This window comes from Amphiprion ocellaris, chromosome 6 (assembly GCF_022539595.1).
Source record: "Amphiprion ocellaris isolate individual 3 ecotype Okinawa chromosome 6, ASM2253959v1, whole genome shotgun sequence".
Classification (NCBI taxonomy): domain Eukaryota; kingdom Metazoa; phylum Chordata; class Actinopteri; family Pomacentridae; genus Amphiprion; species Amphiprion ocellaris.
In genome coordinates, this window is record NC_072771.1 from 10220852 (window position 1) to 10292940 (window position 72089).

At 39.7% G+C, this 72089-nt stretch overlaps 3 protein-coding genes across 6 annotated transcripts; 2 read left to right on the forward strand and 1 right to left on the reverse strand.

Moving 5' to 3' along the window:
- Nucleotides 1-234: 234 nt before the first annotated feature.
- Nucleotides 235-6224, reverse strand: ak6 (adenylate kinase 6). Its single transcript, XM_023265143.3, has 6 exons — nt 6090-6224; nt 5951-6008; nt 4198-4290; nt 3967-4025; nt 3343-3488; nt 235-1962 (listed from the first exon to the last, which is right to left on the reverse strand). Exons 2-6 carry the CDS (start codon nt 5979-5981, stop codon nt 1773-1775), a joined length of 519 nt encoding a protein of 172 aa, XP_023120911.1. The 5' UTR covers nt 5982-6008; nt 6090-6224; the 3' UTR covers nt 235-1772.
- A 34-nt stretch (nt 6225-6258) lies between these two features.
- rad17 (RAD17 checkpoint clamp loader component) lies at nt 6259-22862 on the forward strand. Its single transcript, XM_023265142.3, has 17 exons — nt 6259-6425; nt 6771-6863; nt 7115-7330; nt 8075-8149; nt 8484-8622; nt 8940-9076; nt 12436-12488; nt 13715-13840; nt 14881-14950; nt 15034-15145; nt 15285-15482; nt 16481-16584; nt 16675-16821; nt 17205-17333; nt 19774-19894; nt 20546-20603; nt 22023-22862. The coding sequence occupies exons 2-17, from the start codon at nt 6822-6824 to the stop codon at nt 22207-22209; spliced, it is 1914 nt and encodes a 637-aa protein (XP_023120910.2). The 5' UTR covers nt 6259-6425; nt 6771-6821; the 3' UTR covers nt 22210-22862.
- A 120-nt stretch (nt 22863-22982) lies between these two features.
- On the forward strand, nt 22983-52357 carry ccdc125 (coiled-coil domain containing 125). 4 transcript variants are annotated; one of them, XM_055011559.1, is made up of 13 exons: nt 22995-23126; nt 27307-27580; nt 27913-27974; nt 28067-28153; nt 33203-33280; nt 34554-34639; nt 34727-34809; nt 35051-35163; nt 43049-43153; nt 49107-49257; nt 49937-50055; nt 50669-50707; nt 51952-52357. In XM_055011559.1, the coding sequence occupies exons 2-13, from the start codon at nt 27328-27330 to the stop codon at nt 51955-51957; spliced, it is 1182 nt and encodes a 393-aa protein (XP_054867534.1). In that variant the 5' UTR covers nt 22995-23126; nt 27307-27327; the 3' UTR covers nt 51958-52357. The 4 variants fall into 4 exon arrangements, with proteins under 4 accessions (XP_035801792.1, XP_054867534.1, XP_035801793.1 ...); XM_035945899.2 differs by having other exon boundaries at nt 22983-23033; nt 50669-52357; XM_035945900.2 differs by having other exon boundaries at nt 50669-52357.
- The last annotated feature ends 19732 nt before the right edge of the window (nt 52358-72089 follow it).

Genomic DNA, 72089 nt, shown 5'->3' on the forward strand with positions numbered 1-72089 from the left:
TAACTAATGCCGTAAACACTGGGAAAGCTGTGCCGGGTAAAACAGAAGCGACCTGTCAAATTTAAAATTCCGTTACAATTTACTGATTATAGGTCCGGTCCGTATAAGACGGCGTCTGGGTCCGGATCCGGACCGCGGTCCACCAGTTAGTGACCCCTGCGCTATACTAATAAAAGATCATATCTGGTTACATGGCACTATGTTATGTACTTAAGAACACAGTTCCATCAGAAATGGTATTGCAATCTTTATTTTCAGTTGAGTGGCAAAACTTTAGACACAAGGCAAAAATACAAGCAAGCAAAAAACGGAACAAAAAATCCTTAAGTCCACAATATATGCTGTAATGTTTGTGGTTACACCATTGAAGATAGTTTGACAGTATGGGACAAAAGAAAACAAACCAATAAACAAATAAACAAGGGATGGGTGTATAATCCACAAAAGCCAGAGCTCTCAAATGCAAACCTTGTTTAAATTAAAAAAAAAAAAAAAAATCATATATGGGATATTTCAAAATGTAGATATGAGATGCACATTAAAATACCATAAATTTGATCAGGCGTGGGTGTCAGCTCCTACTACTGTCCCTTAGCATATTTTCTGAATAGAAACAAGCTTAAAAAAAAATCACAGAATGAGATTTAACTCCAACTGTAATTTTAAACATAACTATTATATGCTCATTTGGTTCTTGCATTATCATCAGAAACCCTGCAAAGACTTGATAGATGCTTCATTTTAAACATAATCAAAATGGTTATTCGTGGGTGTGCCGTGTAACATTTTCTTTAGTGCAACTTTCTTTTTAGCCACTTAAACTGCCTCAGAAAGAAGACATCAAACATCAGCAACTTTTGATTACAACTTAAAATGGGATGACATCACACGTGTTAGTTTGTCAGGGAGGTTTGATATGTAGCCTTACTGCAAAAACACCACTAGGAGAAACCTGCACAATTAATAATATAATAATCACAATTGTTTTTGATCAGTATTAAGATCATGAGTATTTGATTTTAATTACATTTGTAATTTGAAATAAACAGAGCACTGCTTTCACTTCCATATTGTGCTACATATCTAGTAATGTCCACATCAGCATCGAATTGAGACTTAACCTTCACCTGAATTCAGAGCATCTCCTAGAGGCTGAATATAAATGTAACTGTACCTAAAACGAACATCTGCTGGTTGATAGGCACTACAATTTCCAGCGTTCCCTAAATGCCTCACACAAAGGCTTGCTGTGTGGCTGTGTACAGAGAAGCCTCTATAGCCTTCACTAAGTTACTGTAGAACCATAAAGAGGTGTGTGACCAAAAAAGTACTTGAGTGAAATAAGGCGCTCTGTTTTCAAATTTACCCAAGCTGAACTCAAGTGATTTTATCTACATGGACTAAACTGAGCATTTTCAATGTCAGTATCACAGTCAATCACATTTATTAAGTTCTGGTAAGCCAGATTGTGACTAATATTTGATCAATTGTGTAGGTTTAATATGATCTTGGCATTGAAAGTGCTTTACTTGACACAAATTAAAAATCACACAATGGATTATTAGAATTATGTGCCAGTGTTTCTTACTTTCAACTACTTTAAAGTTTCAACAGCCACCCCGACAAATTAATGGCACGTAAAATAGGTCAGTGAAGAAAATTATTATATTTTGAACATATCAGTGTTCATGACAGCTAAGTGAAGATTCAAAAAGAACTAGAATTCAGGTTTAATTGTCCATAATATTTGTTAACGTGGTAGAGTTTGGCTCTTAGTTATGGTCCTTCGTCCACTGTTCAGTCCACTGCACGATCTGTTCCAGGTTGCGCTCCAGGTCATCCGGAGTGTTGCTCGGGAGTTGATGGACAATCTCCTCATTGTAGGCCTCTGTGGCCTCTTCGTAGATTGTCTGGAAGATTTCACACTGCACATTGTCCTGCAGCTTCTTTCCTGTGTAACCCCTAACAGTCATACAGAAAAAAGGAACAATTTGCTCTTGAGGATGACATTTTCCTAATATAAATGATGAGTAAACTTATCACCCGAGTAAGATACGAGTTGTAGGGTAGGTAGTGTGAGTGGCTGGACAGACTGAACCTACAGGTTAGACAATGCTATTGGTAATGGAAAAATGCCAAAATAAAAGGGATGTCAAAAAAGTAACTGGTCTAGCACTGTTGGTTCAGTAACATGCCAAATATCCAGCAAAAGTGGCTTCATTGGACTGTGCAATAAAGATAATTCGCACAACCACTGGTCCTCGCCAGGGTGACAAGACGCACAGGTGGCCACAGACTAGGTTGGGAGACATGGACAGAGAAATCACAGTGCTCCATTATTATTATTATCATTATACAGACTGTTTAGAAACTAGAGAGCCAGTACGCTTGGAATTTGTACATGTAACCACTCTTTGCATATTCATTACTGCCTTGATGGCAGTTTGGATCTAATGCATTTAAGTGAAACTACTGAACATTTTATTATTATATTGCCAACCTTCACACCTCTCAGTGCTTGGGCCAAAAAAATATTTAACTGTACTTTACATGGATAATTTTTTTGGAAATGTTTAGATGGCAAGTTACAGCAACATGTTGCAGAGTTAAACATGCAAATGCCACTAATCTGATAAAGGCCAGTTCACAGTATCTGCATCCCTGTGGATGCGATTTCATTCATACTATAATATACATACTGGAGGGGAAGTGTTGGTCTGTAACACAGATGGTCGCCCTCGTATGGAACACCACAAAACACACTATCCATCCACTAGACATTTCTGAAAGGCTGCCTGTGGTTTTGTATTTTTTACAGGATATAGCAGCTAGTTACAGAGTGGGCTGCAGCACTGTGTCAATGTGATTATTCCTGAGGGCTGCCCAGCACAGTGGCCAGAGACAGTGCAGAATTTCTGTGGAATTTATACGTGTTTGGGCTCTAAACGGAAAGCATAGACAAATCACAACTCCTCCAGTGTCTGACAGTCAGTACTGCAATTGCTACTTTTTAATGATGAATTAAAGGTGTGGATGAAGGAAAATCACATCGTATAGTCTCTCATAACTAATAATTGTTTTTGAATAGTATATACAGTTCAGTCATCCTGTTACCACAGAAGTGGTATATGTCAAAAGGAATAAGCATATATAGGTCAGGAGAAACATCTCTTATTGGACAACAAATGAGTTCAGGTGTCACAAAAGGTTTGAGATGGTCCAAGATGCACACCTAAACCTAGAAACATACTGGAAGTAGCTCAGTGGTCCATGAGTTTAGGGCCAGACTGCAGTCATACATTAACTCAGCTCAGTCATCGTGAAAAGTGAAGTGGGAGTTACCTGCTCTCTAGCCGAGTGTACAGTTGGGTGTTGTCAGTGCGGAGGACAAAGACAATGTGGAACCAGCGTTCAGGGAATAGATCACAGCCATGATAGTCAACAATCACACCACCTTCTACCATTTTCTCATCCAGCTCATCCACCACCTGCAGGATTCGAAGAAGCCACAATGTTTACACCTGCCATGCATTCAGTGTAATTCAATCTGTAGTGTTGGCTGACAACATCTTTAACAAAGACAGAAGGACGGACCTGCCCCTGCAGTACATTATTTTGTAATAATCATTTGGACTATGCTTTTTCTATGAACAGGGAAGGAGGGTCTATGTAAATTGTGTAATTTCTTGCAAAATGGGAAATGTAAAATCAAATATTTTAAGAACTTAAAGACAAAAGGTAATACAATGTTGAGCTTTGCTCCCTTATTTCTGATTTGTCTTTTCTAGTCTGTCTATTGTTAGTTCCTTACCTTTATGGAAGTGCAAAATTATTATTATTTTTTTAATGAGTTCATTTATGTTACTTGGTACTTCTTTGTCAGGACAGCAGAGTGGTGTTGTGGGGTCCCACTCAGTTCTTATCTTATCTTTGCATGCTACAGATCAGCATGAAGTTTCAGCTCACCCTATCTTCATCCAAAATAGGGCACTGGTACTCTTCATCATAACCATCATAAAGCTGACCTGGGAAAAGATGATCAGCATCATTAGGACAGCATGTGATTGAACATTACCAATAAGAGTTATACTGTGTGACTCAACACAGGGATGCAAAATTGCTCCATCCTGTAGGATTTCTCCTTCAGATTCAGGTGTTGCAGCCTTCATTTATTTTAGTTGTGGAAATTGTTTGTACCTTCCTGGGCCAGATCTCCAATGTTAACATAGGTCAGCCCTGTCCGCTGAGCCAACTCCTTTCCTAGAGTGGTCTTGCCAACACCAGGGGTTCCTGTAAGATATATTCAGACATCATATATTATATCTGGTGATGAGAATTATTATTGACTCTGAAGTTAGGGTATTGAATAAATAAGATACATGAGAGGGCTTGTGGTGTTGAGAGATGATTTCAGCTGCTGTCCCAGGAGGAGCTAGGAGTGGGTGAACTAGCTCCAGCTTATGCCTCTGCTGCCAGATTATAGTTAAAAGGTACTGTTGGTGCTCATATTGTTATATTATTAACACAATCAATCGTTCGGAGTACAAAAATAGCGACACATATCTGTCACAGTGTGTCAGAGCACAAATATGACATCTCCATATGTCTTGTGAAATGAAACGGAGAAAAGCAGCCCTCACAGGGGAGAACTGGCAACCATGTTTGGTATTTTAGCTTGCTAGCTGATTTAAAAGAGAACATGATTTCCAAAGGTACTGCTAATTAACATTCTGTCTTATAATATATATGTAGATGAAACAGCTAAAACATAAAAACCACCGACAGGTAAAGTGCAAACCACTGACCACTTTGTTACAATGTAATGTTCTGCTGGGAAAACTTAGGTTCCTGGCATTCGTGTGGCTGTTGCACACTACAGACCTAAAGATAGTTGCAGGCCAAGCACATCTACATGCATTCATGTGACATTAGAAACCCAATAAAACCCAAATTTGTGCTGCTGATAATATTAAGATTCTGTTCTTTTTCAAATTCCTATGGAGCCATTCATTAAACCAATAAAACTTATCTTTCTGCATCAAAGATATACAGCGCGGAAAAGTATTACAGAAATCTTCTTAAATGTTCCAGATCATCAAAGTAATATTTATATTTACTGAATATTATACAGGGATAACTGCCAAAACACAAAATGCTGTTTTCAAACTATGGCTTACTGAAGAATTACTGGAAACTTATATCACCCCTGTAAAATTTGTGTTACACATATCCTTGGTGATGCAGAAAGCATTAACTGGCCATAAAGGTGTCATAATACTTTACTTCAATTCTGTTGCTTGTACATGCCTAAGCATTACTGCCACAGCATGCAGTTTAAACTTCTGTGTCATGACCTCTGTGTTGAAAGTGAGTGACAAAATGTGATTGGCTCTGAACTAGTAAGATTGCTGTGGCAACTTTTACGCAAAAGTGACCAGGATGCTCATTCAAACATGACGCTGACAGCTGCCTTCAGATTAATGGAACTGAACGCATGTCTGAAAGGGACTTTATAAGCATGGTAAAAGGAACAATCTGTGCACTATTTTGGGATGAAACTTGAAACACACGTTCTAGGACACGTGGGGCTTACATTAAATTCTTATGAAGTGGTATAATAGTGATCTTCAATCAAGACTTTGAGAGTACTGTAGTTCTAGCAGTCCTGAACGGGGCTCAGGCATACACAAATTATAACTACAACTATCTATTCTTATTTATTATTTACAGTTTCAATTGTTACATTATCACACGATTTAAAAGTTGAAATCAGTGATGCAACTTAAAACAAATCTATTCAAAACTAACTAACTGGAACATTCCACAGTTTAAGACCTTCTTAGTCCTTAAACTTAACGGTTTAGTGAAACCATGTCCAGATTAACCGCAGATAAATTAAATTACTGAAGGCATCCAGTTGGATAACACATGTAGCTGAGGTTTAAATCACCTGTTAACAGAATGTTTGGTCGCTTCCTCATCTTCACACGTGTCTCGATGACTTCCACCTGAAACACAGCATCCTGTTATCTGTTCATTCCGGTCTGAAGACATTCTTTCACTTGTGTGCTGAATGTGAAGAAACAAACCTGGAAATCGGACAAGATTGAAGACTCTCGTAACGAGCTTAATGTTTGTTATCAAGCCCAATGCAAAATTTCGACAAACGCTGCTGTGAAATGAGGCTTCACGACAGTTTTACGTCAATTTTTACGTCAACAGAGTCGTTTAGCGGCACTTCGAGTTGCCAAAGTTTAAATCCTTCATCCTGCTGTTGTTTCGTATTGTATTGTAGCTCAACATATCTGTTTTAGCGCTAACTTTCCTACTTCCTTTATTCACAAATACGTTTACATTATACCCGAACAAGACGGAGGTGACGGAGGAAATATCGACTGTTTTTTGACATCAATTGGCCAAACAAGGTAAAGTTATTTTAGACGCACTCGATTGACAGAAGCTAGTTGCCGTCAGAATGTGAACTGAATTAAACAAACAAAAATCTCCGAGAGGCCCTATAAACACTTCTGTGGTCTATGTGACACTTTACAGATCTTTTGGATATTTGGTTAATGTGTCGATAACTGAATGCACTTTGGACAGCCACTTATAGGGAAAAAGAAGTTAAAGATAATGCAACGTGAAAGCTCAAATACTCCCAGCCTTTCTTTATCCTTAATTCTTGGAAAACGGTGTTAATTTTCTGCCCGTTGGTGTTAGCTAGACCTAACAGCATCACTGCATCCACTGTTCTCACTGTTCCTTATTAGGGTCTCAGTTCGTTGAATTTCTACCTCCGATGTGAAAAACCAAACTCCAGTATGAACGAACTTCCTCTGGGAGATAAAGCTGCTTCAGGCAGAGTAAGTATGCGACCTCTACTGTACCTCGACTGATGAAGCAGCAATGTTACATATCCCTTATCTATAAAGGGCTTTTGAGTCAGTTGCCAGTGGTAGGGTACTAGCTTTGCACTCGGCACACAAGGACCTCTGCCTCCCTTTGTGTATCATATTGAACATTAGGCTCTGTCTTTTTCTGTATGGACTGTAATTTATAAACTTTGACATATTTTACATCTGTAATATGCTTTGTTGGGCTGGATATATAATAGGTAAACCGCTGGGTGGATCCATCGTTCATTGATTTGCCAGAGGGAAGCATTTCTCTGTCTGCAAAAAGAAAGGACAGACCGTTTTTGTGCTCCAAGGCTGAGCTCAAGAGGCCTAGGAAGAGGAAAGGAGACGCCAGCAGCTGTCACCTGCTGAAAGAGTCAGTCCAAAGGAGCCAGGATGAGCCCTGGGTGGACAGATACTCGCCCTGTTCACAGGTTAGCATCATGACTGTTCACATTTGTTTCTGGTATCCAAGAATACATTACAATTCAGCCAGTAACTACTCTGTAACCATAGGTGCAATGAGAACAACTTTTGGCAATATCCTGTAACTTTATTAAATCTCCATATCATATGCAAAAGGACAGTTCTGCTGAATAATTTGTAGTATTGCAATCCATGGTGTAATACGATCAAAAATATGTAACAGATAATATGACAAAATTGTTGACCGTTTGCTCAATTTTTTGTTACTGGCCCACAAATGAGACTTTTTTTTTTTTTTTAAAACAAATCCAATGTTAGAGATGCAAGAAGAAATCTGCAAGAACCTCACGTATCTCATACAGTCCACTTCAAAGACTGCAAACTAATTCTCTGAATTTATAATGCTACTAAGGCTGAACTGTTATTTGATTCCAGACTTTAAAAATGCCCCCTAAAACATTGCAATTTGTGGCTTTTGGACATGTATTATGCAGAGGGTGAGATTCAAGGTTTAAACCATTGTGTCAATGGCTTTACAAATTCTTACCTTGCTATATGTTTGACAGTAATGCTTTTGATGGTATCTTGTGTGGCAATGATCCATCACGTTTTAAATGTATGATTCAGTGAATATTGAACTGAAGCGTGGCTTCAAATAATTTATATTTAAATGGATTGATATTTAAATGTTATTATTTACATATTATTATGAATATTTTCCCAAAGTGTTCATTCCTAGTGTGTTTGTGTAGGCTGAATTAGCTGTCCACAAGAAGAAGATTGAGGAAGTTGAGAACTGGATAAAAGGTCACACAAGCATGTCAAAGGTAAGTGAAATTTATTTTACTGTGTGATACTTAATTATTGCAGTGACCAAGCTTTTGCTCACAGATATGTCTCCTGGCTTTGTCTTTGAGTCTAGTTCTGATCTTTCTTTAAGTGATATGATTTAGAAAGCTCCACTTCTTAACTGGTAAACCAGACAAGCAAATTCCTGTGTTGAGTGGAAAACTGAACTTTGCTGTCATTAGTGCCCTATGATAGGTTCTCTCTAAAGGCCAAGATATGTACATGCAGGGCATAATCTAGGCTAAGCTGGGATGATATTAATCAATATTGTTTGTGAAGATGAAGGTTTAGCTTTCCTGTTATCCTCTACAGGGTGGCATTTTGCTACTGACCGGACCGTCAGGCTGTGGAAAGACTGCGACAGTCCAGGTTTTGTCTCTGGAACTTGGCCTCAGAGTTCAGGAATGGACCAACCCCACAATCCTAGAACTATACAACAGCAGTCAGTGTGGTGAGGAGAAAACCTTACTGTCCTACCTGCCTTTTATTTATTAGTGTCACTATCAAACTAGGCATTAGCGTGAGATTATTATTATTCACAGAAATAGAAATAGTCCTTTTGGTGATAAACTGCTTGTAAATAGCTTTGTATAGAATACTGGAATGTGTTTCTAGTATTTTGCTTATACAGCGTAAATGTAGATGAATACCTTTTTGTTGAATGCAGTCAATTGCAGTGTGATAAATACGCTCGGGTGCCTACATCATCAAAATGTATCCATCTAGACAGGCTTCCCCACCTGTGTTTTTTGATGTGTCTTTTGTCAGAATTGAGGATGAACAGTTTCTCCTGCAGTTCCCAGTTATCCCAGTTTCAGGAGTTTCTACTTAGAGCCAATAAATACAACTGCCTGAAGATGGCAGGTGATGGAGAAAGTACAGACATGAAGCTCATATTGGTGGAGGTATGTACCCTTGAATTGATGCCACACTTCCTGTGTTTACCTAACGTTTAATTTTTATTCACTTCAGTATCACAGTGTACCAGCTGTAGAAGATTGTCGTGATGTAAATTACACATCTTTGTTATTCTTTTTTGTCTCAGCGTGTAACTTGCCTTAGGGCTAGGCAATATTATCTGAAATCCATATGATCAACTGTACACCGTAAATATAAATGAAATCTTTTTTGATCTTTTCCTCTAAACAGATATCTTATTACATGTGTGTATATAATAATAGACCAAAATAGATCATGGATTATTACTCTGAATAAAATTTAACATATCCAGTGGTTATTAACCCATTTTGTCATTTCTTTGTTAAAGTCAAAGAAATATCCTTTGACACTATCCAAGCCAGGTATTAGGACTGAGCACCAAGCATTGCAAGGCACTATTGTGTGTAAAGGAATTTCTCTTTTGTTCTCTCTCTTCCTGTCAATAATCAGGCTTTGAAGGGCTGAAGGTGCTCAAAATCTTATGAAATTTTGAACATGCATCAGAAATGGTAATAAACAATATGTTTTTGTGGGCGGCTGTGGCTCAGGTGGTAGAGCGGGTCGTCCAGTGATCGAAGGGTCGGCGGTTCGATTCCCGCTCTGTCCTAGTCATGTGCTGTTGTGTCCTTGGGCAAGACACTTTACCCACGTTGCCTCCAGTGCTGCTACTCACACTGGAGTATGAATGCGTGTGAATGTTGGTGGTGGTCAGCGGGGCTGCCCCAGGGCAGCTGTGGCTACAAATGTAGTTTACCACCACCGAGTGAGAATGTGTGAGTGAATGAATAATGGATTCAGTGTGAAGCGCTTTGAGTGCCTTGAAAAGCGCTATATAAATCTAATCCATTATTATTATTATTATTATGTCTTTGACATGGGTGTGCTAAAATGGCCTGAAAGTGCCCCTACAAAACTTTGGTCCATCTATGTGTCGCCTAGATTTACCAGATTTGGTACGACATGTATCCTGTGCAGCCAGTTTGAAATTACTGTGCCATTTTTGCACATTGTTTGGCAGTTACAACCCTTCTACTTTAACAAGCTCCTAAATGAGATTATGCCCTCAGTTCTCATGCTACATTTTGGATTCAAACCCATGACCACTGCGTCAGGAAATTCAGCCCCGGTTTATGGGTCACCCCCTCAGCCGTCTGAGCTGTCTGGGCACCCGTCATGCTATATTTTACCTACATGTACAAAACCCATAATCATGTAGTCTTACCAGACGGAGACCTGCATAGCAAGAGGAAAGGTCAAAGGCAAAAAGAGTGTTTGCTACAGATCGACAGGGTAAGTCGCAGGCAACAGTCATGCTTGGTTGAGAGGGTTCTCTGTAATGGTTCATCTCCTCTGCCACCTACTGCATGAGAGCTTTCTGAGCTCCTGTTGGATCACACACAGAAGTGTCCACTTTGATCTCTGGTTGGGCCTTGTTGGTCATGTTGCCCAGAGCAGAGGCCTTGGCTTTTTGGGCCAACGTGCTTGGCTTTTTAGGCGGGACTGGAGGTGGTTTCTTTATGGGGCACATGCTATTGGACAGTTGTACTTGTGGAGTTATACCCAACCACAACACCTTCATGATAATATATTGTAAAGCTTCACTGAATGCTGTTTCCCTGGAAACATGACAATTTTGATGTGTTGAAATAAAAAAAAAATCATGTTTTAACTAAAATCACACATCATCAGAGCTCCCAAATTGTATCTGTTTAGTAAGGGTCCTGTTAAGACAGGTACATTCAATCATAGCCATCTACTAACAACAGGTTATTAACAAGTTATAAATCTTAGACTTTTTCAAATAACTTCAGTTTTTAATGACTATGGTTGCATGTTTAGGCATATTGTATGCTGCAAAATACATTTGGGATGGATCAGAGGCCTTTCTGATGGATGGCTGGATGGATAAATATCAAAAACTTTTTAATTTCTGAAGCCCTTTCTACAGTGCTTTATATAGGAATATTTTTGCTGATAGTTACAACTATCTGTATCTAGATGTTGTCATTCTTACCTAATATTCTGTGTTCACTTCTACTTCTGATAATTTTGGTCTTTGACATGGGTGTGCTAAAATGGCCTGAAAGTGCCCCTACAAAACTTTGGTCCATCTATGTGTCGCCTAGATTTACCAGATTTGGTACCGACATGTATCCTGTGCAGCCAGTTTGAAATTACTGTGCCATTTTTGCACATTGTTTGGCAGTTACAGCCCTTCTACTTTATAACAAGCTCCTAAATGAGATTATGCCCTCAGTTCTCATGCTACATTTTGGATTCAAACCCATGACCACTGCGTCAGGAAATTCAGCCCCGGTTTATGGGTCACCCCCTCAGCCGTCTGAGCTGTCTGGGCACCCATCATGCTATATTTTACCTACATGTACAAAACCCATAATCATGTAGTCTTACCAGACAGAGACCTGCATAGCAAGAGGAAAGGTCAAAGGCAAAAAGAGTGTTTGCTACAGATCGACAGGGTAAGTTGCGGGCAACAGTCATGCTTGGTTGAGAGGGTTCTCTGTAATGGTTCATCTCCTCTGCCACCTACTGCATGAGAGCTTTCTGAGCTCCTGTTGGATCACACACAGAAGTGTCCACTTTGATCTCTGGTTGGGCCTTGTTGGTCATGTTGCCCAGAGCAGAGGCCTTGGCTTTTTGGGCCAACGTGCTTGGCTTTTTAGGCGGGACTGGAGGTGGTTTCTTTATGGGGCACATGCTATTGGACAGTTGTACTTGTGGAGTTATACCCAACCACAACACCTTCATGATAATATATTGTAAAGCTTCACTGAATGCTGTTTCCCTGGAAACATGACAATTTTGATGTGTTGAAATAAAAAAAAAATCATGTTTTAACTAAAATCACACATCATCAGAGCTCCCAAATTGTATCTGTTTAGTAAGGGTCCTGTTAAGACAGGTACATTCAATCATAGCCATCTACTAACAACAGGTTATTAACAAGTTATAAATCTTAGACTTTTTCAAATAACTTCAGTTTTTTATGACTATGGTTGCATGTTTAGGCATATTGTATGCTGCAAAATACATTTGGGATGGATCAGAGGCCTTTCTGATGGATGGCTAGATGGATAAATATCAAAAACTTCTTAATTTCTGAAGCCCTTTCTACAGTGCTTTATATAGGAATATTTTTGCTGATAGTTACAACTATCTGTATCTAGATGTTATCATTCTTACCTAATATTCTGTGTTCACTTCTACTTCTGATAATTTTGCTAAATTAATACACTGGTGTAAAGGTATCCTCTTTGTTTGGATTCATGTCTGAGTTAACACTTGATCACTTTTACCTCTTCAGGATTTCCCAAACCAGTTTTACAGGCAGCCTGGCACTCTGCATGTTATTCTCAGGTAAGCACAGAATCAGTTTCATGCTACATTGCTTTCGTACTCCGACACAGTAAAGCAGGAGACAATACAATGATGACACAGATCTTTAGAGTCCCCATATAAATGTAACTACATGCACATTATGAGTAATGCCAGCATCAGCATTCTTGGTTTACCTTTGCATTTTTGGGATCTGCCTTGCTGCTATTAAGCAAAGTTCAAGTTTCATTCTTTGCACAAGGAATTGGTTGGCCTGATGACAGCCTTTCTACAGGACAGAGTGGTCTTTCACCTAGAATTCATATGCAGTGATCAGCCACAACATGAAAACCATCTGCCTATATTGTATTGGTCACCACCTTGCTGCTACAACAGATCTGACCCATTTGGCCAAGACCTCTGTGTCTTGTGGTGTCTGGTGCTGGGAGGTTTGACAGTGGATTCTTTGGACCCTGGGAAGTCTGTGGATCATACTTGTTCTGGCACGTCTCGCAAATGATAACTCAGATTAGAATTTGGGGAGTTTGGAGGACAGGTCGACACCTTGGCCTCTTTGTTATAAGACAAGATAAGATAAACTTTACTTTATTGATCCCACAGTGGGGAAAGTTCACCATTACAGCAGCTCCAAAGGACAAAAAAAAAGTATAAAGGCAGTACAAGAATAACTTAGAAACACAATGCAAAAACACAGAACATTATAAACACAGAAGATGATTTTTTATTTTTATTTTTTTAAGAAGACTATTTACATGAGTTGAGGTTGAAAACAGTTATTGCACATAAGAAGTATGCATATGTAAGGGAAAAAAAGTGCAGCAGTAACAGAGGTAGACCAGCTTATAAGGTGGCATTGTAAAGTCTGACAGATGTTGGAATAAGGACCTGCTGAAACGCTCCTTCAGAGAGCGGCACAAAGGAACTTAGGATGTTCCTTTGTGCCGCTCCTGAGCAGGTATGCATTGTTGCAGGGCATATTGTCATGCTGTGGGAGGCTGCTAGTCTGCAACAGTGTTTAGGTAGGTACTACATGTCTAAGTAACATCCACATGAATGTGAGGATCCAAGGTTTCCCAGCAGAAAATGACGATGTAACGAGATGATCGTCACTTTATCTCTCAGTGGTTTTATTGTTTTGGCCTATCAGCAAAGACTCTTCATTGGGTACATTCATTTCTGTCAAACAAACAGTACTATTCTAGCATTTCCCAGCTGTCTGAGATTGTGACCTGCTGTGTGTCTTTCAGGCGCTTTGTGAAGACCAGCCGTTGTCCCCTGGTTTTCATAGTGTCAGACAGCCTGAGTGGAGACAGCAGCTCACGCTTTCTTTTTCCTAGAGAGATCCAGGAGGAATTGGACATCAGCACCATCAGGTTGAAGCCATGCACACTGCGAGCTGTGACAGGAATGTTATGAAAACCCACATCAGATCCCATAGATCCTGTTAGATACATTTCCGTCCCAGGTTTTTACTGAGCACTGTGTGTGATTTCATTACAGTCCTAGTTTATTAGGTACGGAATGTGGTAAAAGAGCAGCTAATTACAGTCAGCTTTTGGACTAAACTCGCTACTGACCAGCATCCAATTACACACTGCAAACGAAACAGTGAGACTTCTTTGAGGTTACGAAACTCAAGAAAAACACAATATCATAAAGAGACAGTAATAACAAGGAGGTAGAGATGGTGTTGATATTATTGTTAATACTGAAGTAAATGCATGTTAAGACACTTTTGAATGTCGTAACCAAACAAAGAAAAGTATGATTCCTGGTTTCCTGGTATATTTCCAGGTGTAGTGATTAAACAGTTTAGTAATGTTCAAGTTGAATATCTACAGACCATCGCTGTCTGTCAATAATTCAGCTGCATTAGAATTATCCAGTTTTGTGTTTATTTCAAATGTACTATTTGCTTGATTTTTGTTTCTAGTAATGGGTTTGTAGTTGCATAAAAGCCTAAATTGATTTCATGTTTCCTTAAATCACCACAGTGCTTTAGGGTTGTATTTTTTTTTTTTTAAATATAGATGCTGCAGTTCTAATTTCCATAATCATTTATTTTTAACAATGACTTAAAGCTAATCTTCGCTGTACTTGTTTATTTCAATTTACCTCTGATGCAAACTCAGCCCTTGTGGCTAGATCAAATCAGAATAAAGCACAATTCTATGCCACTAATTCATTACTACAACAACAGTTATTTCATACTCATACGCTGCAGACAGATAAGTAGCAGCCTTGTTCTATGGATGGAATTAGTCCTGTGGTAATGTAGATTACAACAACTTTAACGTGAGGCTTTTTCTATAGTACAGGTCATTGTTTTACTTCTTAATGTTGTGGTCTTTACATGTTGATATGATTTGATATTACTCGTGTTGTTGTTGTTAAGTGAAATCTCTGCTTCCAGCTTTAATCCGGTGGCTCCAACAGCAATGTTGAAGGTCCTGACTTGCATTTCAACCTTGGAAGCAAAAAAAGTGAGACAATTCCTTGCAGTAGATTACCACTTCTGATATGATTTTGTGTTTTCTACATTATATTTTCCTGTATTTGTAAGCAGAGCTGTGGGAGGATGCGTGTCCCAGACCAGGCATTGTTGGAAGCACTGTGCTCAGGAAGCTCAGGAGATATTCGCAGTGCCATCAACAGTCTCCAGTTTTCCTCCCTTGCAGGTCAGGAGTATATCTACACATCACAGAATTTCACCTCAGAGTTAATTAGGAGTGTACACACGCCAACCGTTTAATTTGCTATTAATCCCTGTAGGCTTCAGTGACCCATTGGTCTTTGCTCATCACTGTAACTTTTCAGACACATCACTGGAACAGGGGTTTTGGAGGATGAAGGAGGACAGGCCTGTAAAGTCACTGGGCCGAGTTCTGTCCAGATCCAACCAAAGGAAAAAAAAGTCAAAACAGCCAAAGGAGCAGGAAGAGGAACAGGCCATTGGAGGGAAAGATGCTTCTCTGTTCCTGTTCAGAGCGCTAGGAAAGATCCTGCACTGCAAACGTGAGTAACATGACATTTCAGACATGAGATATGGAACATTGCTACCTTCAGCAATCCATTAAAGTGACACATTCTAGTAATTTCAACCTCAGGTACTGTTCCATTAATATTCCTCATGGCTTCTTTCAGATATTTCCCCTACAATGCAGGAGAGACCCACAGTATGCACGTGATACATGTCATTCACATTAGATATTTCATTTTGTAAACTAGCAGATTTGACTTCCTAATCACTTCCCACAGTTCCAAATACCGCTGCTTTTATATGTCTATCCATTACTGTGGCAGTTCAATTCAGACAGTGCAGAGTTGAAAGTGTTACAGAATTGTTACTAGGTTTGACCTGGTAAATCTAGATTTGTTTCTTGTATGATCTCTGCAATAATGAGTCTGAAACTGATTGTATCCAAGTAGCAAGTATTGTATGTGCATTAAAGTCACATATATCTTCTTCCTCTGTACCATAGAGCTAGAAGATCGTGATGTATAAAACTAAAAATAATTATTTTTTTAAGCATATCTCAGCTGTGTATCCAGTGTCACTTTTGTTGCACAGGGTGACAAGCTCACACTCATTACCATATACACACACACTGTAGTTCAGTTTGCATCAAATGTGGATCAATCTGCCACTGAACATAGTCTCCAATGAGTCCTTTCAACATTTTGTAAGTACTTACCCAAGGCTTTAAAAATAAAACTCTTACGGTTTCAGTGATTTCTAGGAAAATAAACTGTCATGAGATGACAGATTGAGGAATCTAATATAGAACATGCTGATGTTTGCAGGAATGTCAACAAACCCTTTAGCTACAATTAGCACCACAATAAACATAATTTCCAGTGTGTGATAAACCCAAAAGTCAGGTTTCTGCTGGTGCAATTTACTTTTGAAAAGATACTTGCTTCAGCAAGCATATGATTGGTTCCCAGGGTGACTGCTGCATTCTGGCTTTCATGGATGAAATGGCAAATAGCTGGTTGTTTTTCTTCATCAGGAGGGATTCATGAAGATGCTGAAGCACCAGGCAGTGCCCCAGGAGCTGGTCTACCATCTCATCTGTTGCATCATTACAGAGAGCCATTACTAGTAGACCCAGAGGTACAAACATGCTTTTTTTAATTTACTTAACCAGACAACAAACACCTGTGTTTTAGAACATTCAGAACTTCTGTCTGTCTTTTTGTTCAGATAGTTGTTGAGCGTTCACACATGTCTGGAGAGTTCTTCAACCTGTACCTCCACCAGAACTACCTGGACTTCTTCTCTGAGGTGGAGGATGTGGACAGAGCCAGCGAGTATCTCTCTGATGCTGACCTCCTCACTGCTGACTGGATGGTGAATCTGTCATGAAATAACTAACAACTAATTACAATCCTTTGATAAGTACATTCTGAAGTGAAATTTTTCTGTTCTTGGCATACTACATTGAAGGCATTGCTTTCACATTCATATGGCATAAGACTTTTAAAGCTATTAGCTGACTAAAAGTTTGGACCTGTGGAAACTGAAATTAATGTGTTTACCAATGTTAGCAGTTGTTCAGCTTGAGGTAAGCAAGGGTTTTTCCAGTTTAGTAGGTGGCACTACAGTGGCACAATGTGAGTAGCATGGGGTAGAGCCACTTCTTCAATGTATTTATTTCGTATTGGCAGTGCCCGTGTATAAACAAATCCATGGTGAATTGGGTGGGTGGATTAGCTGTGAAATGTTTTTTTCAGAGTCGCAACACCATGGGGGATTATGGATGTTCAGTGGCTACCAGAGGGCTCCTTCACTCAAACTCTCAACAAGTTTATGTAGGCTTCAGACCACTGCACAAACCCAACTGGTTGATGGTCAACAAGAAGGTATGACATTTGGGGGCTCTGTCTTAACACCAGTTTAGGGTATAGGACATGTTTATATATTTATATTTATATGTAATTCTGTATGTTTATCTAATTTTGTTGATAGAACAGTCTGCAATACAAGTGAAAATGTCCTTTTACTTCGACAAATGTTTCAAAATACACACGTGGACAAAATTATTGGTACCCCTTGGTTAATGAAAGAAAAACCCACAATGGTCACAGAAATAATTTGATTCGGACAAAAGTAAGAATAAATAAAAATTAGATGAAAATTAACCAATGAAAATCAGACATTGCTTTTGAACCATGGTTTAACAGAATTATTTTAAAAAATACAGGCCTGGACAAAAGTGATGGTACCCTTAATATTTAGTTGCACAACCTTTTGAGGCAATCACTGCAATCAAATGATTTCTGTAACTGTCAATGAGACTTCTGCACCTCTCAGCAGGTATTCTGGTCCACTCCTCATGAGCAGACTGTTCTAGTTGTCTCAGGTTTGAAGGGTTCCTTCTCCAGACAGCATGTTTCAGCTCCTTCCACAGATGTTCAATAGGATTTAGATCAGGGCTCATAGAAGGCCACTTCAGAATAGTCCAGTGTTTTCCTCTTAGCCATTCTTGGCTGTTTTTAGCTATGTGTTTTGGCTCATTATACTGTTGCAAAACACATGATCTGCGACTGACACCAAGCTTTCTGACACTGGGCAGCACATTTCTCTCTAGAATACCTTGATAGTCATGAGATTTCATTGTACCCTGCACAGATTCAAGACACCCTGTGACAGATGCAGCAAAGCAGCCCCAGAACATAACAGAACCTCCTCCATGTTTCACAGTAGGGACAGTGTTCTTTTCTTGATGTGCCTCATTTTTGCGTCTGTGAACGTAGAGCTGATGTGCCAAAAAGTTCCAGTTTTATCTCATCTGTCCATAGGACATTCTCCCAGAAGCTTTGTGGCTTGTCAACATGCAGTTTGGCAAATTCCAGTCTGGCTTTTTTATGATTTCTTTTCAACAATGGTGTCCTCCTTGGTCATCTCCCATAAAGTCCACTTTGGCTCAAACAACGACGGATGGTGTGATCTGACACTGATGTACCTTGACCTTGGAGTTCACCTTTAATGTCTATAGAGGTTGTTCTGGGCTCTTTTGTTACCATTTGTATTATCCGTCTCTTCCATTTGTCATCAATTTTCCTCCTGTAGCCACGTCCAGGGAGGTTGGCCACAGTCCCATGGATCTTAAATTTGTGAATAACATGTGCAACTGTAGTCACAGGAACATCAAGCTGCTTGGAGATGGTCTTATAGCCTTTACCTTTAACATGTTTGTCTATAATTTTCTTTCTAATCTCCTGAGACAACTCTCTCCTTTGCTTCCTCTGGTCCATGTTTAGTGTGGTACAAACCATGTCACCAAACATCTCAGTGACTCCTTGTAACCTTATAAATAGGTTGACTGACTGATTACAAGTTTGTAGACACCTGTGATGCTAATTAGAGGACACACCTTGATTGAACATGTCCCTATGGTCACATTATTTTCAGTGTATTCTAGGGCTATTTTAAAATAATTCTTTTAACCACGCTTCAAAAGCAATTTCTGATTTTCATTGGTTAATTTTCATAGAATTTTTATTTATTATTACTTTTGTCAGATTCAAATTATTTCTGTGATCATTGTGGGTTTTTCTTTCATTAACTGAGGGGTACCAACAATTTTGTCCACGTGTGTAAATGTACACCATATATACACTTTCAATGTTCAAGCCTTCAACTTTTCTGAACTTTTATTCCTAACATACACTACCAGTCAAAAGTTTGGACACACTTTCTCATTCAATGCTTTTTATTTATTTGTAGTGTTTTCCACGTTTTAGATTAATACTGAAAATGAACCCTTTTTTGTTTACAACATTATTTCATATGTATTCTTTTATACTTTTGATGTCTTCAATATTAATTTACAATGAATAAAATAATTATATAAAAAACATTGAATGAGAAGGTGTGTCCAAACTTTGAATGGTAGTGTATGTGCACCAGTTTTCAGATCAACATTTACAACATTTTAAACCTGGAAAACAAACTATTGGACCTGGAGAACTGTGACATATTAAACTGTGAAACACTAAGAAGAAACTAAACAACCTTTAGTGAATAAAATGTTATACACATACTTAAAATCAATTTAAAAAAAAAAAAAATCAAAAAGGGAAATAATTCCAGATCATTAAATATATAGAATGTTTCTTAAATTAGAAAGTTTTATATGGATGACTGAAACAATTTGGCAGTTTTAAGGATCATCAGATTTTGAAGCATGTCGTGCGTGGATGTCAAAGTAGATTTTTAATGTATCGACCATAGACTGTATACGGTCTATGGTATCAACTGCAGATGACAGCCTAATAAGACTGATGTTGTTCCTGTCAGCATCGGGAGAACTGCTTGACTGCCCAGTTCCTGTTCAGGAGCTTCTGCCTAACACCAATCAGCCTGCAGACTGAACTGCTGCCATACCTGGCCAAACTCACCAACCCTATGAGTAATCAAGGTAAAACACACACAGACATACTACATGTGTCAATCACCTTGCATAGTACTGCAGTTGAAACTACCAATAGCTTTGAAAAGATTTTGAAAATGGTGTTGAACATTGGCTAAAAAGCTTCAAAGATAATACAAACTTAAAGCGTTGTAGATTGCTTGTAGTACCTGGTTACACCACCATGTGGAGCCTCTTATCATTTAAGCCTGCATCAACCAGAGGAGGGCAATTCTGTGTTGGCAAAGAGAAAACATTGTGGGGATTAACTTGTAAAAGTGCACCATGACAATGTCTCTATGACTTGATGACCTCTGGCCAGTGCACAAATGTCCATTGTGCTCTGTTTGTATTCCCAATTAATTAATTACTGATTGATTAAAGTGCATTTATTAATAATATTATTCAATTGGATGACACTTGTGTGACAGCGGATGTAAACAAGGGATCGGACTTAAGTTTGTGCCATTGCTGATTTGATAAAAATTGCCTTGATCAAGACAGAACATCTCTAATTATGACCATTAAATCCATGTGGCTTTTCATAAGCCAAGCGGAGCTTTGTGAGCTTGTTTGGATGAGTGTGTCTATCACCAAACTTTATGATGATTCATTATTCTAAGTGTTCTGTGCTTCACCCTTCACTTTCTTATCTTCCAGCCCAGATAACTTTTATCCAGGATGTGGGTCAGATGGTATTAAGGAGATTCCCTGGCAGGTACAGCACATGGTTTACGTTCTGATATTGCAATTAGACTCAAGAATGTCTGGGAGTCATCATGACCTGCAATGCACCTGGTCTGAACAGTACTTTTCTGTACTTTAGTGAAGGACCACAGTTGGAATCAAATTCTGGATGTTAATATTACACAGTGCTAGTTTTACCAGGTTCATTTAAATTAAATAGCTAAAATAGTATGAATGAATATTTTTGACAAGATAACCTTAGCTCCTATGTAACAAATGATTTAACTACAGTTGCGACAGCTTATCTATAGTAAAGAAAAGTGCACTGCGTGACCTGCTACTAGGACCACGGTGATGCCATCTACATGCATAATTTATAATTATGAAGGTCTTTGGAAGCCCTCCTTTGGATCCTGCTGTCTGATGCTGCAGGTATTTAATACATTTCAAGGAAGTTCAGTGTGCTGTAAGCATCTCCTGTTAAGGTTTTACCAAAAAAGTTAATTATTGGTGAGTATCAATAACATGAGCGGTTAGTCTCTCTTTTAATTGCAATAAAATTTTATTTTTGGGGACCTTTTGGTCTGCTTTCTAATGGACAATTCATGCTTTGCACTTCTATGTGTGTGGGCCGATAAGCGAATGCGCATGTAGCTATGTTCATATTGAGTAGGTCTGTGTTTGCGTACTACTCAAACGGTTGCTTTGCTTCTCATATCAAACACAGAAAAACATGCAGATACAGTCCTGGTTAGGATTAGGTTGTAGCACCTTTTTAATGTGATTGTTCATTAGGTGTGCCAAGACAGACATAAAACAGGATTTCTAGAGAATGAGGACTTCCTTCTTGGTTTGGGCTCCATAAACAGAAAGCCTGTACAGGTCAAAAGCACCTCCTAACTCTAACCCTGCAACTACTATTTCAATTACATCTATTTTAGTAAGATACAGTTAAATGTAAGATAAGCTTTAATTAATCCCACTGCAGGGAAATTTGTAGCATTACAGCAGAAAAGGGGATGGCGCAAATGTGTAAGAGGCATCAGTATATAATAATAAACAACAAATATATGTAATTACAGTTGTTATTGTGCAGATTTTTCAGTAATTTGGAAATATTTTACAGATTCTTCTGGATGTGAAAAACAGTGCAATTCAACAGATTCTTGTATATGTAGAGAAACTGATATTGTACAGAATGTTGTAAGAGTACAAAATATTCATATTTGCACAAGTTTGAAGAGTGACAAAAATTGAGTGAGGTCACCTGATCAAATGTAAAATATCTCCATGACAGTTTTACCATTCCATTTGCTGATGAAAGCCATGGGGCGGTGCCCTAACACTGTACATCTGCTATTCACTTTCACACAGGTGTTCCACCATATATTAGACCTTACCTTTGAACTCTGTCTTAATTTTTGTTGTCGGCTTTGTGTTGTGTGTACAGATTAAAACTGGAGACTCTGACAGACAAAGAACCTGGCAAGCTGGAGAGAGACAGTGGGGAGGAGGAAAAAGAGGAAGATCATTGTGGAGTTGAGGAAAGTCTGCCAGACAGTCAGCCACAACCTATTACAAACCAGGTCCTTTTGATGGATGAGAACGTGATCATAGAGGAATATAACAGTGACTAACACACACAACTCTGCTATTCAGCCACCATAATACTGCCTGTCTCACTTGTTCAAGTTTGTTGCATGGATGTTTTTTTTTAAACTTCAGTTATTGGTTATTCAGTTATTGGCGTGTGACATTACAAAATTAATTCTGAGATAATTCTTACACGTGAGGAAAAAGATTTTTTGGAAATCTGACGTCAACCTTTGTGACTTCTTCACAATTGTAAAATTGATTCCAGAACTCAAATAACCCTCCACTATGTTGATGACTGATGTGACAGTTCTGGTATCACCACTATTTTTGCCTCATTGAGGTGTCGTTTGTAGAGTATAATTATTTTTAAAACAAAAATATTGTCTCAAAGAACCTGAGTTTAAATTATTCTGCAACTTGACAGAAACTAATAATACTGTGCAAACATGAGTTTAATACTAATCTGTTAAAGTGACCCTAACATCTTGGTTCTACTAGTTAAAAACTAGTTGTACTAGGTATTTATATTTGTGCACGTTCAGCACTTGGTTTTTGTACTTCACATCTATTTAATTTTTTTTTCTGAATGACTGTTGAGTCTGGAGTGTGGAGAGCTGTCCAGGAACAAGCACAGCGTTTGAAAAATAAGAAACATTCTGCAATACAATGTAAATAAATAACTGTGAAAAGCTGATCATAGGGTTCTTTTCTTGAACATGATCTTGTTTTTACACTCTCCCTTCACACACCCCTTCTTCCAATATTTACTCTCCAGTTTCTCATCAAGCTATTTAAACATTCCGTCTGGTGATGGTGACTCACTGACTATCTGCAGCTGGACGAACTCACTAAACTCAACTTAAAGGCAAGAAATGATCCCTCCTTTAGCAGTGTTTTCAACTATACTAACTAATGTATTACTTGCAGTCAATATATAGATTGCATTTTTACAAAAGAGGTATGTTGAAATTTTATTTTAATACTTTTAATAGGCAGAAATCATTTTATTTGCACTCTGTTGTCTGCTATGTAAGGATAGATAGGATAGTGTCCTTGTAGTTTGTGTTAATTTTGTTTCAGCTCTCAGGTAACACTCAGCTATTACATGTTTCTGTTGATTAAACCTTTGTGTTTGTGTTGGAGGAGTTTGGAAAGCACTAGACCGAGGAATATAAAGTTTATTGCTTTTAAAATTGCAGGTAAGAGCAAGTAATTCATTAAAAACTAGGAGTCATGACATTTAACATGACATTTCACTGTATTTTTGAATTCTGAAGTTTTTTCAGTAATTTACAATCAAGCTGATCGAGAGAACGAAAAGAGTGTGCAAAGCAGTAATCAAAGCAAAGGGTGGCTATTTTGAAGAATCTAAAATATAAAACATGTTTTGACTTATTTCACACTTTTTTTTACATTATTCCATATGTGTTCATTCATAGTTTTAATGCCTTCAGTGAGAATCTACAATGTAAATAGTCATAAAGAAAAACCATAAAATGAGAAGGTGTGTCCAAGCTTTTGACTTGTAGTGTACACCTGGGAGAAGATACAATACAAGCAAGGATCTCGTCAGGTGAAAACAACCTGGATTAGTGCCATAAAACAAGTTCAAGTGTGATAATAGGTTTTGGTGTCCACAGGCAGTGCGGAATTGTTTTGTTTCTTTTTGCAGTCTGTCACGTGAAAAGGTATTTATTGAAGAGCTAGGGTTTTTTTGCCTTTTCTAAAAGACTGAAAGGGATTTTGCTAATCGAACAGAATTTTTAACTCGTTCCACCACCGGAGAACCACAGAAGAGAACAGTCTAGCTATCAACCTTGGGCCCTGTTGTGGTGGTTGTATCAGGTGCCTTTTGTTCGCTGAGCGTAGTAAACGAGAGGGAGTGTAGACCTGAATGAGAGAGATCAGGTAGGAGGGAGCTGTTTTCATTTTAGTTTTGAATGCAAGTGTCAGAGTTTTGAATTTTATCTAGGCAGAAACTGGAAGCCAGTGAAGCAATCTGAACAGTGGGGTTACAGTGCTGTTATTGGCGGGTTGAAAACCAGATGGGTTGCTGCATTCTAGATCATCTCCAGAGGTTTGACTGTGCATGAAGGGAAGCCTGCCAGTAAGGAATTGCAGGACTTGATGGTGATATTACGAGAGCCTGGAAAAGGAGTTGTGCTGCATGTTCAGACAGTTGCCACGTTTACATGTGACCTTTAATTCCTCTTTAATTCGGAATTAGAGTTAATTCCACTTTAAAATATCCTTGTAAACACTTAATTCTGAATTAAAAAGTTAATTCCAAATAAACTTAATTCCGAATAAACTACCTGGTTTATTCCGATGTTAATTCCGAATAAACTAATTCCTGTGTATGTTCTATTCATGTATACAGTTAATTCTGCCTTAGTTAATTCCGGTCATTCTGCGCATGCTTGGCTCCTCACGTAGCGATGACGTAGTGACGTACACAGCTTGGTCATCTGCCTCCTTTCTCCGGTATTCTATCTCTCTTCTCCTTCTCAAGTGACGCAACAGAAGTAGTACGCCATTGTCGAGTTGCTGTTCCAAAACGACAATAAAAAGCAAAGCGAAAAGCGTGCTTATTAGTTGTTCCTCCATGTTGTTGGGGAAAAGAAATGCCAAGGCAAATGGAGTTTGTTTTCTTCCGGTAAACAGGGATACATCACGTCCACTCCCTGTCCAATCAGAATCCTTTCCAACGCCCAAGCGTTAAAGCGGAATTAAGGAAGGGGATAAACGTGCAGTCCATGTAAACCTTAATTCGGAATTAATATTTCCATGTAAACGCGAAGCACAAAACTTTAATTCCGAATGAGTTAATTCCAAATTAATAATTCTGAATTAAAAAACTTAATGTAAACGTGGCCAGTAAAGGTCTGAGCTTCCTGATGTTGTACAGGGTGAATTGGGACAACCTAGCAACAGAGGCAACATGAGCCTTGAAGTTAGTTGATCATCAATCATGACACACAAGTTTCTGGCAGACTTCATTGAGTTGGGCTGATTCAAGCTGGATGTTTATTTCTTGTTGTATAGAGGGACTGGTTGGGATGACAAGGAGTTCAGTCTCGGAGAGGTTGAGTTAAAGGTGGTGTTTTTTCATCCATGCCGAGATATCGGCGAGGCATGATGAGGTCCGGGCAGAGACAGTATGGTCATCCAGGGGGATGACAGGAAGAAGTTAGTGTCATCAGCATAGTAATTATATTAGAAACCATGGGAGTGGATTATTACGCCAAGTGAGGTTTTGAATATCAAGAAGAGGAGGAGACCCAGCACTGTGCCTTGAGAAATCTCTGTGGATAGGCTGTATCTCCGGAGAGGTAGGACACGAACCAGTGGAGAGCAGATCCTGAGTTGCCGAGCTCAGTGAGTGTGAAGAGGAGGATTTGATTGTTGACCGTGTCAGAAGCTGCTGACAGAGCTAACAACAATAGAGCTGAAAACTGTCCAGCAGCTCTAGCAGAACACATTAATTCTGTTACAGATAGGAGTGCGGTATCAGTGGAGTGACCCTGTTTCAAACCAGACTGACTTGGGTCATACAGGATGCTGTTAGAGAAGAAAGCAGAGACTTGGTTGAAGACAGTTCGCTCAAGTATTTTAGACAGGAAGGGCAGGAGTGAAACTGGTCTGTAGTTTTTGACCTGGGCTGAGTCGAGTGTAGGTTTTTTTGAGTATTGGAGTGACTCAAGCTTTCTAAAATGCAGCGGGCAACACACTCATAGCAAGTGAGGAGTTGATGATGTGTGTTACTGCAGGGTTAAGTGCTGGGGACATGGTTCATAAGAGTTTGGATGGTGTCGGGTCCAGTGGACAGGTAGTAGGACGAGATATGACATCAGGTGTCAAACCATGGTGACACATCATGTTCTCGATAGTAATGAGAAATACAACTATTTCTGTTTTGTCCAACCATTTTCTTTACATTGCTTTACTCCTGTTCTGAAAGTTGAGGGAGGGTTGGAGCCTGTTATGTACACACTGGACAAGTGGCCAATCTATCAAAAGGCCATTTTCTGTTTTGTTTTTACATATTTAGTAAAAATGTTATATATCCTGTTACATATCCTTCTTGAGTAATTATTAACAAAGCCTTTATTTACCTCTACATTAAGTAGTTCTCATAATCTCTAACCAGCTTTCTGCATGTCTTTGCTAGGATTTTGTTCCATTCCTCATTGTGACGATCTCCAGGTCTTTGAGATTGAACTTTTCCGTTCAGTAACTGATTCCTATATTCTCAGTGGGATTCAGGTGTCAACTCTGACTAGACATTTTCATATTTTCTGTTCACCATTTTTTTTCACCGCTTTGGCCGTTTCTTTTAGATTATTGTCTAATTGAAAGGTCCAATGCTGCCAAAGGCCATATTTTTTTCTGCAGATTGTCTATGACAACAAAAACCTTTTTTGTGTGCTCAGGTGAGCTTTTACAAAGGCTAAGCAAAGTTTGTGTGTCTGTCTTGGAGAAGTGGAGGAGACCAGCCTTGTTCAGTGTCTGATTAAGATGTTGCAACCAGAATTGCTCAGATTCATCAGGATGGTCTTGGATCAAAAGATGGCAAGGTTGAGCCCATCACTCAGCCAAAATGTGGTGTAATACGCATTTTGAGTATCTTTGTCTGGAAATATGCGCTGTGGAATTCTCCATAGGTCTATATAGACAATGTGTCTATCCACACAGTACAGGTATCAGTAGCTGGGTGAGACCAAGAACTTCATTAAGTACCCTTGTACCTTTTTGTGGCCTACTGCTAGAAGTACAAACTTCACACCATCCTGACAGACGTGGAAGGTGTTTTTCTTTTGGATTCCACATCTGGTGTGGGTCACTTGGTATCTTTGCTATGCTGATCACAGTGGACCCTGTTGCCAATCTGAGGACTGTAAATGTCTTAATTCTAGAGCTTCAGAAGGAAGAACATCTGTTCTGTCATTGTTTTAAAGTTGAGTAGGGTTGGTTGATCCTACATCTGCAGATGGAGAAACAACCACTGTATTTCACTTGTTTCAACCATTAATTAATAAATCATTGTTTTTGTAACCAACTATCAGTTAAGAAAACTGCTTTAAAATATAAAATTTGTTTACCTACTTTTTATAAAATCAATATGTGGTTTGATCCAGGCTGGGTTTGACCTGATACAGATGCAAGAAGTTAGTGAGGTCAATGAGGCGTGGAGCCTGGAAGATGACATGTTGGATGGAGACCTGGGTGATGGGATGGGGGTCAGTGAAACTCCCAGTTCCACTAGGAAGAGGAGCCAAAGATTTGCAGGTCTCTCAGAGAGCCTTCTACTCAGAGCAGAGTTGATCATACGCAGCAGCGAAGCAGGAGAGGCAGCCTGGATCCCTGCTCCAAAGACTGCAGAGAGAGCCCGCTGGAAGTTACCACTCTTTGGTAAGAAGGTCTGCCAATTGGCCCTTCATTGTAACGAAGGAGCTAAACAAGAATAAAATAATAAAAGCACCATGCCATTATCATCAGTCAATGCTTACAAAGATCAGAACAGTTAGGGTTAAAGTCCAGAACCATCAACACAAGAGATACAAAATAATAGAGTAGGTGCATACAAAAACTGTTTTTTTCACAGCATAATAAACAATCTTTACTTAAATAGCAAGTTTAGCCTCAAAGTGAAGTGCTGAATTTATGAACACCAATAAACAAAAACCTTTTTGAAACATTTTCCTGCATAAAACATATGCTTGAAAACATGTTTTGTTAATCAGCAGGGTCCTTGGTTGACTTATCCAAAGAAGAACTGAGAGAAAGACTACAGGAAGCAACCGAGGTAGAAAAAATGATTTAATTATAGTTGATATACCTATGTGTGCTTGCTTCCAACCTGGAAAAGATGATCTAATTGTTTTGCTGTGTTGACAGGTGATCGATGTATTATGCTGTGACCTGGATGTAACAAATCGCTACCTTGAAGGAAAATTTGAAGCTCTGAAGATCCTACAGGGGAAGGTAGCGCAACACACACCTACTGAAGTACTAGTAAAACCCTAAGAAAAAATAGGCATTGATGAAGCAGCCATTTGCTAGATTGTATTGTATGAAAATGAACCAATCCTGGTCTCATAGCTTTTGCTTCTATTGTGTGACAAGGACTTTGTTTAAACTGTTAGAAACTGTGCTAATTCTGTTTTATCTGTCAGTCTGATACTCTCAAAATTCAGTATAATTCAGTTCACTTCAATTTATATTGCACCAATTCACAACATCATGTCATAGCACTTCACATAGTAAGGTAAAGGTCCTTACAAATCATTAAGAAAGAACAGAGAGCTCAGCTATCTAAAGCTGCCTTTGGATTCCATGTGAGCAAGCAGTTGGTGACAGTAGGAAGTAACCAAAGGAAAAAAAAAACCCTATAATTGGGAGAAAGAAGAAAAAAAAAAACTCAGATAGAACCAGGCTCAGATTAGGCGGCCATCTGCCTCAACCGGCTGGGGTGAGAGTGGAGATGAGAGGGGAGGGGGATAACAGGATAGCAGATGGAGAAGAGACAAACAATACAAACAAAATGGTGAACATTTTGGAGGTCACTGAGGTCAGATGAGAGATGTGTAGCTCCAGATCCAGAGACATCAGCAGAGAGAACAAACACAGGACATCAGGGGAGACACAGAGTTAGCGACATGCTACGATGATAATTAACTGTATGGAAGAAACAGAGAGGAGAGAAGGATAGAGGACTACAAGTAAACCTGCAGTCTGAGAGAAAAGTGCTCTGCTAGGATAATATGGTACAATAAGATGTTTAAGATAAGATGGAGCTTGATCATTAAGAGTTTTATATGTGAGAGGCAGGATTTGAAATTTTATTCAGGATTTTACTGGGAACTAATGAAGAGAAGCTAATACTGGAGAAATATGATCTCTCTTACTGGTTCCTGTCAGAACTCTGTCTGCAGCATTTGTATTGGCTGGAGGCTTTTCAGAGAATTATTGGAACATTCTGATAATAGGGAATTATAGTAGTCCAGCCTAGAAGTTACAAATGCATTGATTAGTGTTTCAGCATCATTATGTTGTAAACAAAAAAAGGGTTAATCTTCAGTATTAATCTACAATGTACAAAATAATACAAATAAATAGAGAAGCTGTGCCCAAACTTTTGACTGGGAGTATATCCTGATCAAAAATACCTCCAAGGTTCTTTACAGTAGAACTGGAGGCTACAGCAATGTCACCTAGAATAACTATCTAGTTAGTGTGTTTCTGTGGTGTTTAGTTTCAAATAAATTAACTTCAGTTTTATCTGAATTTAAATGAGGACAACTATTAGTCATCCAGGCCTTTATGTCCTTCAGGCCTCCCTGGAGTTTGACTAACTGATTAGATTAATTTGGCTTTATAGATACCCATAAAAATGAGTGTCATCTGCATAACAATTGAAATTTAGGCAGCACTTCCTAATGTTGTTGCCTAAGGAAAGCATGTACAAAGTAAATAGTATTGATCCTAACACAGAGATCTGTGGGACTCCATAACTTACTCTGGTGTGAGTGGAAGAATCATCATCAACATGAACAAACTGGAATCTGTCTGATAAATATGACTTAAACCAGTTTAGCGCAGTTCCTTTAATCCCAATAACATGTTCCAGTCTTTGTAGTAAGATGCTGTGATCAACTGTATCAGATGCAGCACTGAGATCCAGTAGAACAAGAATAGAAAGTAGTCTACGGGCCGAAGCTATTAGAAGATCATTGGTGACATTTCCAGTGCTGTCTCTGTACTATGATGCATTCTAAATCCTGACTGAGACTCTACAAACTATTTCTGTGCAGATGATCAGATAATTGGCTTGCAGCAACCTTTTTCAAGAATTTTAGAAGTAAAAAAGAGGTTGTATATAGGTCTATTATTGGCTAAAACCCCTGGATCCAGAGTAGGCTTTTTCAGTAGTGGTTTGATTACAGCAACTTTAAAAGTCTGCAGTATGTAGCCTGTTAATAAAAAGAGGTTGATCATATCTACTACTGGAGTGTGAATTAAAGGAAATACATCCTTGAACAATCTAGTGGGGATGGGGTCTAACAAACATGTTGCTGGTGTGGAAGAATTGACTGTCAGTGTGAGCTCTGAGAAATTTACAGCAGAGAAGCAGTCCAAGTATAAATCTGGTTCTATGGACGCATAAAACCTAAAAAATAATAAACAGACACATTATACGTTACACGATGTTCTTCAAGCTCATATGGGGTAGTTCGGACTGCTTTTGGCAAATTATTTTCATTTAGAGTTTCCTTTCTGGTTGTGTGTTTCTTCTTTCTCATGGAGGGGTTACAACTTTTGAAGAAGTAATGTCTTTCTCAAGTGCAAAAGTCAAACGGATCGAAAGTGTAGGGTCCCCCAAATAGTTCCTGTCTCCTTAGTGAGGTCCTTCAGGTACTGAATTCCCTGATTTGTGTAATCACTTGCTTTTGTTGGAGCCTCAGAAAGACTTGAGATGGTCCACCGCACTCCTCCACGCCAAAGTACTTCATCCATTCTTCTGCGGCAGGTGGTATTGCTGCTTTGGCCTTCTCTAGGGCCTGTGAGCCCTGCTCACTGCTTCCCAACAGACTGGAGTCAACAGCAACGTACAGGGCTCCCCCTGCAGTGGTCACCTTGGTGGCCAGTTTCAATACGGGCAAAATCCTTGCCGCCATGGTGCATCAAAAGACAAGCTGATGATTTTTTGTCTTAATATTCAAATTGTTTTGCTGAAGAATGTCATGAAATCTTCACCACTGAGAGGTAAAAGAACAGAAGGTTCCACAGAGCTATAACTCTTTGTCACCCTGAATACAGCACTTTAAAGAAACCTGAGGTTGTTTTTGTTTCCTTCAGTTAAAGATGAATGATAAGCAGTTCCTGTCGTACAAATTGCTTTTTTATATGTGAGAAAACTATTTTTCTAGGAAGATGAACTTCCTCTGAATTTGCAGAGTGGAACTTCCTTTCCAGTCTTCTTGAATTCTGATTGAAGATACACAGTTGTTCATGGAGCTTTTTTGTCATAATTTATTGCCTTCTTTTTCAGAGGGGCAACAGTGGTGAGTGATGTATGCAGTAAAGTTGCAGTCCTATCAACAAGAATAGAATAGAATAGAATAGAATAGAAGAGAATAGAAATAGCCATTTTTATTGTCAAACAGAACATACAATAGCTGGTGTATGTACCTACTAAAACATGATGGAACAACAGCCTGCTCCAGCGACTTGTTAAAGATGTCCGTAAGCACCTGTGCCAGCTGGTCAGCACATTCCCTGAGTATTTGTCCTGGAATGTTGTCAGAGCCTGCTGCCTTGCGCACATTCACTTTCGCCAGGGTCTTTTGGACTGCAGCCAAGCTGAGATTTGGTGCTGCTTCATCAGGGAGGGGTCTGGTTTTTGTTGCAGGGTTGTTGGTATTTGTTACGACCTGGCTGTCTAGGGTAGCCGGTTTGTAACAAAAGAAAGTAAATCCAACGCTGAGTTAAGGAGTGAATGGCTGTTGTTTATTTTAGTAAAAGTATGTTCACAAAAACAAACAAAAAAAAGGAAATACAACAAAACAATGTGTAAATTCAATGCAGACAGGTGCTACTGAAAAGAAAAGGACAAAACATAACCTAAAGTGAACTTTACCCACAAGTTGAAGTTAACCTACTGAAACGAAATAACAGATAATTAATGCAAAGTAACCCCTAACCAAAAAATACAGGGCAGTAGCACTCCTATCCAACAATGAGTTTGGTATACATCAGAATATACCACAGATCTGTTGATATGCTCAAAAGCTCAACAATCAGCACTCATCAACCCCTGTCTGGACAGCTCAGCTCCTGAACTGCCGCCGAATGCTGCATGACTGAGCCTTTTGAGGTCGCCTTGGCACCTGGAGTGGTGGAGGTCGTCTTCCCAGGACCAATCCGTCTTCAGCTCCTTGGTGGCAGGCGGGTCAAAACCATGGAGGTGGGGCGGACGAAGATGGATAACGGGCTCGCAGCTGTTGATAATGGAAATGACAACCAAAGAGGAGGAGCGCAAAGGCCCAGGGCTGTAACAGTATTACTTCCAAAATGAAAGAAAAATGTATTCAGTTCATTGAGGAAGTGTGGACTGTTGTCAAACCGTGAAGGAGCAGCCTTGTACTCCGTTATTGCCTGGATCCCCTGCCACATGCTCCTGGTGTTGCTGGGGTCATGGAAGAAGCTCTGAATAGTCCCTGCATGTGCACGCTTTGCTTTTCTGATAGCCTGATTGAGTGTGGCTCTTGACTTGGCCTCCAAATTCCCCAGATCTCAATCCAATCAAGCATCTGTGGGATGTGCTGGACAAACCTGTCCGATCCATGTCCAATCGATGGAGGCCCCACCTCGCAACTTACAGGACTTAAAAGATCTGCTGCTAACATCTTGATGCCAGATGTCACAGCACACCTTCATGGGTCTGGTGGAGTCCATGCCTCGACGAGTCAGGGCTGTTTTGGCGGCAAAAGGAGGACCAACACAATTTTAGGCAGGTGGTCATAATGTTATGCATGATCAGTGTATGTTTTGGGGGAGGCTATATGATAAAAAAATTTTTTACGAGAAGTGGAATGGTTTTATATACATCTGGGGTTGTAGCGCCAGTTGCTGTTAATGTCAGAATAGTTTATTAACATCTACATAATCTATGTCACGCTCTTTGAACCAAACTTCTAGGGTGCAAGTTCCACCAGCGGATGAAAAATGAGAGCATAACATTGTCCTCAGTGCAAAGCTGCTGCAAATTACTTGCCTTTTAATCTTAACAGTCCAAAAACAGGCACAATTTGACAGTTCTACACAGCTGCTAGCCTGGCATCCTGTAGAAAAAGTGTGTGTGTGTGTGTGTGTGTGTGCAAAGTAAAGCTACTAATGATGGCACTTTTCTCTCTGAAGTCTATGACGGTGGCTCTCATTCAGCTAGAACACCCAGTGTCTGTGGTGTTCACCTGGGACATAAACTGACTATGAATGTATACTGATGACTAAAACCTGCTCTTCTTGACACAGGCCATTCTTGACAAAGCCACGAGTCATACTAAAAGTATGCTCCAGAAAAGTGAAGACAAGGCCAAAGCTCTGGAGAAGGTAACTTATCTCACTGATCTGCTACTTATGAAATGACAGACTACTCAAATAAGGGCTTGATCTATTTGCTTGAACATTCAACTGATTTCTGTTTAACAGTCAGGGACTAACTTCTCATTTCTAGTTCATCAGTGACAAAAAAAAAAAAAAAAACTATAATAGCACAAGAATGGTGGCATGGAGACACTTTTCTGATTAATGTTGCAAACAGAGTGATTTCAGCTGGTGTGAGGAGCATTCCAGACAGAGATTTATGCAATTCTATGCATTGTATCTGAAGATACAAAATGGGTCAAGTGTAATGAATGACGAAGAATCTAGGACAATCCACATTTAAACATGTTTTACTTAAAAACATGTTTGAATTTGACCTATCATTTTTTTGGTAAACAGACCAGTGAGTCAGCTTGATTTTTGTTTTCTAATGTTTTGACAGAAACTTGGATTTTTCTGTTCTTATTAAAATGTTGGAAATTCAGTCCTTGTTTACACATTAAAGGCTCTATAGTGAGCAGTAAAATGAGAACCTCTCAGACACTTTTGAGTAATTTTTGCATATATAAAATGTGGCACAGTACATTGTGGAATTGCTAGCACAATGACAATAAGTAGGACAGTCATATCGACAATCCAAGCAGTTTGTTTAAGAATGCGTCTTTGGGGATGGGATGATTTCAGTCTCTCATTGTTTTTAGATGAACTAAACCAGAAGATATGGACTATGATGACATATGATGGGGATTTGAATTACTGTCTGATTACACTACTGGACTGATTTTAGAACTCAAGGCAGATGGAAGGAACACTATAGTTATATGGCCATGAGTGAAAAGGTCATAGGACTTTGCATTAGGACTAGTATATAGCCTTATGTACAGGACTGGCAGGGTTTCTTGAAAGATGTGTTCTGATACTAGTACTAGTTATCGGTTTAGCTTTTGTTTCCTCTTGGTTGATTTTGTTAGCTCCAGTTAGCACTTTTAAGCTTCAGTTGGCCCTTGTTATCGCACCAATTACAATTCAAATTGTCTCAAGACGCTTTACAGAACCATATGCCAGAACTTCCAAGTACTGTAACTTTAACAAAATGCTGTTTATTTGTAGCCTAATTACAAAACATTTTATTTGTATTTCATTACTCCCCAAGCCTGCCTATATGTAAAACTAGATGCATGCACCTTGTTGTAATGTAATAATTTCATTGTAAATCTTCTCACTACTATTTCTCTAATTACAATCTGCTGATCATAATCTAGTAATTTACTTCTTGTAGGAGGTGAACAGTTTACAGTGGGAGCTCAGCTTTCATCAAGTACAGATGAAGAAGCTGAAGCAATCCTGGGAGCAGAAATACAACAGGTCGGATTGGCTCTGCATACGCTCTTTTTGGATGTATTTTCATTGATTCTACTATAACTATGTTTTTGTTGTTATTGTTGTGATTAGACTACTGAGTGAGAATCAGATTCTGACCGACAACATAGAGGAAAAGGACACCAAGATCCAGTGGCTCCAAGCAGAAAACTCTGGTAAATGACGCATAATGTAGAAGAATTTTGAGGTTGCCTGGACATGTTGGCTCCAGTGATCGCATCTGAGAAGTGAAGTGAATCTGTCTAGAAGGCAATGTGTAGAGTTAACCTCATGCAGCTCCTAACCACCAGTGTGTAATTAACATCTTGTGTAAAAAGTTTTTTGTAGAGCAATGATTTCATGGTCTTTATTTGCAAATGGATCATAACAAAGATTGTGCGTGCATGTGTTTGGCAGCTCTCAGTCGGAAATACTTGGAGGTCTTCTCTATGCTGAATGTAAAGGAGCAGAGAGTTTACCAAGGAACCCAACCTCAGTGCAGCCCAGACAGAGACACCAGTGTTTTGGAGGTGAGAGAGCACTGATCCACATGACAAGGAATGACTCCTACAAACTGAACACATTTCTGTCAAAGTAAACGTCACAAAACATCACAAAACTGTAGGAATCACAAATAATTCTGAATTCTGAGAGTGAAGTGCTCTATTTGAACAATATGGTACATTAAGGTCTTTAAGATTAGATGGAGCTTGGTTGTTCAGAAGTTTGTAGGTGACAAGAAAGACTTTTATTAATTCTATTCTTGATTTTACAGGGAACCAATATAGAGGAGCCAATATGAGAGAAATATGATCTCTCTTACTGGTTCCTGTTAGAAATCTGATTGCAACAATTTGGATTGCCAGAGGTTTTATAGAGAATTCTTCGGACATCTTGATAAAAAGGAGTTACAATAGTCCAGCCTAAAAATGCATGGACTAGCTTTTCAGCATTGTGAGACAGGATGTCCCTAATTTTTACATTCATGTTCAGTTGAAAGCAGGCATTGTTCTTGTGTGGGTTAAAGGACATATTCTGATCAAATATAATAAGGTTCTTTTACAGTTAAACTGGAGGCTATGGCAAAACCATATGGACTAACTATCTGGTTAGATAGTGTGTTTCTGAGGTCTATAGGTCATCCAGGCCTATATGTCTTCAAAACATGCTTGAAGTTTGCCTAACTGATTTGGTTTATCTGGCTTTGTAGATAAGTATAGCTAGGTGACATCTGCATAGTAATAATATAATAATGTTGTCCAAGGTAAGCATGTAAGTAACTCTTTTGTGTGTGCTAAAGAATCATTACTGACATGAACAAACTACAATCTATCTGATGATTTAAATCAAATCATGATCAGTTGTATCAAATGCAGTACTGAGATCTAGCAGGACCAAGTCCATTGTCTGAGGCTTTGAGAAAATTCTTGGTGACTTTCAATAGTGCTGTTGTGCTATGGAGTCACTTAATCCTGAGCTAAAGTCTCCAGTTCTGTGCAAATTTTCACCTAATTCAAGTCACTTTTATTCAAATAGCATGAAAAAATGACACACATTGAGACAGTGTTTTCCAACAGACAAATAATATTGACTTTAAAAATGTATCAAGGAAGTTGAAATCGTAAGGTTTAGAATCTACATACTTATATATTATTACCCTACAATATTATACACTATACCAACTTATATCAAATTACCTTACTAATCTAAAAATTAAGGTAAACACTCAGTGGAATGGTGGAAAACCCTCTGAGCAAACATGTTGGTGACATTGGAGGGGAAGAACACCCTTTGAATAGTCAGACACCTCGAGAAAAAATGGGCGTAGGGAGGGTAGCCACGTGCCTTGACCAACATGAGTGAATGGAGGAAGTGAAATGAGTCGCAAAAAACTTGAATATAAAGACATGTTAGGCAAATCAACAGGATAGCCAGGGTGAAGCGTACAGGATGGTTAAGAAAATAGGTACAAAAAAGGAACAAAAAAAGCAGTGCGATAAGAAGAAATTAAGAGTGGACATGATAGTGGCAGCGTCTGGAAGAACTAAACGTAAACATGGGAAAAGATTGTTTGAATTTTATCTGAAATTGCCAGAGATGAAACCAGATTTAATGTGTTACAGGAGACAGTTCCAGAGCCTGGGTGCAGTAACTGGAAAACTTACTGCCAAGTGTCTTGAGTGGGAGATTGAAGGCATTAGTTCTGATAATGACACAAGAGACCTAGGGACAGAATACTAGATCTAACATTATCAGTTATCATATGTATTGTGTAAACAATTCAGTATTTAAAGAAACAAAATATATTTTAAACTCAATTCTGTATTCACTGGTAACCAGTGCAAATGAGCCTGTCACAGCCCTGATGAAAGAGGATGTGGAGCAGCTGCAGGACCTGTGCAGTTGCAGCTCATCTCTCATCCTGCTCTGCAGTAAAGACCGGCAACGCGTGCAGTGCAGCAGCGGATGATTCCTGTCATTTTGGTCTCCACTCCGAGACGTGATGCGTCATTGCGACCGTTGGAGCAACCTGCCTTCCCCCCCAACCATCCTCCAGTGCAGGGACGTGGACCTCCCCGATAGTCCTCCAGACTAGGACTGGACCCTGCCATCCTCTTGGAGAGAGGACGTGAACTTTCCCCCTGGACTGCCCCGATTGGCCAGCCCGCTCCCCAAGGAGGACCCGGAGTCATTCCTGATCACTGCTGCCGTGCTCCGCCAGCTGCTGTGAGCACCGGCGCACCCCTCCCCCTCAAGTGCTGCCCCCCGGGAGCCTGCCTACCTCCCTCTCTCACGTGTAGTGAGTTCTGGCCTTAGTTGCCGTTTTTTGTTAGTGTTTGTTGTATTGTAAATAAAAACCCTGTTTATTACAGTCTGCCTGCCGTCTGCTCTGTGCCACTCTCACTTTGGGTTAAAATTCCCCCCACACTGTAACAGAGCCAGAACAAAAGTGGTATGGTATGTATTTTTTTTTTTTTTTTTTTTGTACAAGAGCTGGACACCGAAATTTGACCTAACTCTAGTCAGGTAAGGTTGGCCTGGGCAGGCCTAATATAGGGAGCTACAGTGGTCCAATCATGAACTAATAAAAGCATGGATAATGTCCTTGTGAGATAAAATCTGTTTCATTTTGATGATGGTTCTGGGCTGAGAAAAGTCACTGCTCACAAAGCTGCTGACTTGTTTATTAAAATTCAAAAATTCAGAGTAGAGTGCTTAAAGATTTTTGACTAAAAATCATATTCTAAACTAAATTGTGTGCACTAAAAGTCACTGTCTGATGAAGCCAACTGTCCCACTTCACCTGGACACCCTTCTCACCCTGAGATCCTGCTTCTGAATACTACAAACAAAATCGGCAACAAAGCGTAACCTTGTCAGAGTCCAACACTTAACAGAAATATGTTTGACTTTGTGCCAAGAATTCAAACATAGCTCTTACTTTGGGTGTCATCATTCTGTAAAGGTAAACCACCACTTTGTTTAGCTACTCCACAGTCATTGACCTCTATTTGCCACAAGAGAGACTTGTTAGCTAAGACAGTCCAGCAGCTTACAAAGCCTTTAGTTTCTTAGGTTGAATCTTGTTCATACTTGATGCTTTGATACTAAGGAGCTTCTTGACTACCTCAGTGACTCTGCCAACAATATAGGTGAGGCTTCCCTTGAGTCTTCAGATTTTGCCTTCTCCACAGAGGACATGTTGGTTGGGTTTTGGAGCTTTGGAGCTTTGGAGCTCCTCAAAGTGCTCTTTCCACCATCCAACAATATTCTCAGTCCAGGTCATCAGTTCTCATCCCCGACTAAACACAACCAGGGCTAAACCCTGCTTTTCCTTTCTGAGGCATCAGTCAATTTGCCAGAACCCTCCTGATACCAACTGAAAGTTCCTCTCCAAACACTCCTTAACTCCTCCGACACACAAGTTTTAGCTTCTGTGATCGCTGCAACTGCAGCCCTTCTAACCCCATGTTATCAGCTACTGCAGGACATCCCTGAGCCAACCAAGTCAGAAGACCTTCTTCTGCTTGATGGCCTCCATTACTGCTGGTGTCCCCCAGCAGGTTCTTAGTTTGCCACTGCTAAAGACACTGGTGACCACTTGCCTACAGCTCCTAACAGCTGCCTCTGCAATGGAAATTTTAACATGGCCCATTGAGATTCCATGTCTCACCCTCCCTCAAGATACACTATATTGCCAAAAGTATTCGCTCACCCATCCAAATAATCAGAATCAGGTGTTCCAATCACTTCCATGGCCACAGATGTATAAAATCAAGCACCTAAGCATGCAGACTGCTTTTACAAACATTTGTGAAAGAATGGATCGCTCTCAGGAGCTCAGTGAATTCCAGCGTGGAACTGTGATAGGATGCCACATGTGCAACAAATCCAGTCATGACATTTCCTCACTCATAAATATTCTACAGTCAACTGTCAGCTGTATTATAAGAAAGTGGAAGTGTGTGGGAATGACAGCAACTCAGCCACCAAGTGGTAGGCCGCGTAAACTGACAGAGCGGGGTCAACGGATGCTGAGGTGCATAGTGCGAAGAGGTCGCCAACTTTCTGCAGAGTCAGTCGCTACAGACCTTCAAACTTCATGTGACCTTAGATTAGCTCAAGAACAGTGCTTCAGCAGAGAGCTTGATGGAATGGGTTTCCATGGCCGAGCAGCTGCATCCAAGCCATACATCACCAAGTGCAATGCAAAGCGTGGGATGCAGTGGTGTAAAGCACGCCGCCACTGGACTCTGGAGCAGTGGAGACGCGTTCTCTGGAGTGATGAATCGCGCTTCTCCATCTGGCAATCTGATGGACCAGTCTGGGTTTGGCGGTTGCCAGGAGAACCATACTTGTCGGACTGCATTGTGCCAAGTGTAAACTTTGGTGGAGGGGGGATTATGGAGTGGGGTTGTTTTTCAGGAGCTGGGCTTGGCCCCCTAGTTCCAGTGAAAGGAACTCTGAATGCTTCAGCATACCAAGACATTTTGGACAATTCCATGCTCCCAACTTTGTGGGAACAGTTTGGAGCTGGCCCCTTCCTCTTCCAACATGACTGTGCACCAGTGCACAAAGCAAGGTCCATAAAGACATGGATGACAGAGTCAGGTGTGGATGAACTTGACTGGCCTGCACAGAGTCCTGACCTCAACCCGACAGAACACCTTTGGGATGAATTAGAGCGGAGACTGAGAGCCAGGCCTTTTCGTCCAACATCAGTGTGTGACCTCACAAATGCGCTTCTGGAAGAATGGTCAAAAATTCCCATAAACACACTCCTAAACCTTGTGGACAGCCTTCCCAGAAGAATTGAAGCTGTTGTAGCTGCAAAGGGTGGACCGACATCACATTGAACCCTATGGATTAGGAATGGGATCTCACTTACGTTCATATGCAAGTCAAGGCAGGTGAGTGAATACTTTTGGCAATATAGTGTATATGAGAAATTCTTTTGTAGGTGGGAGTTTAAGACTCCATATTAAACGGCCTTCATGACTTCTTGCATTTTACCTTCACCACATATGCCTTCCTCACCATCTGCTCCAACTCACCACCAGGTGGTGTTTAGTTGATAGCTCTGCTCCTTACTTTACCTAACCAAGACCAATGACCAGAGGTCTGATGGTATAACCACAAAGTCAATCAATGAGGTAGGTCAGGCAAGGCATTATTCCCAATATTTCCACTTCAGGCTCCTCCATCATTACTCACATGAGCATTTAAGTCTCCCAACAGACGGATGGAATCCAAATGTGAAATCCCTTCTACCCAGAGATTTCAAGAAAGCACATCTATGTGCCCCGTCCCTTGCATGCAGTGCACCTGACCCTGAAACCAAATTATGCAGGTGGTAGACCCATTGACCAGTTGATCTGTGTAGATCTTTTGGGCAGTGGCCGTGCCCAATTGGTCAAGGTTCAGTCACCAGACACTCACTGGCAAGGTCCCCTCCTGGGCCTGGCTCCAGAAGGAGGCCTCAGTTTGTCAGTGCTGTGTGAGATCCTGTACCCTCTTGTTCACCAATTCACTGGGGTGTTTGAATCGCTCTTAGTTGGACTCCTCCTCTCTGACCATTTGGCCTTGAACGACCCCCCCCCCCCCCCCCCCCCCCGAAGCTATTGCCTTCAACAACATGAATTCCATGATCACAGAGACATTAGTGCCTTAACAAGGTGGTGTTGTGTTGGCAGTGTTAATGAAGCTTTGAGACTGTCTTAAGCAATTTTTAAAAAAAATTATATATAAGGCCTGGAGTTTGTCTTTTGTACATTTGTGCTCGGTCTTTCTACAAGTTTGTCTAATGGTATGACTTGAGCCACTCAGCCAGGGTGTACCAGCAATGTTATTCTTGCATTTTTTCAGTTTTTCAGGATTTCCACAGTGTCAGAGCCGAATCTGGTAAATAAAATAACTTGTTTACTATTCTTGGTTCTAGTGAGAGATGAATCTCTGAATGAAAGATGAGCTTGGGCTTATGGTTCTCCATTTTGCATTTAATGATTTTACACAGGTTTTCAATTGAACTTAGATCTGCTGATTGAGCAGGGCAAGGCATGGTTCCAATGTTGTGGTTCTCTATCCAGGCTTTAACTGACCTTGCTGTGTGGCAAGTGGCATTGTCTTGTAAGAAAATCCAGTCATTGGAGGCAGGAAAGAGTTTTCTAGCTGATGGAAGAAGACTGTTTTCAAGAGTAGCTCTGTACATGACCTGGTTCATTCACCCTTCACACAATTGCATTTGCCCTGTTCCACACATACTGAAACAACCCCAGATGGCCACTAATCCACCCCCATGTTTTACTGTAGGGGCAAGACAATCTGGTTTGTAGGCTTCTCCAGGCTTCCTCCTAACCTGTAAGTTGGCTGGAGTGTGCATCAACTGAAAATTGAATTCTGAAGAGAACCTTAGCTCAACCATCAACAGTCCAATTACTGTGATCCCCAGCAAAGAGTAATCAGGCTTTCCTCTATCTTTCATTGATAAAGGGCTTCTTCTGTGCCCTGTGTGACTTCAGACCAGCTTCAGGAAGTTGGTTTCCAACTGTTCTCATTGAACAAGTCACATTTCTCAACAGTGCCCACTCATTTTTAAGATCCCTGGATGTCTGATGACGATTCCTGACACAGGAACGGATGAGTGCGTAGTCATCTGGTAGGGTAGAAAGATGTTTCCTGCTGTGACCAGCTAACAATTTGGTAGTACCATGTTTGCCTTGTTTTTTCTTGGTGTAATGAATGGCTGTCTTGGAGATGTTCAGTTTTTCCGCTACCTGTCTTTCACTCATGCCAATTTCCAGCAGTGCCAAGATGGGTACCTTTGTGGCTTCACATAATTCTTTTGTTTTAGGCATTATTTGAGAGCTGACGACCTCTGAGTTGTGCTACGGCTTGAATGTAAGCAGGAAACCACTCTAGGCCTTTGCATGTGTAGTGCTGCTTATGACGTGAAATGGGGCCTCTTATATACCCTGGGAATACAATTTAGCTGAAGCACGTCAAATAGGACTTAAAGTATTGTGCAATCACCTACATTTTCTTTGTATTCTTCAGGTAATACACCTTTAGTTGTACCAGGCTTTGAAATGAACAAGAAATTGAACAAAATAAGGGTGGTCTAATATTTTTTTCCATGACTGTATGACTGTTGCAGATTGTCAGTCACTGTGCGACAAGTTTTTCAACAGCTATTTCAAAGATTTTAGATGTGGAGGAGAGCTTGGGCATTGGTCTGTTGTGGTTCTAAACACTTGGATCAAGAGTAGGCTTTTAAAAAGATGTTTATTCATAGTGACCTCAGAAAAATGTCAATGAACACTTTAGTTGATACAGAGTCTAAAAGACACATGGATGAAGACATGGTTTAAATGAAGCAACTATCAATGTTATCAGAGATCTATAAGAAAGATGCAGTCCAAATACAAATAAGGTCCCCATGGAAGCTTCCAAAGCCACTATACTTGATGACATATCTGTGACATTTGTAGGAAGGATGTGATGTATTTTTTTGTCTAATTGATACAATGATCAATTATATTGGCAAAAATCAAAACTGTATCCTGTTGAGTCACCTATTTCCTGCACTCTCTGTAGGCTTTGTGTAAATTAGATGTTTTACTTTTTGCTACTTTGATCACAAAAGAGATTAGTTAGGAATATGAATTATATAAGCAAAATATGAACTCAAACAATAAAGCCCTGACACTGTTTTTTAAATCAGGCGACTTATTTTACTGCTTGTCAGTTGTATGTCTAAACTGACAGTAACTATGCTAAAACAGCAAAGCATTAAATACATATTAAATAAATATATGTTACTTATTAGTGCACATTAAGTACAATTTATTAGTGACTGATTGAGTTGTACCCAGTCAATGACAGTAGCCTTTTTAATCTGCTCTGTGTGTTTTTCAGATGGCAGTGCTGGGGGCCTGCCGGTGTCATGGGTTTACTGAAGCTTGTCCATGTAGTCGGATTGCTGCTGCCAGCAGGAAGCAGCTCGTTGAATTGCAACAGGAGGTAAAGTACATCTAACCCTTGACCTCTGCCAAGCTCCATCTTTTTCTCCTTTTTGTTCACAGTCATTGTTCTTTATATGATGTAACATCGATTCTTGTTTTCATATCTGCTCTGCTTTAACTTGGTTTGACAGTTGTAATATAAGCAATTTTAAACATTTAAAGCAACTTGACACAGGTCACAGCCAACACAGATGGCAATGAATACAAACAGTTAATGGCAAAGAACATAAAACAACAAGGTCTCAGCATTGCGGCACATGCAGTAGCAGCAGTGACCCAAATTGCTCTCAGTTCCTTTGTGTATTCCTTATCTCTGCCTGGTATTATACTGACATAGCTCATATCAGGTACAATTATTAACAGTTGTTGTCTATATGTGACCATATAGACTGTGGAGTTGACACAACTTCATTCCTGTCGGAGATTATCCATAGACTGGAGTCTCTTGGACTGCTATTAACACCAGTGAGAGGGCGCCAGTGGTTGAGGGAGATAATGCAAAAGCGGGGCAAGTGGGTGGGAGTACGGGTCAGTGTGAAGGCAAACCAGTACAAACCAGCACTGCCGAGTCTCTTCCCTGAGACACCAGGTCGCTTGTCAACAAGATGGATGAGGTCAGAGCAAGAATCATGCCCTACTGCGTGATTATCATCACAGAGACCTGACTCAATAAAAAAATATAAAGGACATTGTTATCAAGCTGGAGGCTTGCTTACAGAGTGGATCGCACAAGAGACTTCAGTAAGAAAAGTGAGGGAGGTCTGTGTATCTCTGTGAACAATAAATGTTGTGCAACCAATGGTGTACGGACATGAATAAGATAAGATAAGATAAAGTTCTTTATTTCTCCCCACTCCAGGGGAAATTTACATTGTTACAGCAGCTTTATTTACAATATATACAAGGGTGGCAAAATTTTTTAACAGAAAAAATAAAAATAAAAATAAAGTTTAAATAAACACTGCTGTCCTGACTTGGAACTCATTGTGGTGAGTTGCAGATCATTCTTTCTTCTGAGGGAATTCACAACGACAATAGTCATGACAGTTTAAATCCCCCTGCAAGCTGATGCTAAATTAACTGTAGAGAAATAGTGCGCAGAAGTATCAGGGGCACTAAGCACAAATAGCAGCACATCTAAGAACAGTTCAACAGCAACAATTCCCAAAGCTTGTGGAATGGCATCAAGACATTGATGGACTATAAAACCATCAAGACCTTGCCTTGTGATGATGCCACACTGTCCAATGCCTCAAACCACTTTTTGTCCACTTGACACAAAGAGGGAGGAGGCTGGTCCAATCTTCACCTCAGCTATTGACAAGCCTACATTGGTCATCAAGCAGCATCAGATGAAGACCATCATGAGGAAAAGTTGATGTGAGCAAGGCAGCTGGTCAAAAAAGAGTGCCCAGGCAGGTCCTGAAGGTATGTGATAACCAGTTTACAAGAGTGTTAACCAACATCGTTAACATGTCACCACAAAAGGCTACTGTCCAAACATGTTTGAAGATCTCCATGATTGTATCAATGCCCCCCAAATCTGCTGTCAAATGTCTGAATGATTACCATCTAGTAGCACTAACACCAAGTTATGAAGTGTTTCGAAAGACTAGTGCTTTCACATATCAAGGTTGTGATTCCACCGGACCTGGATATGCATCAGTTTGCCTACAGAACTAACTGCTAGTACAGAGGATACCATCACAACAGCCCTCCATCGTGTTGTGCAACATCAGGAGAAACAAAACAACTATCCGAGAATGTTATTGATGAACTTTAGCTGCATTTAATACAGTCATCCCTCACAAGCTGGTCACAAAAGTAATCACGTTAGGCCTTTTTTCCTCCCTATGCTTGTGGGTTGTGGACTTCCTCACAGACCAACCATAGCAAGTTAGAGTGGGCAAGAACATCTCCTCCACCCTCACTCTCACAACTGGTACCCTACAGGGCTGTGTACTGAGTCAGATGCTCCTCATTTCAATTCAATTCAATTCAATTCAACTTTATTTATACAGCGCCAATTCACAACATATATCATCTCATAGCACTTCACATGGTAAGGTGAACCCTTACAATTTATAGGGAACAGAGAACCCAGCAATCCAAAATTGCCTTTAGATTTCTTATGAGCAAGCAGTCGGCAACGATTGGAGGGAATCCAACCCGGGCTCATGGAAGACGGTCATCTCTCTCAACCGGTTGGGGTGGCAGTGGGGATGAGGAGGGTGGGGGATAGCAGGAGGATTTGGGGTGGGGATAACAGGATAGCAGTTGGAGAACAGACAAACAATACAAACAGAACAATGAACAGTTTGGAGGTCAGTGAGGCCAGCAGATGAGAGACGTGTAGCTCCAGATCCAGAAACATCTGCAGCGACTACAAACACAGGACCTCAGGGGAAATACAGAGCTAGGGACATGTAATGGTGATATTCAACTGTATGGAAACAAGAGAGAGGAAAATAGAAGAAAGGAGCCCAGGTCATCATGGGAATCCCCCATCAGTCTAAACCTATGATGAGGGGATCCTGAGCAGCCCTAACTATAAGCTTTATCAAAGAGGAAAATTTGAAGCCTAATCTCAAAAGTATAGATGGTGTCTGTATCCTAAACCCAAACTGGGAGCTGATTCCACAACAGAGGAGCTGATAACTGAAGGCTCTGTCTCCAATTCTACTCTGGGAACCAAAAGTAAACCTGCAGTCTGAGATCGAAGTGCTCTATCAGGATGATAAGGTACAGTAAGCAGTTTAAGATATGATGGAGCTAGGTCATTAAGAGTTCTATACATGAGAGGCAGGATATTAAATTCTGTCCTGGATTTTACAGGGAGCCAATGAAGAGAAGCTAATACTGGGGCAGTGGTGGTGTGATGGTTAAGTTTCTGGACTGCTGTTTCTAAGGTCAGAGGTTCAAACCCTGACGGTGCTGCTGCTGAATCCCAGCCCCTGTCCTTCAAATTTCTTTCTTTTTTTTTTTTGATGGTTGCAAATACACCACCGCCGCATGTCTCCACCTTCACAGCAGTCTTGCACTGTGTCAGGTACTCACGAGTACTAAGGTAAACTACACATAACTATCTTGCTCAGTATCTCCTCTTTGATACGTCCGGTTCGTACGATGTTAATGTGGTGACAGTGGCCGAGCATATCATCTGGCTGGAGCTCAATATTGGACACTTTCTTCTTGAACCAACTCAGAAAGAAAGCAATTAGTATTTATGAAGACACCACACAGCCCAGCCACTTCTTGTTTGAACCACTGCCTTCTAATGTGTGTCTCTTAAGATATTCTTAGTTGTACACAGAGAGGAAAGCCTGACAAAATGTCATTACACATTGTTCTATAAGATTAAAACGATTCATTCATTCATTCAAAGACACAAAACACATAGGTAAGACACAGAGTAAATATTCTATTTAGAAACTTGCTAAAATTCTTTCTGATGTATATTAAGCATCCATTTTGGCTGCTTCCACTACATGTAGAATAAACACACAAAGAGAAGAGTAACTAATTCAGCTGGCTAGACTGGGATTTTACTATGGACAGCTCACTTGACTGCAGTGCTCAACTTGCAGTACTTTGTTAGTGTGTTGTTTCCACAAATTCATAAATTTTGTCAACTGTTTCCACACATGCAATTGTGCAGTTAGGTTAACATATACCTTCAAACTTTTAGATATTTATTGATGTGTGTATATTTATACAAGTAAATATCATATTATTAGAATATGGTGGAAAAGGTTACATTTATATAAGCGAAAAACTGTATATATTCTAGATTTATTACACATAAACTGGAAAATTGTAAGCTTTTATTTGTTTTAATTTTGATGACATCTGCTAGTGTTGGTCCACTTTGTATAATCAGGTCCAAAATCAATGCAGCCATCTACCAGCAGATTTTGAAGCACTGCATGCTTCTGTCTGCTGAAGAGCTTTTCGGGAGATGCAGATTTTATCTTCATGCAGGACTTGGGATATCTTCACACTGCTAAAGCCACGGTTCCTGGACCATGGCATTACAGTGCTAGATTGGCTAGCCACCTCACCAGATCTGAACCCCATGGAAAATCTGTAGTGTGTTGTCAAGAGGAGAATGGACAAATGAGCTGTAAGCCGTTATCATCACAGTTAAAACAAAGGTCTGCAATATTTCAATTTATGTGTGCTGAGTCTAGAATATATAGAGATATTTTTCACTTTGAGCAACGTCTGATGAAAAATATTGACCAATTTCAACCATATTCTATCCATATGAGATGCACTTGAGTTTATTATTGAACCCATGCTGTCTCTCCCACTATGTTGCAAGAGAGCTTGTGAGTTATTTGTGCATAGATGCAGAGGGGTGAGAGAGGAAAGAATGCAACCACTGGAACAGTGTTATGGAAGAGATAACTTATCTAACATAACTTCAGACTAAATTAATATAAATGGTTTTGTATCATCCTCATTTAAAAATATATAGATATACCTAAACAAGACAAATACACTGTCCAGCTCTGCACTGCAGTAAGTGACTCAAGTGTGATTAAATATTTTTGCATTTTCATTTACCAGAGCACTCAACATTTAGGAGATCTGTGTCTATGGGTGTATGTATGTAGTGTAATTTTTTTGCCATTTGCATGCATTACATCACTGATCAACTGCTGTGCAAGTGACTGCACCTGGTTTCTCTGCTTTCTGCTGCTCTGATGTCTCTGAGCTCCTAATGCCTGCTGTGTTCTGTTTTAGCATCATGGCATTTTATGTTCAAGCTGAGTACTGCATATATTAGAGGAATTTGATTTGCAGTTTTAGCTCAGTTATATTTGCTTCATTACAATTACACAGTGTATTTTGTGATGTTTTAACATCACAAAACAGGACCCAGCGCACATTTTGCATACAAATTCATATCCCATTTTCTCAGCTGAATTTCTCAGTGTTAATTGGAGTGACGTGGAGCACGTATCAAGTGAAACTGCAAGAATTGCACTTTGTATCAATTCCAGGTGCTTGTCTGTGTCAAAATGTTGCTGAGAAAAATAATAGAAAATTTCAAATGTAATAATAGTTACAACTTGCATCCAGCTCTGTGCTCATCTCCACACCTTTTAGTCTTGTTTAAATGAGTCATGAACTTGTCATTACATTGATATGGACACATATAGCAAAAATGAGCATTGTAATTATGCTTGTGAGTTGTCACATTATTGTACCCACCAAAGTAGCCATATTATGAAGTCAGATCAAACTTCTGCTAAGTATTATCTTTACTAATTTCTTCATTCATTTCCATACTCCTGCTTCTGAGCTAAATAAGTCATGAAGTCCCTGTCATTTATCACGTTGCTATCGTCGACCAAGGACATATCAAAAGAAACAGCAGAGCCTTACAAAGGCCTGTATCATAAAGCAAGTTTAGCATTCTCAGGATTTCTTTTTACTATCCGTCTTAGACATCCACTGTCATGCAAAGCTGATTATCATCTCATTTAGCCAACCCCACTTTTTCTGAAACTAGTTATAGGCACGCTCACATAAAGAGGCAACGACCATTCTCTATCATGGACAAGTCTGGAGCTGCATATTTCTCACAAGAAGAACACGCTACAATCCTACAACAAAGAGGAAATGAAAAATATAATACAGGTTGAAAGCAACATAGATGCTGCAGTCAAAACAGGGGAGAAAGCTGGCAACAAAATGCTGAATTTGTAAATGTGCAAGTTAATAGGTTAAGCGGTATTACTGTCCCATGATTAAAGCACTAGTAGATCTGACTATAAATACAACTGTTTATTCTATTAGGTTAATGTATTACTCAGATGTATTGTCATGGCATGTAGGACACCTTTAACCTTAGATCTTCAATGCAATTTTCCATGACATAATTAACTTGCCCTGAAGCACGTCAGTCAAAGTGAGAGTTTGTGTCTGTGTGTATTTTCCAGCTTGATGCTCAGCGTTCAAGGAGAGAGGAAGCCTTGATGGTTGCAGATGCTTTTCGCATTGCCTTCGAACAACAACTGAGAAAACGAAGTGAACAATTCCTACTACTGGCCGAGGCCAAAATCCTTAAATCCCATCACTGTAAAGATGAAGGCAAGTCTGCTATTAGCACAGTATACCACATTGAACTGGATGGTCAGGCCATCCAACAGGCAGATGATAGTACCATTAGTCTCCTCTCGATTCATGTGTAGACCTGTACAATTCTCACTAAAAAGGGCCCTGATTTTTTAGTTTATCCACAGACTTACCGCATTATGGTACTTAGAACTGAAGTTGCTAACATTTTGTGGAAAATATTCATTTCTAATGTTAAGAAAGGTTTTTTCCAGCATCCCGACATGTATGGAACACAAGTACAGCACTGCACAAAGGGTTTAGACTGTAAAAATAAGTGAAGATGCTTTCAAAAAATGGTATGTCACATAACTTAATACAAACAGCAATAAGGGTAACAGTAGAGAGAGAACCAAACAGCCCTAAATCCAGTCATTAGGGTTTTTTTTTGTTTCTGTTTTTTGGGGGGGGGTTTGGTCAGTGGGGTCAGTTTTTGCCAGTATGGCTGTGTTTTGTGGATTTAGGCTGTCTCAATGTCTTCTGTCTCTATTGGTGCCACTCAAATGTGAATACAGGTTTTCCCTATCAGTCAGGGATTTGCTGTTATTTTGCTTAACACTAATTTTGTAATGAAGATATAAATAACCTGTAACTTGACTACCTCATTGTTTCTGTTTTTTGAAACCATTAGAAAAATGCTTGTCTCTTTCCCCAGGTCTTAACAGGCGTCCTTTAGTCAGTGTAAGCCAGAGACTTAGGGGATTGCTACCTTCTAGTTTGGAGAAGAAGATGCCTGAGGATCTTCTAGAGACTCTCTACAAACTGCTGGACTTGGTTAGTATCTTCTCTAACATCTTAGGGCTCGTTATCTGAGATCACTATAGATCACAATAGACAATGAAATTCACTAGAGGAGTTCTATTTGGGAGTAAAGACTTTGCAGTGTGATTATTTTTATTGTTTCAGCTCCATGAAGGAGAAAATACATGCAACACCTCCTTCATAATTAATCCTAAGACCTCAATCTGCTTCAAATTAAGTAGTTAATGCCACCTGCTGACCACATTCAAAGTCAGAGGTATTTGTACCTGTTGTAATTCTCAGACGTTGGAGATGACAGTACTTAAAAAAAACTGAACTGAATTGAAAGTACGCAGTCCATGTTTTTACTAGCATGCAAATGAATTATGAAATTAAAAACACTTCCTTGTTGAAAAACTGCTGGAGAAAATAGTGTAGTCAGAGTTTGCCACTTCCTGCTTCTTCAACAATAAAAGCTCCCCTTTAAGCGAACCAATAACTAAGTCATATTACAGCCTACACACTTAAACGTGTTTCAGTAGCATGTTCTTCGTCCAACTGTTTATTATCAAAACTATTTTGCCTTATTTTCTCTAAAAAGAATGATTAATTTTCCTTTGTACTGATGGTGTGTTTCTTGCTGTAGCTGAATGACAGGGAGGAGGCCCTGGCCCACCAGAGGAAGGTGAGCATCATGTTAGCTCACAGTGCAGAGGAGCTGCAGAGACAGTTGCACCTAGATTCACATTGTCAACTGCCAGATCAATCAGAGTCCAGGATCAAATCAAAGCAAACAGTAGACCCATCACTGAACCATAGCCAATCTCAACAAACACCTGATGCCTCAGAATCGAAAATAACAGAAGTCTTACCCAAAATTCAAGCACAGCCCATATATGAGCTATCAGATTCCCAGCTTCAGCTGGCCCAACCACAACAACAACAACAACAACAACATCAAAATAGCTACAAGCCTGAAATTTAGCACTCAGACCAATCACTATCCTGATCCATTTGCAAGATCTACCAGATGCCGTGTCTCAGCCACAGACATGGTAGTGGAGGTTTAATTTAAAAGAACAAACTACGACATGGATGTATCTGAAGTGTAATGGAAGTGTACAATTTTGCCTGAGTACTCACTGCTTACATCAACTGTAAACTCACTAAGACAAAAAGGATGCGATTGAACTTTCTCTTACAATATATGACCAATTTTCTGCCACTGCTATTGTCATTAAAGGTTAATACCTTATGCACAACTTGATTTCTGTTGTAGGTGTTGATCTACAAATGTATATAACTTAGAAGGCTCAGGGTCAGCAAAGTAAATTACGCCCTCCTGCTCCCCTCCCTGACACTCCTCACTAACGTGAGGAGAGACTGAAGTTTTAACATTGTTCTTTGAAATAAGCCAGGCCTGTGCAGAGTTGATCGCTGCGCAATGCATTCTGATTACATTTCTATCTGATTTGAACCCTACTTCCTCTAAAAATGTAGGCAATATCCTCAAAAGATCAAAGTGGCTGCAGGTTTTAGTTGTTTAGTTGCTCTACACTGACTGCAGTGAATCAGGACATGATGGGAAATACCTCACTTTCACTTGATCTCACAGTCAACTGACTTAGATGCCGGTTCAATGAAGACGTTTTTTCAAAACTTTTTAATCTTCATAAATTGGAATCATTAAAATTTTGTTAGCCCGGTTTCAAAGGTGTATTCTATGAACAGAATAAATGTTGTCTGGTTGATGGTTACTGTATTTAGTCTGAAAGGCTAACAAAATTCACATTACAGATCATAAACTGTATATATATTGTAGTTATCTATTGCATATTAACATTGCACTTACTTAATTGTTGAACCACACTGATTGATCACAACATTAAAGCCACCTTTGTTATGGTCCCGCTTGTGCCATCAAAACAGCTCTGACTCGTGAGCATGGACAGGGGCCCTTAGAGGTGTCCCATGGTGTCTGGCACTGGGATGTTGGCAGCAGATCCATTAAATCCTGTGGGCTGGGAGTGGGCCTGGAATGGACTCATTTTGATTCATCCTACAAAAATGTTAAATTGCATTGGTATCTTGGGAGTTTGGAGGCCATGTCCACGACTTTGCGCTTTTGCTTGTGTTCCTGGAGTCAATTCAAAGAAATTTTTGCAGTGTAGCAGAGCCTGTTACCCATCATTGGTTTTAACGTGTATTTAACAACACAGAATATTGTAGTAAGGGATGTGATAAATCTTTAAAAAAAAAACAAAAAACATCTGTGCAGATTTGAAGCTGTGACAATCTAAATATCTGACAGATTAGTAATAAAAGCTGTCTTGTATTTCTTTCCTTTGTGTAATTACTGCTTTCAGTTTCTTTATGTAGTTTGAGAGGGACAGGTCTGCTCAGCTGGCTTTTACACAAACTGATCTGATGCTGATTTATGTGTGAATACCTATAAAATGGAGCTCAAACCATTAGCTTAGCTCACAGATCACCTGTAGAACATCCATCCATCCATCCATCCATCCATCCATCCATCCAGCCATCCATCCAGCCATCCATCCATCCAGCCATCCATCAGCTATGCCTGCTTTTTCTCACCTGACACTGTGCGAAAGGCAGGATACACCCTGTACAGGGAAGAAACCACAGCACCTGGAAGGAACCTACACAGGCACAGGGAGAACATGCAAACTCCAAACAGAAAGGCCCCTGCTGAGATTCAAAGCCAGGACCTTCTACTGCCTCACTGTGCTGCACGTGCATAGCCTCTTAATTGATGATTCTGTCATAATAACAACTATCAATGACTATATAAATACTAATAACATTTGGTGAAAGTAGAATCAGATCCAACAGGATATGTTTCTCTGACTGAGATGCTAGAAACTGCTCTCATCTGCTTTGCAAACGAGGCAAGTCCCTCTCAAATCACAGTACTCTGACTTTCTTTGCATGTATGTTGTTTAATGAAGACACTGAAGGGCCAGCCCAGTGTCAGTACAGAATAAAACCAGTGAGTCGATCCACATGACCTCCATTTTTACATATTTCTCACACTTAAATGTTCCAGATCATCAAGCTAATATTTACGTATAATTAATGTTATGGAGATAACCCACAAACCACAAAATGCAGGTTTTAAATGGTGATTTATTAAAGATTTAATCAAAACCTATATCACTCCTGTAATAAAGTAATCGCCCCCCTGAACCTAATAACTGGCTGGTCCACCCTTGTTGCAAATGTTTAACTGCAGTTAAACATTTGTGATAGCTTGGAATGAATCTTTCACATCTAAGGGGGCATTTACTTTTTCACACGGGGCAAGGTGGAGCTGGACAACATTTTTCTTTCAATGAGTGAAATCAACATTTAAAAACTGCATTTTGTATTTTCTTGGGTTATCATTGTCAAATATTAAAATTAGTTTGATGATCTGAAACACATGTTTCATGAGTTCCATGTATCCACAACAATGTCCATACATCGAGAAGAATTCCTTACACTCTGTGGTGCTGACAAAAATGAAGCCTGGTTCTGCATCACTTGTCAAAGGGGCAAAAATCATTTGAAATTCAGTTTCCATGTTATTTCTTTTGAGAATCAAAAGCAAGCTTTGTTTAGTCATAAGTGATTAGTGTAGGAGCAGGAAAGGCTCATTTTCAGGTCTCAGAGAAGGATAGAAATGTCCAGCAGTCATCCTACTTGCTCTGTGCAAATGCTTGTCATGTCTTACAGTGAGAGAAATAAAAATTGCTGGCATATGTTTGACAAACAGTTTAAAATTGTTTTATGTGGGAAATAATGTGATGCTCTATGAATGTTGTAGTGGAAACAAAAGGTGGATGAGCTGGTGTAAAAAATGTTTTACTAGATTGATATTTTTTAAATTCTAGTTTCTTCCAACAGACCTAGAGCCTTAGAAATCTTGTTTTCATAATTGTCCTCTTATTCATCACCTCTGGCATGTCCTCTCCATGCTCTATATACTGTAGAGGTTGAATGTATGGAAAAAATATATGGTTATGTCTGTTCACCTGACCTTCACGCCTCGTCGACATTCCAGGCAGTGATATGGCTTAGCTTTTCCATACATTCAGTGCAATATCTTCTGGCTGTCGCCACAATACAAGACAATTACTATGCAAGTCCTATTGGCTTTTTAATCTTTTTGTTTTTTTTGCTGCGATGCATGTTAGCCATTCTTTGTTAACAAGTTTATTGTTTCAAGTCTTTTGAGGTGCTCTCCATCCCTGCCTCCATTTTCAGTTACAGTTTAGGGAAAGATATTTTATCACAGATTACGTTTGTGTCACATCACAAATATGCTTGTAATTGACATACACTGTATTGCCAAAAGTATTCGCTCACCCATCCAAATAATCAGAATCAGGTGTTCCAATCACTTCCATGGCCACAGGTGTATAAAATCAAGCACCTAGGCATGCAGACTGCTTTTACAAACATTTGTGAAAGAATGGGTCACTCTCAGGAGCTCAGTGAATTCCAGCGTGGAACTGTGATAGGATGCCACCTGTGCAACAAATCCAGTCGTGACATTTCCTCGCTCCTAAATATTCCGCAGTCAACTGTCAGCTGTATTATAAGAAAGTGGAAGTGTGTGGGAACGACAGCAACTCAGCCACAAAGTGGTAGGCCACGTAAACTGACGGAGCGGGGTCAACGGATGCTGAGGCGCATAGTACCAAGAGGTGGCCAACTTTCTGCAGAGTCAATCGCTACAGACCTTCAAACTTCATGTGGCCTTCAGATTAGCTCAAGAACAGTGCTTCAGCAGAGAGCTTCATGGAATGGGTTTCCATGGCCGAGCAGCTGCATCCAAGCCATACATCACCAAGTGCAATGCAAAGCGTGGGATGCAGTAGTGTAAAGCAGCTACCACTGGACTCTAGAGCAGTGGAGACGCCTTCTCTGGAGTGACCAATCGCGCTTCTCCATCTGGCAATCTGATGGACGAGTCTGGGTTTGGCGGTTGCCAGGAGAACCATACTTGTCAGACTGCATTGTGCCAAGTGTAAAGTTTGGTGGAGGGGGGATTATGGTGTGGGGTTGTTTTTCAGGAGCTGGGCTTGGCCCCTTACTTCCAGTGAAAGGAATTCTGAATGTGAAGTATATCAAGACATTTTGGACAATTCCATGCTCCCAACTTTGTGGGAACAGTTTGGATCTGGCCCCTTCCTCTTCCAACATGACTGTGCACCAGTGCACAAAGCAAGGTCCATAAAGACATGGATGACAGAGTCAGGTGTGGATGAACTTGACTGGCCTGCACAGAGTCCTGACTTCAACCCGATAGAACACCTTTGGGATGAATTAGAGCGGAGACTGAGAGCCAGGCCTTCTGGTCCAACATCAGTGTGTGACCTCACAAATGCGCTTCTGGAAGAATGGTCAAAAATTCCCATAAACACACTCCTAAACCTTGTGGACAGCCTTCCCAGAAGAATTGAAGCTGTTATAGCTGCAAAGGGTGGACCGACGTCACATTGAACCCTATGGATTAGGAATGGGATGTCACTTACATTCATATGCGAGTCAGGGCAGGTGAGCGAATACTTTTGGCAATATAGTGTATCTTTGCTATCCAGTGTATTTCTTTACTGTTGCTCCTTTTTAACCAGCCAATTCACATTTTGAATAGGGCAAGACTTGTCACTCTGGTAACCTAGAAAATGGAGGAGAAGCTTTAAATATGTTGTGAAAAGGCTGTTTTTTTTAACCCAAGCTATGATATTTTCTTAAACCTAACCAAGACTGAAAACAAAGCTTTAATTGAAAAAAATGGTCTCATATGGAATGCTACCCCCTGTTCCTTGACTGAAAGTCCTGACACATATGCCATGACTTTGTTTCAAACATTTCTTTGTGCCTTTTTCAAACTTCATTTTTTAAATACAAAGCATAACTGTCCAGTTTGTTTATGCAAAACTTAATTAATACAAAAGTGAAACCACTGATAAGCAATGATGATCAAACAGAACAATTTGAGTGTGGCTGAATAATTATCATATTTGGAGATCCTTCACATAGTTTTCCACTAACTTGTTTGCCAATACAGGACTGTAACAGGCAACATTCAGAAACAAGATAAAAAAGTTTTTTGTAGATTTGTAACATTCTGTGCTTAGAGCATAAATACAGAGAGGTTCTTCCTGAATGTTGTGCTTTTTTTTTTTAAAGTTATTTTTTTTGGCCTTTTCGTGGCTTTATTGTGACAGGCGTAGTCAGAAATAGATAGGAAATGGAGGAGAAGAGTGGGGGAACGACATGCAGCAAAGGGCCGCAAGCGGGAATCGAACCCGGGCCGCGCCGTCGGGGACCAGCCCCTGTACAGGTGTCGCCCTGCTTAACCCGTTCAGCTATACGGGCGCCTCTGAATGTTGTGCTTTTTAAAAATTGTATTATTTTGGGGTTTTTTTGTCTAAGTTAGCAATATTTGAAGACATTTGAGATTATATAAAGTTTTTTACAAAAATTATTCTATATTGGGTTAAAAGTCTGAGGCGTGGTCAGGTTTGAGTGCTAAAATGTACAGTTTTGTTTAGATGATGGTGGTGGAGAGTGTTGTCAACCAAATCACATAAAATCTTCCCTAGTTGTTTAGTTGGGTTGAAATGGGGTCGTGTTGTGGAAAACCAAAATTGCAAAAATGTGTGAAATTGAAATCTGAAGCTATATGCTTGCATGGGCTAACTGTTAATGTAATGTGTGGGTGCCAAATATTAAAAGCATTTTAATAATGCTTTAAGTCCTCTGATGCACAAGATTGGTCAAAAATTACCTGAGCAAATGCTTTTGTTCAATAGCTATGCATGGTATGCATTTTATTACTCAATGTTTAATCTCCAGCCCTTCTTTTACTGTTATGTATAATGTATTTTTCTATCTCTACCCCATGGATGCACAACATGGTCACAAAATAACCCACATCTTTGCAATTACATTTGATAGAAGCCTTTGATTCATTTACTTATTTATAATTAGGCACACATTTTTTGAACAGCTTCTGCAAATTCATAGTCAAACATTTGGATACACTCTTTTCAGGGGTTTTCTTTAATTTAACTATTCTTTCTAGTGTAAAACAAAACTGTAGACATCAAAACTATGAAGATTGGATTTATGTAGGAGGGGAAAAAGAGCATCTATCAAACATATCTGATGGACTTGATCTGACAAACCGCACCTCATATGGCAATGAAACATCAAAGGCCATTGATGAGGGCATCAGCAGACATGTTGTCAAGCATCTCAATATGAACAACACGGGAGCAAAGGCAAGTGAAGAGAAGAACATACCCCTTGTTCTCCTGTCTTCCTTGCTTTGTGAGGAATGGGCCAAAGCAGTCCATTCCACAGAAGGTGGGGTGGGGGGGGTGGCGGGGGGTGGGGGGGGTGTAGATTAGCCACCCTTTGCTCTTCCATTGGTTTTTGGTGCCATTTGCAGGTGACACATTGATGAATGCATGATGCTACTGCTTGGTTGATTCCTGGAATCCAGTAGCCATGGGACCTCATTAATGGTGAGACCTTTTCCTTGATGTTTTATCCCTTTGTGATGATGAGCTATAATCATCTGTGTAATGTGATCTTTGGTAATGATTGCAAGGTGCTTGATGGAGTTTGGAACAGAGGAGTTACACAACCTTCCTCCCACCCTGAGGACACCATCTTTATCGAAAAAGGCATCTCCAATTGTCAACTCTGGGATTTTATCTGCTGGCAGCTTAATTTTCTTGTTCCACAAGAACTTGGGTCCAGTGAACCAGGTGGATGACAGGAGCTCATTTGGACTCAAACCCTTCGAAGCATAGTCAGCAGGATTTTCATTGGTTGGAATGTGTCTCCATTGTTGATGGGCTGAGCTGAGCTGAATCTTCTGAACATGGTTAGCCACAAAGGTGTGGAATTGCTGTGCTTCATTTTTAATGTATCCCAAGACCACGTTAGAGTCGGTCCAGAAAAACTCATCAGTTACAGCATCTCCAAGTTCCTCCTTGTGCATGTTGCTCATCTTGACAGAAACAACTGCAGCTGCCAATTCCAACCTTGGGACAGTTGTGACCTTTGATGGTGAGACGCATGATTTTCCTACAACTAAGACACAGTGAACATCTCCATCTTCATTTTGAAGCCTCAAGTAGGAACACTGACCATAGCCCTTCAAGCTAGCATCCGAAAAATGATGCAGCTCTGTCTTCAAGACCTTGCCAAATCCAACAGGTGAGTGCATGAGGGGTGATATTATCTAATTAGGATAGACCACTTCTCCACTGATCCCATTTTGGTTGAAGCTCATCACTGAGAAAATGATCCCAGCCTGTACCTTGCCTACACATGTCCCGAAAAATGAGCTTTGCCTTGAGCAGAACTGGTGCCACAAACCCAAGAGGATCAAACAAGGAGGCAGCTGTAGACAGAATGCCACTGCATGTTGCAGGCTGGTCCTTGAGGCTGACACAAAGCTGAAAATGGTCAGAATCCACATCCCACTGTATCCCAAGCACTCTCTCAATTGGCAGATCATTGAATGACAGATCAATAGTCTTCACATTAGTTGCCTGTTCAGAGGGTGGTATACTCTCTAGGACATCTCTGTCATTCAACATAAACTTGTGCAGTTGTAGACCACTTGTGGCACAGAGATCAAAAGCTTCTGTAGCAAGCTGAATGGCATCTTCAGAGTTTTCAACACTTGCAAGCCCATCGTCAGCATAGAAATCTCTCATGATCAACTGTATGGCTTTAGGGAAATGTCACTGTTCTCTATAGCGAGATGTTTCAGCCTGAAGTTTGCACATCCAGGTGAAGAAGCTGCACCAAACAGATGCGCCATCATATGGAATTCACTAGGTGATGAGTTCAAGTCTCCTTTCTTCCACCAAAGAAAGTGCAGGTAGCAGCCTCATCTACATGAAATTGTTGGAAAAATTTTTCAATGTCACACAACAATGCAACAGGGTGCTAGCGAAAGCGAATGAGAAATCTGCTCAAGTTGTGCAGCATGTCAGGCCCAAAGGTGGTCATTTAAACTGGTTCCGTTGTATCTGGCAGAGCAATTGAACACAATGCAAAGCTTATCCAGCTTCTTTGCATGATGAACACTGTGATGGGGGATGTGCCATATCTCACCTTCACTCCCACCATGCTTGATCTGCTCTGCATCTCCCCTTTCAATGACCTCTTCCATGAACTTTATGTATTGCTCCTTGTACCTTTCATCCCATAGCAGCCTTTTTTTGAAGTGGTTGAGGCATATCATGGCTGAGGTAGCTCTTTAACTGTGATTCTGTGACACAGACGACTTATGCTCTGCAAATCATGGATCTGAGATGAGCGACCCACAATGCTCCATCCTAAATCCGTCCATACAGCTTATCGTTCTTCATCTCCTCCTAGAATGACTTGCCTTGGTGCCATGGCTCTAGAGCAGTTGTAGCCTATCAGAAGCCCTGCCTCAAAGTCCTTCAGTGGTTGGATCTCATCTGCTATTCTCTAAGATAATTCCATTGCTTGGCTGTCTCACAAGTGGGAATGTGAGCATGATTCGCAGGTAAGTAATCCTTTGTGTAGGCAAATAGAAGATCAACCTGAATGGCAGAACTGTATCCTCTTAAGCGAAGGCCAAAAACATTCTCACTTGGGAGAACTGTGTTCGTTCCACTCTCCACTCATAGTTATCAACTTCAACTTTACTGGATGCCTTTCAGCAGTTAAACTGTCACTCACTTCTTGGTCGATAAATGTAGTATCACTTTGAATGTCCAGAAGAGCATAGACAAGTTTCTCAGCAGTTGGATTGTTTTTAGATGACACTCACACTGGCATCACCATCGATGTGCGAGACAAGCCTTCCCCTGCTACACTGAGTGACGTTGCAGCAGCACCTTGATTCGACCACATCTCTGAGAAAGACTTTTCGTTTTTGTAGTTGTAGTCATGAAGGACTATAGGATGCTTTCCTTTGCAGTTGTCACAGAGGTGACGATGATGACACTCCTTTGCACTATGGCCAGATGTTAGGCATCCATAGCAGAGTTTCTTCTCTTTTATGTCGCTCCACCAACATCTCAGTGAACTTAGGACATGCATGAAGCTGGTGCCTATTATCCTGACAAAGAATGCATTGATTCTTAACCTTTCTCTGGTGTCTGACCTTTGACTCACTCTTCTGTCCTTCACTCCTTTCTTCAGGAAACACCGTAAGAGCTTTTTCCCATAGGTGCTTATAAGGTTATACACATCCTTTGCATTGGACTGCAACAGCATGTAACCGTTTTCCTTTCAAATGTACATACATTTAGAGACTCTTTGGAAGAGTCTCCCTCATGTTTTTCTTTTTTTTTTTTTTAAATTCAAACTGTTCTTCTATTTGCTGCTGTTGCACTGTAAAGTTCTCTGCTGCTATCTATCTATCTATCTATCTATCTATCTATCTATCTATCTATCTATCTATCTATCTATCTATCTATCTATCTATCTATCTATCTATCCATCCATCCATCCATCCATCCATCCATCCATCCATCCATCCATCCATCCATCCATCTATTTAAAAAAAAAAAAAAAGCTTCTTAGATAAACACTTCCTGTGCCACTGGAATGGTGCCAGAAAATAAAAGCCTGTGACATTAAAAATATGCCTTCAAAATGAAAGCATGAAGGGAGCAAACACTAGCAAAACAAAGGCTTGCAAAAAGTGATGAACTGATCAACAGGCCTTTATAAGAGTAATTTACAATTGGCTTTAGATGTCAGTTTTGCTTGTTTTTGGCCATTTTGAGAAGACTAAGCATACGATTCACATCCCAGTCTTATTCATCAAACCACTGCATGAGCTTTTGTGTCCTGCATGGAAGACTCTACATTCATTACAAGCAGATGCAATGCAGTGAATAATATTTTATTCTTCACACACCTGACCTCATTAATCACCCTTTTCCCTATTCTTAGTTTTTCTGTTTCAGATGTTAAAGAGTTTTATGTCTTAAATGAAGTGAAGTAGAAGCAGAAAGTCTCATTTAATAAAAAACAGTCAAATAAAGTACGTTATAAGTATCTTGAAAATGTACTGAATTGCAGTAATTAATTAAATAAATAAAATACAAAGGGCTGGAATTTATAGTTGCTGGGGATTTCTGGGAGCTGAGAAGAGGGGGCTGTTTCTTCATGTTGTGTCAGGGTTCCCCCTGAGCCAGATATTCATGTCAACAATAAAGACAATTTTGTTTTGCAATACAAAAGTTGATAAAACATCAGTTTACCCAAACTACAAACATGCATTTTCCCAAGCAATATCGAGCCACTGTGATAGTAACAGAGAAGCTGTCTAAGCATTCTTTCTGAAGCCTGCCTAACCTTGGACTTTAGTGTTGCATTTGTTCATGCTAGTGATGTTGTCATGGGAGCTCCACACTGACACTTCCAGTGGACTCAAGGACATTAGGCAAAAACAACAAACCAAAGAGACAAAACAGGAAGAAAAACTGGATCGTCATCAGCAGATACTGCGTAAAAGAGTCTGATCAAAAATATGCGTGAAAAAAAAAACCTTGACAGGGTTTAATAACAGTTACATCAAATTAAGCTCTGACTCAGAGGCCCCCAACTATCTAGGTCATGGAGCCTATGCCTTGTAAGCCCGTTCAGGCCATAGAGAAAATGCATTTATATGTCCTGTCATTATGATATGTTCCTTTAAATGACAGTAAGGTTTTGAGTGGTGACATGCTGCACAGTAAGGGCCCAGGAGAGGGCAGTGTTTGTCTATTTCCCTCTCAGAACCAGACTCAGTGGCTTTTGTCATACAGTATACATTATGTTGTCAAAGTGCATTCATGACTGTGACGCATTAATCTAGCTTTGTGTTATTCAGCTTCCAGCATCAACAGAATACCAACTCAGAGAGTCAATTCCACACTCTGATGACATAATATTAACTATTCAATTCAATTCAGTTTTATTTGTATAGAACGAATTACAATTACGATTGTCTCAAGACATTTTACAGAACCCATATGCCTGAACTACCATTTTTTTTATAACCCTATGCATGAACAAAATTGGGAGTTAATTTGTAGTGGGGGAATTCAAAATTCTTTATTTAGGTTAGTATAATTCTGTCTATCTTTTGTTGACCTAAACGTGGTCGCATTTAAATGGACTTCTAATATTGGACAGGATGTTTAAAACAAACAAAAACACCTAATTCACAGTCAGAATACAAAGGGCATGAACCAGCATCCTAAATGTTATGTACAACTCTAATTACTAGAAGTGGTGTTCTCCATCCAACACTGGAGGCACTTGGATCTGCAGTTGTACAGGTAAGCATTTACTGGAATATATAACTCCATTGTTAGAGCTAAAGCAGAGAGGATGTGGATTCATTCCATCCACTGTATCATTATACAGACTGGTTTATAAAGCTCTTGTCTAGAATAATATGTGAGCTTGACGCAGTGTATCATTTTATTTCCATGTGACACAGCCTTAAGACAACGACGCTTGTTTGTATGTTAACCATATATCCTGGTTCTGCTTTCAATCAGAAGACGTTTTACGTACAGTGCATGGTGAAAAGCAAAAGACACATTTTCTATGCCCTGACATAGGACAGCTAGTATATTCATTATCCCACAGTTCCATGGAAGTGGATGAGAAAAAATAGTATTACTGTTTTAGGAGAACTACAACTTGAACTGCTTTCTCTTCAGTGCATGATTCGTATCAGCCAAATATTTTTTAATGCAGATGTTCATTTTATGGCCTAAAGATGAGTTTATTTCTCTTTGTTGTTGTTACCCAAAGTTAATTAAACTTTAAATTGGCTTAGCTTCTGTCTAATCATCAACCAGACTGTGTTTTTGTTTTTGTTTTTGTTTTCTGAAAGATCCTTGTTGTTGTGTTTTCTGTTTTGTTTTAGTGTTCTGGTACAAGTTGTTGTTGTGTGGGCGGTTTAAATTTTCCAAATGCTCACAATATGAAAGCTGCAAGACAAACATGCTGAAATTGTCTTAAGGTGTGCTGCTTGGGAGCACGAGAGTAAGTATTTACAATCCATAAAATGTCTTCTGTATGGGATTGCTGACCTGATGATGTTGCTACAGAAATGATCAAGGTATCACTTTAAATGTCAGTCCATCACAAAATTTTGCAAAACCGGGGTTTACCTGGAAGCAACCTACTATAGTAGCAGTCATACTGTATGACTTTTAAATGATCAGATCTGAAGTTATCATGATAAACGCTACAGGATTTAATGGCATGTTTGGGCACTCACTGGTGCAATGTTTGCTTTGGTGAGTTCAAAGTAAAATAGTTACCTCTAAATAAGCCAATACATGAGCCATATTCAGAACTTCAAAATCAACTGGTTAAGCTATGCATGTTTATCTTTCAGTGTATTTAAGGGTGCACTGAGTAAATTAATGACACTTGGATTTTTAACTTTTTTATCATGGAGAAGTGCCTACTACCTCAAAAAATGAACCAACATCTATTTAAAGTGGATGCCCTTTTTATTTTTTACAGTACTCTAGTATTTGAGACAGTGAGGTGTGACTTGTGCAACCATGTCAAAATACACTGTGTGTTCATGTGTACATGGCAATAAATGAGAATGTTAGTGAGTGAAACAGTGTGGTTTGTTGATGTGTTTATAATGGTTTTCCACAAAAATATAGACATGGAAATTACAATCCATCTTACAATTCTTTGTGCAGTTCACTTCGAAGATTTGTAATCACTGACTGTAGTAGATTTTCTTTTTTCCTCAGATGAAGTGCTTGCAACAATGTTCAAATTCAGTTCAGTTTGTATATCAGGTGGGGCAGTAGAACGTCCTGGCTTTGAACCTCAGCACTGGCCTTGTGTGGAATTGGCATGTTCTGTGGCTGCATGGACTTTCTCTTGGTGCTGTAGTTTCCTCCCACACCCTAAAGACAAAGACAAATTGGACTGAACACTTTAACTGCTGCCAAAGGGTGTACATACTTTTGAAATTTTTAAATAAGAGATTTCAATTTTTGATGTTTGATACATTCTCAGTAAAATCCTCAAACACGTTTTGATTTTGGTATTATAGATTATTGATTGTAGACTGATGAGCAAAGCTGTTAGTTTTAACCACTTGTAATTATCTGGATCTATTTCTCTACAAAACCCTATAACCTACATAAACTTTCTGCATTTTGCTTAGTTTTAAATCCACTTGCCAGTCCGTAAATTAGAGCTACCTGTAAGGTCTCACATTAACCCCGTTCTTGCATCCATCCACCAGCTTCTTTCATGGCATGGCTTGTCCCCAGTTATTTTTCTGATTTCCTTGTACCTCATTTTGTTTCTTTATTGTTCCAATCATCACATCTTGGCCTTTGCAAAACAAAAGGTCATACTGGCTTTTCCCCTCCCTTTTTGTTGTTGTTTTGAAGTAACTTCTAAAACCCATCTCTGTAGGCAAGCCTTTTTATAGATGTGTGTTGGGTGTCTGTGCATGGAAGTTCTGTCACTTTTGGAGTGTGAATGAGGTTGTTTTTCTGAGGACAGTCTGCTTGTACAAGCATATCTTGATATGTCACAAAAATATTACTTTCCATACCGTCCTGCCAAAGGTTTCAACTTGACTTTGTCTATACATGTTACATGTTATTCGACATAGCAAGTGAAGCAAAAAAGACAAATGCCAGACAGCACAGGTCACTAGTCACAACAGCAGTAACGAGGTTCCTTTAATCAGCTTGTGGCTACATAGTTTCTGAGCCAATACCCAGAAACTGAAGTCCTGTACTGTATCATTTTCACCACCCATGTGTGCCCCATTAACTTTAGATAATAGCAAAGCTTTTCACACTTGGGGTGGCCCACAAGCCATCTGAATGATTTGCATCTTTGGTCTTGAAGCACTAAGCATCACTGACTGCAGGCATTTTGGGAATTGGACTGACAGCAAATAAATGGAATGAGAATTGAATAGCTATAGCAGCTCCTGCCAATAAGAAAACACATTCTAAAATGGCAATTTATGTTCAGTGAAAATAATATCAGTATATGGCAGGATTAAGTGACTTTTTTGAACTGAAATGACTGGTGTCAAACTGATGGGAAAAAGACTGTTAGATGAGGACTATGCGATAACTGTTAGTGTAAAGTTATAAATGTCTTACGCTTTATGAGAAAAATAAATGGGCTGCTATCTTTAATTGAAAATCGCAATGTGGATTTTCATACTCTAGATTCTATTTATCATTCTAATACCCTTTCCTTAGATTTCACCTTAAGAGGCTTTACCGTAAATAAAACAAACTAGGAGTGGCACTTCCTTCATCATGCAGCAAGACAATGACCCAAAACCCACTGCCAAAACAACAAAGGAGTTCATCGGGGGCAGGAAGTAGAAGGTTTGAGACTGGTTAAGTCAATCTCCAGACTTAAACCCTATAGAACTGCATTCAACTTGCTAAAGAGGAGACTGAAGGGAGTAACACACCAAAATAAACAGCAACTGGAAGAGGCTGAAAGCATCACAGAAGAAGAATGCAAAAGTTTGGTGATGTGATGGAGTCACTGGCTTGATGCAGCTATTACAAGCAAAGGATTTGCAGATATAATTTATTCTATTTTAAGTCAATCTGTTCCAAATAATGTTATCTTCTAAGTTGTGTATCAAGTCCAGATGTAAATACCAGGGAATAAAAGCTGAAATGTTGATCTCTTGTCTCATATTTATCGTTTGATGTTAAACCCAAATGTTTGCACTCAACAGCAAAAATAAAGGAATTGGCCTCACTTTTCCAATACTTTTGGAGGGTAGTGAATGTAACAAAAACTACGGAGTCAATCTGCTTGCAGGATGGGTGTTTCTTTATCATACTTCTTCTTCAGAATCAGTTTCTGATTCAAACATGGATGAGTGAATTACTCCAATATTACATTTTTCCACTGTGTGTAGTGTAGACTACATTTACAGTGTTTCACCAGAGTCATGAGTGAGTCGGTGGAAGTCGGTGGAAGTCGGAAGAAGAGAGAGAGACAACGATTTTGTAGACCTGCATATCCCAAAGAAGGTAACAGTGTAGAGTTACAGCTAAGGCATTTTGGGGCAGGAAGGGACTAATTTCTTGGAAAAAAAAATCTAAATATGTAAATATGATACACAGAGATCAGTTTTTAGGAGTTTAAGCATTGACCGGAGATGAATTTCTACCCCTAAATTACTATGTTCTGAAATTTTACTACGAAACTTTTGCTAAATGATGGCAAACAAAAAATACTGCATACCCCAAAATGTGTTTGTATTTTGTATTAAGACCTACATTTTAATGCATTATATAATTAGTGAATATGCAGTCACTGTCCACTGTATTATGTAAACCTGTGGAACTGATTAAAACACAATCCGGTAACTCAGCTACAAATTCTACTTTAACAAAGTTCTAGTTTATGTTCATTATTAATGTTATAGTGGGTAATGGTGGCGTACAGGACTGCATTTCATTTAAAAGTACTAGTTCTAATATTTTTCCCATCCCTTTACATACATGAAGTAAGGAGAATAGCATCATGTTGCACGTGTTTTTACTTTACAGTACACTGTATTTGTAGCTCGACTGAAATGAAAACAATGAATTCCTTTGTGAGTTCTTGTTTTCAAGTTTTTTAATGGGCTTAAATGTCAGCAGTTTTCTTGGAGTTTAACATTAACAGTTTTTAAACGATGCATTATCCCACATTATCTCATGAGAGTGTAACTTTTGTCATGTTTTTGTATAAAATGAATGTGCTAAGGGTGCGTGCGGAAAGGCATGCCACAAATAGACGTGACCCAGCTGTGTGGGTGACGGCCCCTGTCCTTCTCCTCTACACCCAGCTCGCAAGAACAAAAGAGCAGAGTTGCATGGAAGAGATGCAGGATGCAGTCAGGGGCTTTTTGGGCCGCCTGCAACCCCAGGGCACTTTATTTGGGGCAACCTGAGCCTCCAGGACTTTTATTTTTTGTACTTTGGAAAATATTGACACTCTGAGCTCTCATCCCTTTTCCATTGATCTGGGCTTAAGCTTCATGGCTGGACCCTGACCAAAGCTGCTCCATAGTATTGGCGTGATTAATTAAAAAGAAAATGGTCTTTAGTATGGCTGACTGCATAGAGTGGCAGCAGCAGAGAGATGGAGGGGTTGGTGGGGGTGGGGGGTGGGGGGTGTACACATACACATGGACACACACACAAGCTGATTGGCACATTGCAGTGACTGCAGGGTGAGGGGAGGTGTATGAAAAACATTAACTCACAATGCACTGCTGAGTTTTGACAGATTCTTGCTCCAGGGACACTGAATTTATGAGCCATTACTCCTGCCAGCCCAGGATCTAGTTGGTGCATTATGTTCCATGTCATCTGCCATTAGTGGTGCACTGACTGACATCCATTGAGAAAGCCAATGCTTGGGTTATGATGAAGCCACACTGTAGTTTTGTTTCTGGGCCTCCTTTTCTTTTTCTTGTGCATCCAGTTGAGTTCATGCTTGCAGTAATCTGGGGACAATGCTGCAACCTCCAAAACCTCACAGCAGTCATTGTGCTCTACAGTAAGCTCCAGCTGGCCAGGGGAGATGGATGGACAAGATTTATCTGTAATGTTTCTTACATTGAATTGTGTTTCAATTTGTCTTTATTTTTCTCACTTCTAAAGAACTTTGTAACTTGTGGACTGAGAAGTGTTTAATAATTAAATATTATTAGTTTTAGTGTATGGTTATAGCTGTAGATGGTTTGTGACTTGTTTAGAGAGTAATATGAGCTGCAATCAATGTATTTACAGAAAATATGACATAAGGAAAAGGAAGTTCAGACTCACTTGTTAAATCTGCTTGGAAAGTCAAAGAAATAAAAAAAAAGCAACTCCCCTCATGCCAGACATGCATATACATATGTTTCAGTCTGAAAACAGACAACTTCATAAGCTAAAAATATAAACAATAATTAAAGAAATATGTTGATATTCACCATGTGTTCTGTTACAGATTATTTTCTTGATTTTTTTCTTTAACCAGTACAAAATTATAGAGTTGTTTTGGGGAATCTACAAAAAAGACCTTCACATGTATAGTACATATATTTTAAAATTTTGAACAACATCATAGTGTACCATTTGACATACTGGAAACAGCAGTCATGAACTGCCTTTTTTGGAGCCTTCACCATTTTTATCACTCATCTACAACACTGAAATATTAAAAAAAAAAAAAAACATTAAAAAATGTAAGTCAAAAACTTAAACCAACTGAGTAAAAAGTTCCATTTTCTTTACGTATGGTTGAAACACAACTCGGTGAATGCAAATGATTTAGAATTCATTGAATGGGAGTAATAATTTTTGAAGATGTTTCATGTAAACAACTATGCTTTTAAAACCAATTACTGGAAAACAGAAACAATAGTCTGAAAATGTAGTGCTAACCTACAGATAAAAAAACAAAAACAAATCTGCTTCTCACTTCATTGTTATATTGGTCTGTGTGACAAAGATAGAAGAAATGATATCAGTGCTATCTTTAATACACTTTTTGAAAGCCATCAAGGCTGTCTCTATCTCTTGTACTCACACACACACACACACACACACACACACACACACACACACACACACACACACACACACACACACACACACCCTCTAGTCTGTCCTCATTATCCTACAGTGTAAATGGCTCTTAAATGTGACGATGGAGGTTGATAATGGCATCCAGTCTCGTCAGTTGTTTTTTACACACTTCTTCGGGAAGGTCAATACATTGACCTATCTGGATATGGGGGCAAACATGACAAAATGTTGACATATAATCTGTGTGGCCTTGATGTTCCATTAAATGATCGATTCAGCTGGTTTGGGAGCTGTGGGGGGTGGAGTGGTGGTGGTGGTGGTGGGTGGGGGTGTTCAGGGAGTATGAAAAGGTCAGCAACTGTTAGTTCATTGGTGGAGAGATTAATAAATCTATAACAGCAAGATCAGTGAAGCAACTCCAGAGTCCTGACTTCTGTTCAGAGCTGAATGAGAGGTGGATGCGTGACAGCAGAAGCTGCAGTCACATGTCAGCACCACTTCACCAAAACACTCTCTGAGTCTCATTCTCTGCTCTTCTTACTCTCTGTCTTCTCTCAGTCACAGATGGATTGTCATTATCATTGTAAAGACTCAGATGGTAGAGCGGGTTAGCCACTGATGGCACCAGTGGCAGTTTGATTCCGGATCCCTCTACAACTAAGCCTGAAATTACTCTCAGTGGCAGGTGAGCAACCTGCATGGCAGCTCTGCCATCTTCTGTGAACACGTGAATGGGAAACACTGTAAAGTGCTTTGAGTACTGCTAAGATAGAAAATGGCTATATAAATACAGACCATTTCCCATTTATTGCAACCACAAGGAGAGTCAGAGAAAAAAGAGAACTAGCATTTCATGGGAAATGATTAATCAGGTAAGGTATCTTGTAGATTTTCACACATTCTTGTCATGTTCATCTCTTGAAAATATTAGAAAGAAATCTTCAAAACACTCCGTTTAGAGAACTAGCCTCTAGCCTTGTTGTCATGAACAGACCACAGGGTTTAAAGCATGGTGTGGCACTGGATCCCAGTCAGCTTGTATCACATGACCTTCTGAATGTCAGTTCTTCAGTTACTTTGCTGTTTGATGTGGCGTGTGTGAGCATTCTTCACTAAACTCTACAGCAGCAATATGTAGTATGTGGAATGCACATCCGCAGTATCATTGCACCTCTGGCTGGAGTTGGTCCCTGACTCAGGTTAGCCTTTTCTCTCCAACGTGTAACTGACATCAAAAAGAAATTTATGTCGACCAAATGTGACATACTCATTTTTAAGACCAGTACTTTGGCTGCTGACAGAATAATTCTGTATCAAGATACACTTAGCAATATGGATTCAAAGGTCATTTATATTACATATAGAAAAAAACATCTAAAAACAAAATTAAAAAAATGTTTATTATTCAACAAGGAGTTCAGAAAATTTGTTGAAATGTAATGTTAGTTTTCTGTTTATGAGTTAATGAAAGCAAACAAATGAACAAAACAAAGTCACAGGAAAGTCATTTTAATAAAATGACCAAAGTACCCATGTTACTACATGATAGACATATAACTCATTTCATACACACACACACGCACACGCACACGCACACGCACACGCACACGCACACGCACACGCACACGCACACGCACACATTGCCCCTTGCATATACCTATGTCCCTCATTACTGAGCCCAGATGCTCCGCTGGTTATTCATTTAATGGACTGTGTATTTTGTGATTGGGCTGTGCCTTCTTCAACATGTCCCGCTGTTGATGAAGCTTTCAGATTAGCTGAAGCGAGAAAACTAATAAACAGTAATCAGCGAAGTGTCTCGTGTGCAGGAGAAGCAGCAAGTTCATCAGGAAATTGCTCACCTTTGCAGGAAGAGCGGCAACTTCCCCATTTAGCCAAGAGGGGGCAATAGCACCCCATGCCTCAGAGGGTCTAGTGTCCTGATGTACTTAGGTGAGGGAACAGCTATGGTAGCCACATGTTTATTGTCTAATGTATTAGAGTATGTTTGAGTGAATTTCAAACATTTCCCTAGGAGACATCTTCCTTTGAATGTTTTCATCCATCCAGGGGAAGAATAAGATGATTCCTCACTGCATCAGCTTCTAGGGTAATGAAGGGGAACTTAAAACACACACACAAACACGCACACGCACACGCACACGCACACGCACGCACACACACACACACACACACACACACACACACACACACACACATACAGAGGTACCATTCATGTATGCATACAGTTTTTACACTGCTGCTTTTTGTGGTAAGAAAAAGAGAAATAAACTTGGAACAGCATTATTTTAAATTATCATTCTGTACTTAGGTAACTGCATAACACACACACACACACACACACACACACACACACACATATATATATATATACACACACACACACACACACACACACACATATATATATATATATATATATATATATATATATATATATATATATATGTATACATATGTATGTATAATTTTCAAATACACTTTTGCTTCAGAAAAGCAGGGGATGCGCTGTCCACTGCACTTGACTACAGTGTCTGTATATAAAATATAAAGTGAACTCTTCCAACCCCTCCTGCTATCACTCTCCCCCTCATCTCCACTCTCACCCAAACTGGTCGAGGCAGATGGCCTTTGCTAAGACTGATTTGGTCTGCGTTTTTTCCCCCTCGTCATTAAAGGTGCTTTTTTGGCTCCTTCCCACCATCACCGACTGCTTGCTTATAAGGAATCTAAAGGCAAGTTTGGATTGTTGGGTTCTCTGTTCTTTGTTTAAAATTTGCATAGTCTTCACCTTACTATGTGAACTGCTATGAGATGACATACGTCCTGAATTGGAGCTATACAAATAAAAATGAATTGAACTGAACTCTGCCATAAACTGAACCAAAATGAATATAAACCGATGGCTGCCTGCAAGATGGAAAAACTATAATCCCTAAAGCATTAAGTGATAAAATATGGTGAAACATAGGTAAGATTCTTTAAAGCAGACTGAAAACTAATTTAGCTTTCTTTTTTCCCACATCAATAAACTTGTTGGTTGGATGTCTTCCAGAAGCTTCCAGCATTGTGTCCTGAACAGCTCTCTGAAGGCTTGTACTATACCACTTTACTAAAAGCAGCTAAAATACAGGTAAACATAAAGGTCAACAATAATTTACTGGGTGCCACTCTGACAGCACACATCAAGGTTCTACCATCATCACTCACAAATACAACCAGGAAATACTGCCATGATAGAAAGAAATTTGCATGTAAATCAGCTGAAGCAATAGTAATAATAAACATGGATGAACATTTTGAGCATAGATGAACAGACTGATAACAAAATAAAATACATGAATCACATAGTTACAGTTTATTGTGGGCTTAAAGAAATCTGACACAGTATACACAGCAAAAGAAAATTTCAATCGAAATATTTAA

Excerpts from the sequence above, each read along its gene's own strand:
- ccdc125 (XM_035945899.2), top strand. The coding sequence starts at position 27,328 with ATGCAAGAAGTTAGTGAGGTCAATGAGGCGTGGAGCCTGGAAGATGAC. Across the intron at positions 35,164-43,048 it reads GAGACACCAGTGTTTTGGAG|ATGGCAGTGCTGGGGGCCTG; the intron begins GTGAGAGAGCAC and ends TGTGTTTTTCAG. Across the intron at positions 50,056-50,668 it reads TCTACAAACTGCTGGACTTG|CTGAATGACAGGGAGGAGGC; the intron begins GTTAGTATCTTC and ends TTCTTGCTGTAG.
- ak6 (XM_023265143.3), bottom strand. The coding sequence starts at position 5,981 with ATGAGGAAGCGACCAAACATTCTGTTAACAG. Across the intron at positions 4,291-5,950 it reads ACCAAACATTCTGTTAACAG|GAACCCCTGGTGTTGGCAAG; the intron begins GTGATTTAAACC and ends TATATCTTACAG. Across the intron at positions 3,489-3,966 it reads CTATTTTGGATGAAGATAGG|GTGGTGGATGAGCTGGATGA; the intron begins GTGAGCTGAAAC and ends CGAATCCTGCAG.
- rad17 (XM_023265142.3), top strand. The coding sequence starts at position 6,822 with ATGAACGAACTTCCTCTGGGAGATAAAGCTGCTTCAGGCAGA. Across the intron at positions 8,623-8,939 it reads ATACAACAGCAGTCAGTGTG|AATTGAGGATGAACAGTTTC; the intron begins GTGAGGAGAAAA and ends GTCTTTTGTCAG. Across the intron at positions 19,895-20,545 it reads CAACCCTATGAGTAATCAAG|CCCAGATAACTTTTATCCAG; the intron begins GTAAAACACACA and ends CTTATCTTCCAG.